This window comes from Glycine soja, chromosome 6 (assembly GCF_004193775.1).
Source record: "Glycine soja cultivar W05 chromosome 6, ASM419377v2, whole genome shotgun sequence".
Taxonomy (NCBI): Eukaryota; Viridiplantae; Streptophyta; class Magnoliopsida; order Fabales; family Fabaceae; genus Glycine; species Glycine soja.
The window spans coordinates 34,201,385-34,273,473 of NC_041007.1; the positions used below are offsets into that span (position 1 = coordinate 34,201,385).

General features: G+C 32.4%; 4 protein-coding genes and 1 long non-coding RNA gene across 6 annotated transcripts; 1 reads left to right on the forward strand and 4 right to left on the reverse strand.

Moving 5' to 3' along the window:
• Positions 1–10,221: 10,221 nt before the first annotated feature.
• On the reverse strand, positions 10,222–16,927 carry LOC114416811 (probable E3 ubiquitin-protein ligase ZFP1). 2 transcript variants are annotated; one of them, XM_028381836.1, is made up of 6 exons: positions 16,658–16,927; positions 15,030–15,725; positions 14,328–14,728; positions 11,170–11,235; positions 10,871–11,041; positions 10,222–10,660 (listed from the first exon to the last, which is right to left on the reverse strand). In XM_028381836.1, the coding sequence occupies exons 2-6, from the start codon at positions 15,619–15,621 to the stop codon at positions 10,514–10,516; spliced, it is 1,377 nt and encodes a 458-aa protein (XP_028237637.1). In that variant the 5' UTR covers positions 15,622–15,725; positions 16,658–16,927; the 3' UTR covers positions 10,222–10,513. The 2 variants fall into 2 exon arrangements, with proteins under 2 accessions (XP_028237637.1, XP_028237636.1); XM_028381835.1 differs by having other exon boundaries at positions 15,030–15,651; positions 16,658–16,926.
• Positions 16,928–18,495: 1,568 nt separating this feature from the next.
• LOC114414145 lies at positions 18,496–19,885 on the forward strand. Its single transcript, XR_003667132.1, has 3 exons — positions 18,496–18,865; positions 19,304–19,381; positions 19,688–19,885. It is a non-coding gene; the product is annotated as an uncharacterized LOC114414145 (long non-coding RNA).
• Positions 19,886–25,560: 5,675 nt separating this feature from the next.
• Positions 25,561–29,671, reverse strand: LOC114416812. The gene is made up of 6 exons (XM_028381837.1): positions 29,537–29,671; positions 28,533–28,725; positions 27,197–27,921; positions 26,482–26,547; positions 26,186–26,353; positions 25,561–26,004 (listed from the first exon to the last, which is right to left on the reverse strand). The coding sequence occupies exons 2-6, from the start codon at positions 28,684–28,686 to the stop codon at positions 25,861–25,863; spliced, it is 1,257 nt and encodes a 418-aa protein (XP_028237638.1). The 5' UTR covers positions 28,687–28,725; positions 29,537–29,671; the 3' UTR covers positions 25,561–25,860.
• Positions 29,672–43,520: 13,849 nt separating this feature from the next.
• Positions 43,521–44,745, reverse strand: LOC114414317. Its single transcript, XM_028378594.1, has 2 exons — positions 44,360–44,745; positions 43,521–44,278 (listed from the first exon to the last, which is right to left on the reverse strand). The coding sequence occupies exons 1-2, from the start codon at positions 44,612–44,614 to the stop codon at positions 43,730–43,732; spliced, it is 804 nt and encodes a 267-aa protein (XP_028234395.1). The 5' UTR covers positions 44,615–44,745; the 3' UTR covers positions 43,521–43,729.
• A 13,910-nt stretch (positions 44,746–58,655) lies between these two features.
• On the reverse strand, positions 58,656–60,459 carry LOC114416130. Its single transcript, XM_028381000.1, has 6 exons — positions 60,304–60,459; positions 59,902–60,090; positions 59,592–59,756; positions 59,394–59,456; positions 58,888–59,268; positions 58,656–58,799 (listed from the first exon to the last, which is right to left on the reverse strand). The coding sequence occupies exons 1-6, from the start codon at positions 60,457–60,459 to the stop codon at positions 58,656–58,658; spliced, it is 1,098 nt and encodes a 365-aa protein (XP_028236801.1).
• Positions 60,460–72,089: the final 11,630 nt, after the last annotated feature.

The window sequence follows — 72,089 nt, forward strand, 5'->3', positions numbered from 1 at the left end:
ATCGATTACCAGAAGGTAGTAATTGATTACCAGTGTTTTAAAACGTTAGATTTCAAATTTCAAGAGTCATAACTTGTGTTTAAACATTTTCAAATCATATTAAACTTGTGTAATCAATTACACAATACTTATAATCGATTACTAGTGTTTCTAAACGTTTTGATTTTCAAATTTAAACATGAAGAGTCACATCTGTTGATGTGTAATCGATTACACCTTGATGGTAATCGATTACCAGTGATTGATTTCGAAAAATACATTTCCAAAAGTCACAATTCTTCAAGTGACTTGTTTCTGAAGATTTTTTCAAAAGTCACAACTTTTTAAGTGACTAGTTTTCAAAAGAGTCACAATTTTTAAAGGGTTACTAGTTTTAAAGAAATTGTCAAGAGTTATAAACTTTAACTTGAGTCATCAAGAGATTATAAATATGTGACCATGGCATGAATTTCATAATAATCTAACAATCTTTCAATATCTTTTCATAATCTTTCAACACTTTGTACAAAATTTTCTAACTCATTTCTCTTCATCTTTCAATAAGTTTTTACAGAAATTGTTGATTCATTTCTCAACTTCTTTCTAAGAGTTTTTGTTCAATACTTTCTCTTCCAAGAAAAGTTCATTGTTCAAAAACTTGTGCTATTCATCTTTTTCATTCACTTCTCCCTTTGCCAAAAGAATAGAAGGACTAACCACCTGAATTCTTTTGTGTCTCTCTTCTCCCTTACAAAAGATTCAAAGGACTAACCGCCTGAGAATTCTTTTGATTCTTCCCTTACCCTTAAGCAAAAGATTTCAAAGGACTAACCACCTGAGATATCTTTTGTTTCCCCTTTACAAAGATTCAAAGGACTAACCGCCTGAGAATTCTTTGTCCCAACACATTGGAGGGTACATCCTTTGTGGTACAAGTAGAGGGTACATCTACTTGGGGATTGCTATACTGAGAACAAGAGAGGATACATCTCTTGTGGATCAGTTCAAGTGGAGGGTACATCCACTTGGTTTTTCAAAGAGAACAAGGGAGGGTACATCCCTTGTGGATCTTTGGCTTGTAAAGGATTTTACAAGGTTGAAAGAAATCTCAAGAACCGCAGGTTGCTTGGGGACTGGACGTAGGCACAGTTTATGGACGAACCAGTATAAATCTTGTGTTTTTCTTCTTCTTCCCCACACTCTTTAATTTCTGTTGTGTACTTTTAATTGTCGCTTTTACATTTGGTTAAGTTTCTATTTCTGTTCTTTACTTTCGTAACTTAGTAGTAAAAGCCTAGTTGAATCTAGTAACATTAAGAATGATTAGTTTTTAAATTAGTCAAGGCTCATTAATAATTAATTCAACCCCCCTTCTTAATTATTCCGAGGCCACTTGATCCAACAGATTCAAGGCCTACAAGCTCCACATGGAGCTACATCATGTTAAATCGTTGATTATACATAAGAAACTCGTCTAGTCTACTCTTAGCCCTACCATTGGGCCTATACCAAGTAAAGCCTTTGCTAATGAAAGGAACATCGTAAACTTCCATCTCCTAAATAAACTAATAAAACAGTCTAATTTCTCCCACACCAAGACCTTCACCCCTACACCTAGTTTCTCATAAGGCATCCTACCTACATTAAAGTCACCTATGATGCACCACAAGTCAATCTGACTTGTTGTTTTTCTTGCCATAGGATCCTCCCATAAATATTTTTTGGACGAAAAATCACAAGGAGAATACATGTTTACTAAGACAATCTTCAACCACCCTCTAACCAAATCCCCTCCACCCCAATAAAACCCTCCATAAAAAACTTTTTCACCTCCAAACATTCCTTACTTTACATACACGATTATCCTTCAGAAGCATTAAGAGAGGAACTTTCTACCCACTCCATCTCACTATCCTCCCCCCTCTTACAATGATTGACATAATAATTTTCCCACCACTTCCTTTTTTGTCTCTTGAATACTCACAAACTCCACCCCTTCCTTAGAAATAACTTTCTTAATAAACCTCCACTTGGGGTTGTATCACCAAGCCCCCTCAATTTATAAGATAATAGTTTCACCATGTCGCAGCGTGGGCCACGACGGGACGACAAAATAAAATATTCAAATGAATAAACAAATAAAAAATTTTCCAAAAAAAATGAAAAACTTAGGGAGTCACCAACAACGTTTATTTAAGGAAGACGTCAGGAAAACAAAAAAAAAGGATAAGGAATGGTTTACGGTTTGAGAAAAAGGATTTGGGGGTCGTTTACACATGGGGAAGGTGTTAGTACCCCACGCATCCGTCATGAAGATGATAACCTTTAATTGAGTGTGCTAAAAATATTTTGTTTCTTCTTTGTCCCAATATAACCCCTATTGTGTAAACACTACATCACACATCAGCTCAAATTCTTGACCCCAATTTGGAGCTATAATGATATGAGTTGTGACTAACCTCTCTTTGAGCAACTCAAAATCCTTCAAACATTCATTGTTCAGATGAAATGGAACATCCCTAGCTAATAATTTGCTAAAAGGTCTAGCAATGTTAGAGAAATCCTTTATAAACTTTCTATAAAACCCAATATGTCGTAAGAAGTTCTTTACAATCTTTGCATCCCTTGGTGGTGGTAGTTGCTCAATGACATCTATCTTTGTTTGGTCCACCTTAATACCTCAGGCTAAAATCATGTGCCCAAGGACTATGCCTTCTATAACCAGGAAAAACTTCTGCCAGTTGAGTACAAAGTTGGTCTTAATACATTTCTTTAACACCAACTCCAGGTGTTGTAGGCATGTTTCATATGAGCTCCAAAAGACTAAGAAGTTATCCATGAAGACTTCTATGCATTTCTCCACCAAGTCTGAAATATGGCCAACATACACCACTGAAAAGTGGTAGGTGCGTTGCGCAACCCAGATGGCATCCTCTGGTAGGCAAAGACTCTGAAGGGACATATGAATGTTGTTTTTTCTTAGTCTCTGGGATTGACTGCAATCTAATTGTAGGATGTGTAGCCATCTAGGAAGCAATAGAAAGCTTGCCTGGAGAACCTCAAGCATCTGGTCCATGAAAGAAAAGGGAAATGATCCTTTCTTATGGCATTATTCAACCTCCTGCAATCAACACACATCCTCCTCCCTATGACTATCCTAGTGGGGATGAACTCATTTTTGTCACTTTTTACTACAATGATTCCCCCCCCCCCCTTCTTGTGAACTACTTGAATTGGACTCACCCATGAGCTATCTGAGATAGGATAAATCATACCAGCTTCTAACAACTTCAACATCTCATGCCTAACCTCTTCCTTCATGATTGGGTTGAGTCTTTTTTATGGTTGAGCCATCAATTTGTAATCCTCCTTATGGTTGATGTCATGCATGCACAAGGATGGGCTTATTGTTTTCAAGTAAAAAACATGTTAAGCCATTGCCTCCTTGCTTGCCTTTAGCACTCTCACCAGCTTTTCTTGCTCTACCTTTGTCAATGCACTACTGATGATGACTGGCTTCTCATCCTCACCCTCCAAAAACACATATTTCAAGGTGGAGGGGAGGAACTTCATACCCAACTTGGACTTCTCTTCCTTCTTGTTGGCTATTAATTCTTCCTTTTTGCTCTGGCCTATAATTTCCTTGGATGATTTAAGGTCATGTAGACATTTTTTCCAGCTCTTTCTTTTCTTCCACCATTAGTCCTTCCACGAATTGTATGAGGATTTAAGGTCATGTAGACATTTTTCCACCATGTTCACCATTGCACGCTCTAGGAGAGACTTCATGCAAAGCTATAGAACATGCTCTCTAATAGCATTAACTGTGGCATTTATTTTAAAACAAGCACCCTTACCTTTTGGATGCTTCACGACTTGGAACACATCAAATGTGAGTTCTTCCCCTCCTACTCAGATAGTGAATTTACCTTCGGCCACACCAATCACGAAATTGGCTGCATTCATGAACTATCTTCCCAGTATCAATGGGATATCCAAGTCTTCCCCAATGTCCATTATAACAAAGTCAACGAGCAGCGTGAATTTGCCCATATTTAGAAGCATGTTCTCCACCACTCCATGGAGAATTCTGATTAAACGGTTTGTCAGTTGGATTGGTCATGCGGGTTTCCTTCACTTCCACATTCCCTATCTTTTCTAATATAAACAAGGGTATCAGATTGATGCTAGCCCCCAAGTCTAGAAATGCCTTCCCAATCAACTAGTTTCCTATAATGATAGGAATCATAAAGCTACCTGGATCACCCATCTTCTTAGGCATAGTCTTCTAGAGAATAAGACTGCAACCAACTTCCTGTGTCACCACCCCCTTCATCCCTTATGCTCATTTTCTTTGTCAATAAGTCTTTCATGAATTTGGACTATAATGTATCAACTCCAATGCTTCTGAGAAAGGGATTATAATGTTTAGCTGCTTGAAAATTTCCAAGAAGTAAGCATAATGCCTCTCCTTGTCTTTTTTCATTGGCATATGATGGTAAGGCTTCTCCTATGCAAGTGAGGTCTTAGGCGTAGACTTTTCCTCTTTAGTTATTTGACTCTTTGTTTTAGGTGGTTCTTGGACCACCTGATCTCCCTTTGTACTCTTCTTTTCCTTTTTCTTTGTCTCTACCTTCTTTTTCGTCACTCTGTCAGGAATGACGAGTCCACTCCTTGTGATGATAACACTAGAATTTGCTTTTGGGTTTTCTTTAGTAGTAGCTGAAAACCCAACATAATTGTTTTGGAGTTGTTTTGTCAACTGCCCCGCTTGTATCTCCAAATTTTTTATGGAGACATTTGTGTTCTTCGTATTAGCCATAGAGGCTATGGACAAGTCAATAAGCTTGGCAATGACTTCCTCCAATCTATTGTTGTTGTTCTCTATTTTGGTAGTTCTATCATAAAAATTAGGCTTCTAGAATGGTGGTTTTCCTTGTGGGAAGATTGATGTTTTCCATCACACTGTTCATAGCTAAATACCTGGTGTGAGGTGTTTTGTACGAACTGGAGCTGCTTAGGAAGATTGATGTTTCTTCCTTTTCTCCACAAACAAATAATTACTCAATTCTCTTTTTTCTCCAAAAAAAATTACACATTACTCGATATCACTTCAAGGTCCAATGCCTTAAGCAATTCTCTCATCTATTTTCTTAAAATTCAACGTTACTTCATGGTCTAACGCCTGAATGAATCTTTGTCAAACAATTAAAACAAATCTTTCAAAAAAAAAATCAACCCAACACACTAGTTGTTTTCTACCCAAAGAACTACTTAAGTATGATTTTCTCATTGCACCCGAGGATACGTAGGAGCGAGGACTAATCCCTTGTCGACCCAAAAAACTAAAATTCTTTTTTTTCTAAAAAATAAAAATTCACTTTCTTTTTCTAAATAAACAAAAAATATAACAAACATAACTCATATTCTCAAGGGAAAATAAATAATTAAAAAGCCACTTTATTTTTAGCACACTTGATTAAAGATTATTGTCTTCATGATAGGCGTGTGGGGTGCTAACACTTTTCCCACGTGTAAACAACTCCCAAATTCTTTTTCTCAAACCGTAGGCCATTCTTTATCATTTTTTGTTTTCTCCGACGTTTTCCTTAAATAAGCGTTGGTAGCAACTCCCCTAGTTTTCCTTTTTTTTTGGGAAACTATCTTTTTATCTTCTTAAAAATAGAAAAAGAAAAGAGAATGTTCACAATAATGGAATTCAATGCAATGCAATACACATTTAAAAGAAAGAACATACAAGATGCCAGAAAATATAACCCATGTTTGGGATGCAATTACAAAACCAATGATTATAATTTTATAACTGTATGTTTAAACAATAAAATAAAACCATGCGGGATAAAAAATGTAAGATTAAAAATGTTAGAAACATGATAAAATAAAAGAAAATCAACACAAGATAGAAAGAGCAATAACAATGAGAAAAGTTTGTAATCTTGCATAAGCTAAAAGAGTATATGAAAAACTAAATCTAATTGTCATATAGATGAAAGTAAAAAATGAACAAAATTTTCACTTTTAAATAAAATATGTTAATAAAAAGTTATTAAAAAGAACTTAGAATTATGAAGAGGAGAGAAAAAATAATTTTATACATGATATTATAAAAGTTTAAAAATCTTAGGCGGCCATGGCCCCTACAGGCCACCCCACTCCCTCTGCCTTTGGTGACGGGTAATGGGTGAAGGAGGGTGACTAGAAAAAATGAAGACATTAGGATTTCTTGAGATAGAAAAGTGGAGTGAAGAAAGGTGACCAATAGGGGTAGGAATAGACTAGGTCAGACCAGACTTTAAAAGGCCTGAGCCTAGCCTATAATAAATTTTTGAGGCCTGAGCCTAGCCTATAGTCTATCAAATGCTTTTATTTTGGCTCGACCTGACCTTTTTAAAAGTCTGGCCTGGCCTGATAGCCTTTTTAAAAGTCTTCTTCACATTAATATTCCTTTGCTATGGAGTAGTAGGAACTTAATAGGAAAGTTAAAGGAAAAGGAAACATTAACAGGAATAGGAAAGCCAATAAAAATAATGAGGAATATAAAGGGACACATGACTCATACCTAAATTGTAATTAAAGTCTTACTTGATTATAGGAATGGAAGTTATGGAACAGTAATGTGTAATCAAAGTCTACTTGTTTCAAAAAAATAATTAATTGTACCTAAAGAATAATATAAGTATATATTGGTACCCAAAAAATAATATAAGTATATATACATATATATAGGTCAACCTATCAAGCTTATAAGGCTTTTTAATAAGCCTAAGCCTGATCTATTTAATTTAATAGGCTTTTAAAAAAGTCTAAGTCTAACCTTTTAATTAAATAGGCCAGGCCAGGCCAGACTAGACTTTATGTAGGCCAGGTCGTAGAACCCTGTAGGTCGGCCTAGCCTATTCCCACCCTTAGTGACCAGTAAAAATGGGAGTTAGAAATTTTAGATATGGTAATGGGGAGAGAAGGATGAATGGAAAAAAATGAGGGGTTTGTTAACTTATTTTAAAAGTTTTTTTAAATTTAAAACAACTCTTTAATAATTAGTCTAAGTGGCTAAATAATTAAATTTTATAGGATGTCAATGTATAAAAATATTACACTAATAGTCAATATCCTATTTTCTCATTAAGAAAATAAATATATCTTATGATTTCTCTTAATCATTTTTCTAAATTTGGAAATGTTCAATTTTAATTCCCCATTTCAAAAACATCAACTTTTCGATCCTCTATTTCTTCAAATGTGTGACAATAAACTAAAATTTGTACAAACAAAATCATTTTAAGTCCTTCACTTTTACAAATAGTTCATCTTTTAGCATTAAGTAATTAACTTAACACAAACAAAATTGCAAGTATCTTCGAGCTCATAACATAACTAGATGATGTGATTCTAACTTAATGGTCTCAATTTTGTATCCTAGATTAAAATTGTGTTAAATATTCAAAGAATTTTGTCACCTATCATGATTCTATCTAATTCGAGCACAATCACCCCAATGAAGAAACCTATGACATCAACAAAATCACAAGTAATTAAAAAATAAAAATTAAAGTTCTACTAATATTTAAAAATAGTAACTTTCTTGTAGGTGTGACATCAACAACAACATTCACAATGGTTAACAAATGTGACTACAAACTCTAACTATGCAATCTTTCAAAAATAAGAGTTGTAGCACTTCAAACTACTAGTTTCAATGAGTCCAAAACCATAACTCCAGCCACCAAAATCACAAGTACCACTGATCATAGATCACACGTAGATTAATTGGATGATGTTGTTCTAACTTAATCAATGGTCTCAATTTTAAATCCTTGATATGAAATTGTGTTAAATATTTGAAGAACTTAGTCACCTATCATGATCCTATCCGATTCGAGCAATATTACCTCCAATGAGAAAACCTATGATCTCTACCAAAACAAAATTACAAGTGACTAAAAAACAAAAATGAAAGTTCTATTAATATTCAAATAGTATTTTTCTTGTAGATGTGACACCACCAACAACATTCACAGTAGTTAACAAATGTGAGTACACAGCCTAACTAAGTGCCCAATGTTTCAAAAATAAGAGTTGTAGCGCTTCAAACCACTAGTTTTGGTGATTCTAGGAACACAATTTTTGCACCAAGATTCCACCAAAAGATATTAGGTTCTATTAGATAAAGATGAGGAATAAGAAATTTTAAAAAGTATAACCTATTTTAATAAAATTTTAAGAAATTCTTAAACTTAACAAAGAATGAAAATGTTAGAAAATTCTTTAAATGCTTATATTAAATATCTAAACAAAACATTTTGATGAGTAACCATTAGAATATTTTCTAAAAAGGCATTTCAAGATGTCAAATAAAGTAGAAAGTTTCACTTAAAAAGGATATAAAGCAAAAGATATAACTACTTGAACAACTTTTAAAATAACTTGTTAATCAACTTCTATTTGTATTTATTGCATGGTCAATGTTAACATTTTTTATGAGAACAAACTTCAATGAACTGAAGAAAGTCTAGCATTATAAATACCATCATTTGAAGAATTTGAAGACATCAACTACATTAGGTATTTAATGTGCTCACTTATTAGGTTTTGACTACCACTAAATGTTAAGGTTGAATGTAAGGAGGAACTAAATTTACATATTTTTTAAAGTTGGAATGAACACTAAAACCAAGTTTAATGAAAACTTCAAGGGCCAAAAACCTATTTTTCTTTTTGCTTAAAAAAAAAAGAGTTCAATACAACTTGTGATTTTCAATTATGTTTTTCATTACTTAATCACTTCAACGATCTATTTACTCATATATTATAAATGAGAAGTGCTAGCAATAAACTCTCTAACATATTTTATCTAACACATTCTCTAATATTATTAGACAAAATTTATTAAAAATTAAAAAATTATAAGAGATATTAATTAAATAAGAAGCAAAATTCCCAAAATTTTATAATTTTTAATAAATTTAAACCAATAATAAAGAGTATTACCAACATTTCTCATTGTAAATTAAAATACACTACTTAAGGAGAATTACTCACTCTCATGAGTCATCACTCTCTCAATTGACATTTTTAATATTCTCATCCTTTTCTCTTTTAGATGACTTCACACTACCCCCACCAATTACCCAAAAGAAAATATATCTTTCAATCATATCTCAAACTCTATTTCGATCTACAATATCTTATCTGTGTCTGCAAATTAAATTTCAATACATTAAAAAACATTAATAATTAATAATAATCATATATTTTAATTTAAATTATTCATTGTAAATATAAAAATAGTTTATATATTCAAATATATTAGTCTTATTATTAATTTGAATTTATATAAAAATAAATATATATTTTATATAAAATAAAGTTACTCTATTCCTTTTTATAAGATCATTTTTAAAAAGATTGTTTAACCCTTTTATAATATCAGTAGTTTCTAATTTCCAAATACATTAATTATTCTTTTTAAAAAATCATTAATTAAATAATTTTTTTTAACAAAGAATAATAAATGCTATAAATTAATGAAAGTAACTATTTCTCCCCTTACTAAGATGGGAGAATTCACTCATCCACGTTAATTGTTTTCTCTCCGGATATTAATTAATTAAATAAAAAACAGTAAAATTAAAAGAGAGATAATTAATTTAAAAAACATTAAGAATAAATTTAAAATAATAATATAAATAATTAACAAATTTAATATAATTAATTTTTTTAACTATTTTTCTTAATAAATTGTAAATTAATTAAAAAAAGTCTTAATAAAAAGAGGAGGGAGTAAATCATAGATAAACGAGAAAAATTCGAACAACCTTCTCGATTGGGATTTTAAATGAAAGTGGTTAAACAATTACTTCCCGAACTAAATTGGGAACCGAAGTATTATGTAATATCAAAAATATGTGCAACTCTAATTCCTGAAAAATCAAATTATAGTTATTTTCATAACTGACGGTTGGTCTTATGCTAGAATAAAAGATATTCAACCAAGTTTTAAGCATTGTTTGGCTTAACTGATATTAGACTGCTCTATTCCTTAAAAAGAGATTTTAAAAAAGTAATTTCTGAATGAAAACTTTGAAAAAAAAATGAGTACTGTTTCATGTCAACGAATTTGTTCATCATTCTTGCATTGTATACCACATGAAAAAGAGGATTGAACTACCTTCAGATGTATAACAGACAAACAGAGTATAAACAGCAAAAAAAACTGTCAACTACATGAATAAAACATAAAGTTTCATTCTATACTTGGACATGGCACATTCAACCATCCATATAAAAAATGAAAATAAAAAATAGCAACAATGTAATTGCCTAAAGTTAATATATCAACAGAAGTCTGTACAACTTGATACATACAATGTTTTGATGCCAACAAATAAATGAGTTGGACAATGCGACTGTCTATATGTACGGGTTCATATACACAACAAAACATGAAATCGTTAGAAAAATGTAGTAGCTAAGAAGTGTGCATGTAGGAACAGAGACATGTAAATCTCAGATTTTATACACACTTCTCTCCAGGAGTCAATGCTTCTGATTTGCATACGGGGCACACATTTTTCACAAGTAACCATTTCTTTAAACAGTCTGCGTGATATTCGTGCCCGCATTGAAGAATACCAATTTTTTCTTGGTTTTTATATTCATCCTGTGAAATCATACACAAATATTCCAATTAATTTGAGAAAGAGAAATACTAACAAGACACTCTCTAACTCTTTCTAATACATCAAACTCAAATGAATAACCCCTTCAAGTACATCAAAGTCAAATGAAAAATTATCCCAGAAAGTTTGGCATTTGCTGGATCAATGGCCAAAATAAAGTATTGAATGAAACATGATGCTAAAATTCATACCTGGCATATTATGCAAGAATCAGTTTCCTGTTCCTCGGAAGCTGCCTCCTCCAAGTTAATAGCATTAGTAGCTAGTAATAAATAAGATTTTGTCTTCATTTGACTTGTAATCATTTCCTCTGACAAACCTGTGTTTACTTTGCCAATCCGCTCCCCTAATGCAAGAAGCTCCTGTTTTCCAACTCCAAAGAGTTAACAAATTAAAGTTTTCCAGAGTCACTAAGATTTTCGTATCCTAGACCTCATAATATATAATCCACATTGATATGAAATACAACACCAAAACCATGTATACTTGCCTCATAAGACATATCCTCAATGTCCAAGCGCATATCATTATGATGGTCAACCAGTAAAGTAACGTCCTGCATAAAAAGTGACAAGACAATCAATATCTTCAAGTGTCGGGTGTTGGCGGAATATGACTGGATCAATAGTTGTAAGAAGTCACAAAGCGGTTGAAATATAATATATTTCCTCTGGTCTCATATAAGGAGAAAAAAAAAACTGATTCACGCTAACTAAAAAAGTTAGTTAATCACATTTAATTGCATCAATCTCAATTAAAATCTAAATGTTTCTCCAACTTACTCTTTTATTGAAACTTGATATCAGGAATAAAAAAGAATCATTAGAACTATAGCCTCAATTAAATGAAAGATATTTTAAAGATAGTAACATTAAACGAGATAAAATTAGTTGAAATTTTCTTATATTCAAGACCAAGAAAAATGTATAAAAACAGTTAAGCTATATGCAAATAAAATATTAACTCAAAAGCTAAATTGTTCCAAGACAAAATAATGATGGAAACATGGAGAGAGAGAGGCATTGCTGGATAGGAAAACATTGGGAGTGCTGTATTTTGGAAGAGAAGGGTTTCCGTGGTGTTTAAGTCTTAGAGGAGAAAAAAAAATTAAGTGATGGAATGATACTGAAAAGTTGCATGGTGTGGAATTAAAAAGGCTAATGCCAAACTTATTTTAAAGGGTAAATAATCATTTTTGTCCTTGAATGTGCAGAGCACTAATAAATTCGTCTCCGAAAGATAAAAATTCAAATTTTAGTCTCTAAAAGTGAAAAAAATGCGACAAATCTGTCCATTTGTTACCGTTAATGAAAAAGCCTATGTGACACATTTAAGGACGAATTTGTTAGCGCTCTACACATTCAGGGATGAAAATGACTATTTACCCAAAATATAATTTAATCTTCATCTTCCTCCCCCCTTTTTTAATCGTTGCATGCATAACATTACAATAAACACTTAAAAAAATAAAAAAAACAAACATAAGTTAGAACAAACATAATAATAAACATAATTTGTCTACTGTTATGGAATTTCTAATGTGACAGTACCTTACTCAACATATGAGACTCAAACAAAAATACATAGTCATTAAGTTAATCACAGGTAAATGCACAAAACAGAAACTGAAATTATTAATGCTGAAAGTATCACAGGATTGAAGGATCATTCGGGTGATGAAGACTCTTAATAGCTCTCAGGAAAGGGGTAAGAACCTGCACAAAGTATCCAATTTCAAACTACTTGACATATAGCCACTTGTCCTCTGCATATATGTGACAAAAAAATTGGATAAGCACAAAATCCCTAAGAATATTGAAGAAGCTCTTGAAATTCCAGATTGGAAGGCTGTCATCCTAAAAGAAATGAATGCCTTGAGGAAATGTAAGACTTGGGATCTGGTAGAACTACCTTAAGGAAAAAGGCCGGTAGGGTGCAAATGAGTTTTCGCCATCAAGTACAAGTCGGATGGTAAGATAGAAAGGTACAAGGCACTTTTGGTTGCAAAAACTTAGATATTTCTTGGGAATGGAGGTAGCCCAAAGCAAAAGAGGAATTTTCATCTCCCAAAGGAAGTACAGCTTAGACTTGTTAAATGAAACATGGATGCTCGGTAGTAAGCTTGCTAAATTTTTACAGAATTGAAGAGGGTGTGCCTGTTTATAGGGGGAGGTACCAATGGTTGGTAGGGAGGCTAATATACCTATCCCATACTAGACCAGACATTGCATTTGCCATAAGTATGGTAAGTCAGTGCATGCACTCTCTTATAGAAGAACACCTTAATGATGTCGATTGGATTTTATGGTACTTGAAATCCACTCCAAGCAAACACCTTTTGTTTAGGAAAAAATGATTTGAGAAATGTAGAGTCGTTTACAGATGCTGATTGGGCAGAGCCAGAGGAAAATAGAAGATCAACTTCAGGATATTGTAAAAGGTTTGGGGTACTTTAGTCACTTGGAGAAGCAAGAAACATTAATCTGTTGTAGCTCAAATCAGTGCAGAAGCGGAACTCAGAAGAGTTCTTGCTCAAGGAAACTGTGAGCTGATTTGGCTAAAGAGGCTGATGGATGAATTGAAATGCTTAAAGTATAGATCCCATGGAACTGTATTGTGATAATAAAGCAACCATAAGTAGGCCCATAATCCAATCCATCATGACTGAAACAAATTAATGGGCCCCAAAATATGAAATAGGAAAACTGCGAAGTAATAACACTGAATAAGCTAAAAGTGGGATAAATCCCAGTTACAGGACAAGTATTGGAAAACTGTAATGGCAAAAAATAAGAATGGTTGGAGCACAGAAAATAGTAAATTTAGACTAAGGAACACCCTTTCCCAAGGAAGACCCATTTCTTCACTCAACCAGGCCAACCAAATTCCTTTCTAGATGAATGGTGCCTCCAAACAAACAGTTCCCTCCCCCCTCCAATATACCCCTCTCTCTCTTCTTGCTGCCAGATTCTCGAATCCTCCCCTCCAAATCTCTCTCTGACAGCTGTCACTTCAGTTATGCCCTTCTTCTCTCAGCTGCTGACACACATTTCTTTCTTTCATAAATCAGCAGGTCTTGTTTCTTGGGCCCATTTCCCTCTTCTCCAATTCTTTCAGCCTTTCTCCTCCCTTCCTTTCTATATACTTACATAATGGGCCTATCACAAACATGTTGGGATAGATTGACATTTCATCAAAGACTGAAAAATAATCAGCATGATATATTAGTTACCGAGACCTATTTTCAATGTGCTGGTTGACAAGCTGGATATGGCTAACATCTACTCACCAGCTTGAGGGGGAGTGTTGACAAAATATTCATGACAAGATCACAAGTTGCCGCTGACAACTTTCTATCTTAATTAATAGGAGATCTTCCAGGAATCTGATTCCTTTTCCATTCTGATTGTATTTCCTGATTATTAGTTTTTAATATTTTGTAATTAAGGTTATTATTAGGCCCCTTTTTTAGATAGATTATTTTAGGAAATATATTATGTATATATTGTACCTATCAGTATCAATGGAAATTATTAGAGAGCAGAATATTATTCTTTTTTTTTTCTCAGTAATGTAAAAAAAGTAGGTTATCTACATATAGTCCTATGGAGTACCAAAAGCTGTACAAAGAGAAATAGGAAACATTACATCAACTTGGAGAAAGGTCACGGGAGGAAGATTTCGATGTCTAAGAGTAGTCTCATGCATGCTGCCCCTATGGGGTCGGTATATACGTGAACCAGCAAATGGTGCAGCGCCAACATGCCTAGCACCCATCTCAATAGCATCTTGTATGAAGATCGAAGAACTTCGTGATGCATTTGTTGGAACTCTATATGAAGGTGCAGTTACTGGAGGAGGGGGGTGAAAGTTGATGGAGTGACCTCTCATTTCTTGCACAGGCTGTGTTTGATGATGAAAGCTATGATAGTGTGGGTTGACAAGAGGAGGATGAGGAAATCTGTGGCCACTTCTGCTGCCAGCTGTATCATGATATCTCTGAGGACCCATTCTTGCATTCTCTAATGAACTTCCATTAGCACTGGGAGCTGGAGAACAAGGGTGAGTCAGAAAGACCAAATCCAATCACCACGTGAAGAATTTAAAGAAAATGAGTAGATTGTCTGGTTACGTAATAGTTTCCATAAAAAACAAGACTTTCAAAAAAAATATTGCTTGGTTAAGATACCACATCCAAGAAGTTTTAGTTTTCTACTTTATAATAGAGCCTGAATAAAACTTCTTACATGCATGTTATTGCAAATTATACACTAGAAAAGTAATATATATGAATGCATTTAAAAAGGAAACCACAGAACAACAAAAAGGAGAAAAGAAAAACATCTTTACCTTGTACATATGGCATTGGAAGAGACTGATGCCAAGGCAAAGCATGACCATCATTATTATTGCTATTCAACTGCTGGTCCAGCCAGGGAGGAGGAGCTGCTGGTTGAAAGTGTTGACTTAAATAATTTCCTTGAGTTATACGGTTAGGGTCACGCACCATCATAGACTCGCCTGATCTGCTCCACGAAGTACAATGTGGTAGTGAGGGGATGCCATTTTCAGTGTGTCTTGCGTTAGGGGGAGCAACTGTAGAACTAGCCGAGGCATTGAAATATTGATAATTTCCTCTCCTAACTTCAGCATTTAGAGATGCAGCTGGACCAGATGAAGGATTCATGCTAGAATAATATATGTTGGCAGCAGCTGGAACACCCATATCAAGATTATGTTGATGTTGAACTCCATTGTATTGTGTCATTCCATACATCATACCATTGTCATAAGCATCTAGTAAATAATGGGAATCTAGATTAGTTCCGTGCCCTGAGGCTGTCACGAGTGTGCATACATTAGGCGGAGAGATGTTGCTGCCTCTGAAATGGATACTTTCGGAATGAAAATAGCCATGCCTTTGCTGACTCATTTGATCCATATCATAGAGACTTGTTGATGCAATTTAATCCTAATGTACCAACCAGAGTGAATAAAATAGTCACTAGGAAAGTCATTAAAAGCTTAAAACCATGTAAAGAAAATCTGCACAAGAAAATAAAGAAGACAGTCAAACTACTCACAATTAAAATTTCTTATAAATCTTAGACAGTGGCTAATAAATAAGTCTTTTCAATGAATAACTTAATATTACACCGTTACAGCAGGTACCCATTAAAGTGGGAATTAAGCATACACTGATTCACTAGGTTTCCAGATTTCATAGTTTTATTCAACAAATAATTCCAATATTTCCAGGGCATACAGAATGAAATGAAACGTGCATTAGTTATTTAATTAAATGGAAAAGAGAAATAAAACAAAGTGCAAGAACCAGAAGACAAAGGAGAACTAGATATCCACAATCAAAAACTAGAGTCAAGAAACTATGAACTTGGGCTCAATGGAGAATCCTATAACATGGCAAAATGTCTATTAACTTTTTCAGAATATTATTCCCTGAAACCAGAAGACAGCAAAAACAAAAACCTTTTCCTTCAAAACATATGCATAAAGTATATGAATTTAATTATTGCCCTTTTCAATTTTCCAGAATACCATACCCCTAAACCCGAAAGAAAGTAAAAACAAAAACAAGAGAAGAATATAAAGCTTCATCTTTGAGGAAACAACAAGCTTGAAAAAGGAAGATAAATCCACGAAGCAAAGAAAGGTATGTAAGCATTCTAAATCCAACAAATTAAGAAAAAAAAAACTTTCAACAATACCAAGCAAGTTTGCCAGATTCCAGACATAACATAAAATCATCAAAATGGTTTTCTATTAATTTTAAAGGCAAACCATTAAAAGAATTCTTGAAAGGTAATTAAAAAAATTAAGTAAAACCAAAGAACCCAAATTTCCTTTTTTTTTTTTTTACAAAAAGAAAGAAACAAAATTTAGGTACCCACAAGCGACATCATCCCCACCGACCAAGCAAGCAACATTGAAATTAAGGAAAAGAAAGGCGTTCGTACCTCGTAATCATCAAAGTCACGCGTTTTTTCCCAAACCTAAAATCAACCAACCCACCACCAATCCACCCCACACAAGAAAGCGCATGAAATTGGAAACGATCGCAACGAAAGTAGCGAATTTTTTTGCGAGAATTGAAGAATGATAATGATGATGGTGATGATGATGATGATGATGATGAAGATGAAGGAGCGGATAAAGAAAGAAAGAAGCAAAGTACAGCTATTAAACGCAGGGAAGGAGAGAGAGAAGTCCGAATGGGTAAGAGAAAGTTTAATAAGCGAGACTTCTATTTTTTTTTAATTAATTCAAAAACGCTAAATAAAAAATTAAATGCTTGGTTTGGCCTCTGCACAGATAATTAACTCTTTTATTTCACGATCAGAAGTTGGAATTTGGGAGGGGACCTTCCCAAAGGCACTTTGGTAGGGTGGTAAGTGGACACAGTTATTCGTGAACTCAAAATTATTTAAATTAATTTAAATAGATTGGGTTAAATAATTTTTATGTTTGGATTAGATTTAAATTGAACCAATAAAATTCATTTAAGTTTAAGAATGGTGACCAGTTTTATAATATGAATTTGTGAATTTATTAGTTTGTATTAAATTATTATTATTGTTGTTATTATTATTATTATTATTATATTTCTTTCGGACTTAAATATTAGTATAAAAAAATTGGACTTAAATATAAGAAAAAAAATTGGATCTAAATTTAAATAAATATTAATTAATTTTTATCTCATTTAATGATAATATTCATATTATATTTTTTATTTGATAAAATCTTATTTCCCGTGAATCATGAAGGTTATTTTAGGAAGATTTTTTTTACTTAAATGTCATTAGCTGAATTTCTAATAGATAAATTTGTTTATATTTAGGTTCGGAGTAGTATGGAATACATAATATATATTTTTAAATTTTGAAAAAAAATATCAAATAATATTGACTACCACACTGTAACATACAACCACTTGACAATCCCCTAGGTGGCTTTTATATTAGTTTTTTAAGAAAAAGCTTTAAGGCAATAATAGGGTAAAAAAAAGGGTTCATAAGTGTGCTACACTACAACTTATTTAAAAGGCTATATTTTTCATCCGGTATCAAAAAATTCAAAATAAGTACTTTTAGGATTTTTGGTATGTTTTTGGTTCTTGTAAAATTAAAATGTTGTTTTTTAACCTAAAATTAGGTTTAGATGAATCTGAATCTAAGTGTCCACTAAAAATTGGATATACGGAGTTATGTTTCATGTTTTTTTTTTCCACTTATTCTCTCTCCTTCGACTCCATTCGATTCATCTTCGACTGCAACTTCGACCATCGTGCCATCACCACCCTACCTATTTCCTTTGTCTAGCGTCGCCACCTACACCACCTCCTCCACGCACGCCAGTATCTACACCAGTTAGCACAGTGCGCACAACGTTGGAGTCGCAGATGGTGACGTTGAGGTTGCATGAGGACGTTGAGGTTGCAAATATGAAAGAAAGGAACATGTGTAATATTTGGTGGTTTAATGATTTTGATGGTGGTGTTTGGGGGCGATTTTGATGATGATGGTGCTAAGGTAATAACTATTACGAGTTTGAGAGAAAGGATTTTCTTTTTTTATAAAAAAAAATTCAACAATTTTTGTGATCATTTTTAAATGTTATAAATTGTGATTTGTTTTTTTAATAAATATATAATTTATGATGATTTTTAATGATGACAAATTATATTTTAAAATATAAATTAAAAAAATGTGTAACTTTAGATACCACGAAAATATAAAAAAAAAATATACATATAAAAAAATTTACATGACCAAATTTTGAATATCACGAAAAACATATTTTAACATAAGAGTAACATAGCGGGTTCACAGGCCACCGACGAGGATTTTCTCCACCTTCACTTCACCGTCGCTGGCGTCAAGATTTCCGCACTAGCGCTCCGGCGGCACCATCGAGGTCACTGGCCTGATGCAGGGCAAGACTGATGCCAACGCCATCATACGCCTTCGCCCTTCCCGTCGAAGGCACCAAGATTCGTGTCAATGCCCATTTTTTTTTCATATTTCTGAATTCCATTCATGTGCTTCAAGTCCTCTCTTGATTCACACCTGTTGGATTTTCTGTGGAACAAGTATTGGATGAATATGTTGTTGTTCCTCTGTTGGGTAATAGAGATTATGTTACTGGACAAATCTCTGATTTAGGTACTCTTTTTGTTGCAGTATATTTTTTGGTTTTGGTTAATTTATTGAGTCAACTCTTTTCTTTTAGTTGCTTGTGTCTTATAGTTGTGTAATTGAATTTTTGGTTTTAGTTATCCTGTTATCAGGTTGGAACCTCAACAATATTTTTGTGATATCTGTAATTTGAGTGATATGGGATGAGGAAGGATATATGACTGGTTTTTTGTTGCCTACTTACAATTATCTATGTTATGTTGCCTATTATTGAGCGTGCATGTTTTTTAATTTCAATTTTTTGTTGTATGATTGGAATAGTGGATGTAAAATTTGATTTGGGTAGATTATTGAGTTGGAATAGTGAATTGGTTGGTTTTGTGTCCATCCTTTTGTGTTGTGAATGGTATAACCGGAAACTCTTATGTCTTTATCTGTTACTGAATGTACTCTTTCACCTTGCAGCCTGTTCACAGTAACTTGAACAGATGACCGTCACCTATATTTACCGCCTTACCGGGTATAAGGAATGGTATAACAAAGGTAATCAAATCCTTTGTGTTATGAATGGATATTGAACTTATTTGGTCTTAAACACTTTTTAGGATATTGTTAGCGTTTGTTAGTCTCTTAGGTGAGAAAAATAGAAGATGGAGGATGGATTACTGCTGAGCAACAGTTAGTGTCACCTTTTGGAAAGGAGATCTTTAAAAAACTATTGTAAATTGGAACTTGAAATTGATAATATAGCTCGGATAAATGAATTGTCCTCAATACGGCTATTGAGATACATTAGATACATTTCAAGAGGATTATTCATTTTTTTGACCCTTTCTTTTTCTCTTACAGATATGACATTTGTTCTGCACTTTGCTGCTAAACAAGACACACCCACAGTCATGCAATGACATTGACAAAGCATGAGATGCAAGCCATGAATTAACACCAAGGTTCTAAATATCAATTTGTCCAAAATCAATGAATATGGAGTGGTTATACATGTCAATGACATCATTTCATGCCTCATGAAAAAATATATTTATAGAATTTAATTTATATTGGACAATAATTAACTAAATCAATTACAATAAATACTACATAATAATAAAATTTTGGGAGATTTAAATATATATTGGCTTTTATGCTTAGTTGTTTTTAGTTCATATTAATATATTTTTTTATTTTTTAAATTAAATGCTATCATTTTTTCTTACTGCAAATGGTGATACCATATCTAATTATATAAGATATAAAATTGGAAATGATCTCACATTTGCAGCGTCAACAAATGAAGTACAATGTTTAGATATATTCTAAAAATATATATCTCAACAAAATTATAATTAATAATAATATTTTTCGTTAAAGTAGAGTATATTAGCTGATCTATATGGATGTTATATGAAAAATATTTTCTAAAAGTTAAATATATTTTTTGTTTGAGATTTTATTTTGTTTTAGTTTTCCCCATAAAAAAATTCTCAGGTTAAAAAATAAGTGATCCCGCAAACACTTAATTGGAGGGCAAAAAATAAGTGATTTAAAATTTGAAAGACAAAAATATATTTAAATTTTATCAAAAAAATACAAGGACAATTCATTACCAGACATAAATGATTCCACGATCTACGACTTCATATTATTATGGTTCGTAAAATGGACACATTGTAAAATTCACGACATGAAAGTATAATTTTAACCATATAACATAAACTAACTAGACTAGAATCTCTACACACACTACCACTGCAAATATATTTAAAACTTTTTATATTTAAAAATAAAACAAAAAAGTTCTAGGCATCGGTATTGGCTAATATTTGATATATCCCTTCAACAATGGTAAGTTATATATGTTGTAATTTCATAATTGTAAAGCAAATCAGATTTAAAGATTTTAATTTGTGATAAATAAAATTAAAGAAATTTAATTGCTTAAAAAATACTACATATTTGTGCACTCAAATTTAAGTTATTCTCTTTCAGGTCAATTTGTATATTTTAAAAATAAGACAAATAACCGAGACATCGCTACGTGATTTATAAATGATCAGTAATTTCTATTAAATCTCAAAAAATAATAAATTTTCCAAATGAAAAAATAAGCAATTAATCAAACAAATTTTACCTATTTTTAATTTCGTAAAAAATAGATAATTACCCGGGCAATGTCGGATACAATAACTTCTTTTTATTAACAAGGACTTTCATTTCTTTTTAAAAGGTTTATGATACTTATTGTTCAATTTAAATTAAGGTAGATAACAATTTTACAACTTTAATTTCAAATACAAAATATACGATTTGTTTTGTATCATTTCACTCTTAATCATTGTTGCTAATATTTATTATTATGATACTATTTGTCCAATGACAGATTAGAATTGTTACTGTTGGTCTTAGGCCAACAATAAATATTGTAGCTTGGCGTAAAGATACCTTTAACGATAAGTGGTTAGTCTTAGATAGATACATGATTAACATTATTTTTAATTTCGTTAAAGACAATTATTATTATATTACATGAAAAATTAGTTTTGTTAAAGTTAAAAAAGAGTTAAAAATACGGCTTGATTTTTTTTAAGGTCGATAACACTTGTTATTCAATTAAAATTAAGTTAGATATAAATTACTTAGTTCAACATCAAATACAATTAAACTAGATGATTAACTCTATATTATTATATGGTTATTTTATACTGAAGACATGTGATTCAATAGTTTTCAATATAGTGTGACCCAAATATTTCTTCAATTAATAGTGGTTAGTGTTAGACACATATAAGGTTAACTAAGTTTTTCATTTAGTTAAAAACAATTATTATTATTGTATTACATGGAAAATAGACTTCATAGCTATTAAAAGGGACTGAAAATGACTTGTTTTTTTTCAAGATTCTTAACATTAACTAGTTAGTGCTAGATAGATACAAGGTTAACTCAATTTTTAATTTAGTTAAAGATAATTGTTATTGTATTACATGCAAAATTGGCTTCATTGCTATTAAAAATGAGTTAAAAATGACTTGATTTTTTCAAGGTTGATAAAACTTGTTATTAAGTTAAAATTAAGTTAGTATAAGTTACTTAGTTCAAAATCAGATACAAAATAGATGATTAACTCTATATTGTTATGTGGTTACCTCTTAATTCTCTTTTGTTAAATTTAGTTTTTGACATTATTCCTACAATGACAAACAACCACTAATGCTGGATGTCTTAGACCGGGAAAAGTGATAAGCAATGTTTCAACTATGTTACTAAAGACATGTGATTCAATAGTTACCACTATACTCTGACCCTAACATTTCTTTAACTATAAGTGGTTAGTGGTAGACACATACAAGGTTAACTGAATTTTTCATCTAGTAAAAGATAATTATTATTGTATTACATGAAAAATAGACTTCATGGCTATTAAAAAGGACTACAAAATGACTTTTTCCCCAAGGTTTTTAACATTAACTAGCTAGTGTATGACAAATACAAGTTATCTCATTATTCAATTTAGTTAAAGACAAATATTAAAATGGATTAAAAAATGGCTTCATTGATATTAAAATGGATTAAAAATGGCTCCATTTTTTTCAAGTTGATAACACTTGTTATTCTGTTAAAAAATTAAGTTAGCTATAAGTTTAACATGAGATACAAGATAAATGTTAACTCTATTGGTATATGGTTACCTCTTAATAACTTATTGATAAAATTTGTTTTTTTGACATTATTCCTACACTGACATATCACCATTGCTACTGTGTGTCCTATGCCCATCCTTATTATGTTATAAATGACTAAAAAAGACTTTCCATATTATGTTTGAAGGTTTATCATAGTTATTTTTAAATTACAATTATGATGGTGATCAAATTTACAAGTTTATCACAGATATAAAATATATGGTTACTTTGGTTCCGTAAATGGTTAACTTAGAACTTCTTTTCATCAAATTTCTTTATCTAACATTATTCTGTTATTGACTCAAGTATTAACTTAGGATTTCTAGTATCAAAAGCAATCTCCATATAAAATTCAATATAAACTTTGTATTGAAGTTTGTGTTTGATAACTCTAGAATCCAACAAAACTTATTATAAGTAAAAATGAAGAGTTACTAGTTAACACATGTTAGGACTTTATGGATCTATTTTGTATTTAAATTATATTGAATCAAACAACATATTAGATGTGTACTTATTGATGTGCTCTTAAAGTAACAATTTTTTTTCCAATGAAATGAAGATTCTATGTGTATCCATACCGAAACGAGACTAAACAATGCTATCAACTCTTTGATTTTCTAATTTTCAACTCTAAAATTAGACTTGAACTTTTCTAGTTTGTTTCTTATACATCTCAGATAGATGCTTAAAAAGATATGAATTTGAACCTCTTTCAAAAGGAGAGATTTTATTTAAAATAATTTCATATCTTTATGTTTGAACATAAAAACTGTCATATTTTTTTTTATCTTAAGAAACTTCCTTAAGACAAAGATAATTCTCAATTATTCACATAATTAATTACAATAAGTACCCATATGAGATCCTGATATGTAACTATAAAATCTTATTTTTATTTTATGGACAACTTCCACATCTATAAAGTAATATTCTTTGATTATACTAATTATATTCTTGGTGCTAGCAAAGAATATAATAATATTCCACTAAAATATTTATTTGATTAAATTAAATTCTCAAATTTAATTAACAAATAAATTATTTTCTTTTGTAAAAATTGGAACACTCGTTTGTGTGTGATCTCGTAGGTTCAATACTAAACCGGTAGAAATTAATCATAATTAATTAACTAATCAAGGTAGATATTTAACAACATTCCTTAACGTCCGGGTAACATGAAGTAACATCTTTTACCTTTAAGAACCAATAAAAAAAATAATATAATATTTACTTCCATCATTACAACTCAAGGTTAATTTTAGAGTATAATATTATTGTCAAACTCTAATAAATTAACACATTATATTTAATCCATGAATGACTTAAGAAACTCTTTTCTTCTTTCATTCAATTGCCCCGACCAAAGTCTTAATTCTATCATAGAACTCAAACTCATTATCTAGATTTGATGGATTCCTTCTTGATTAATCGTTAATTCTACAAGTATTTAATCATATCCAATATTGATTCAACTAGTGGCATAGACATTAGGTGTCTGAAATTAAAATATAATAAATAACTTATTAATTACTATGATAATCGTAGGTCAAAGAAAATTATTATATTTCTTCTTGAGAACTTTCAATTGACATATTAAGGTAATATTAACTATTAAAAATCCTTAATTGAGTTAGTTCAAGGATGAGATCCACATATACACCATTATATGTAATTTAATAAATGAGATCTATTAATCTTTATTCAACAAAGACTATTACATATATATTGATCTATCCAGATTATTGATGTCCTATTCACAATAATTTTATGATAAAAAATAATTTAGATTAAAATTATAAACAACATGTTTCTCATTATCATGATAACAAGTATCTAATTTTAATCAAAGACTTCAAACTAACAATTTAATAAAATAATAAATATGATAATAAAATAAAGAACAATTTTTTACTAAAATTGATAATATGATGAACTTGATCTTGGACATACATATATATCCCAACACATTATTTTAATTCAAATTAATCTCGCAGTGTAAATTTTATACCGTGTAAATTTTCAATGTAAAAATAGATTTTAATGAAATTCAAATTTTACTAAAACTTGTCAAATAAAACAACATACACATAATTTAAATTTTCTTAATCAATTAACTTAAATTTTCATTGTAATTAATTTTAATATCAATTAAATTTTCACAAAGCACACAAACACATCTTTTCTTGTAACCTGAGTTGTTAATTTTTAGGGTGTTATAACTACAATGCAATGTGTAACAATCTCCCTTTGGCTTGGTTGCTAGTTCTTCAACTAGAACAATTGTCTCATTGAGTTCCTTTGATTGAAAATCATCAAAGGTAATAAGGAACTCACAATTTCAGAATTGTCCAAGCATTAATGCATGTTTCGAATGGGGTATGCTTCTAGATTGATAATACACATTTGTCATCACTAACACACTTGTACCATACTTCATAAATTGCGGCCTATGCTTTTCATCCCTAAAGTGCTATTTAAATTGCTTCATTTCACTTTTTAAAGCACAATCTAAACAAATTTAGGGTAAAAATTCAAAAAAACTATCAGGGACAATATCTATTTAAGCCTTTTTAAAAGAAATGATTTATTGTTAAAAATAATCTTATAATAATTTAAATTATTTATTGTAAATCCAAAATATAGTTTATATATACAAACATTTATTTATTATAAACTTTGATTATATAAAAACAAAAAATTATTTATATATAAAAGCTAAATATAACTTTCTCGAGGGGATTTTAAATGAAAAAGAGGTTAAACAAACACCCCTTAAATAATTAAATAACCTTGATTCCTGAAAAAAGAAATTCTAGTTATTATTGTTTGGTAAAGTTTGAGTGAGAAATCAATCCACAGCTGGCATAAAACTGTTGTAGAAATCGGTTTTTAAAATAAAAAATAGACCCATACTTAATGAAAACTTTGAAAGAAAGAAAATAGTTGTTTGACATCAACGAATTTGTTCATTATTCTAGTTCTAGAACATGACCATAAAGATGTATAACAGACATATACAGTATAGAAAGCATAAAGATGAACAATACGAATAAAAAGGTTTCATTCTATACTTGGACATGACACATTCAACCATTCACATAAAAAACTGAAATAAAAAACAAGCAAAATGTAATTGCCTAAAGCTAACATATCAACAGAAGTCTGTACAACTTGATATACACATAAATCTTCTGGTGCAGTGGTGCCAACAAATAATTGAGTTGGACAATGAAACTGTGTATATGTACAAGTTCATATACATAACAAAAAATATGAATTCGTTCGAGAAAATGTAGCAGCTAAGAAGTGTGCATGTAGGAACAGAGAGACATGTAAATCTCATTGTTTTCCTCCAGGAGTCAATGCTATTGATTTGCACATGGGGCAGACATTTTTCTCAAGTAACCATCTCCTTAAACAATCTGCGTGATATTCATGCCCGCATCTAAGAATTCCAATATTCTCTTTGTTCTTATATTCATCCTGTGAAAACATACACAAGCATTCCAATTAATAGGGGAAAGATAAATGGGCTTTAATACATCAAACTTGAATGAATAACCCCTTCTAGTACCTAAAAGTCGAATGAAAAATTATCCCAAAAAATATGGCATTCAATGGCAAAAATAAAGTATTGAATGAAACATGATGCTTAAATTCATACCTGGCATATTATGCAAAGATCAGTTTCCTGTTCCTCAGAAGCTGCCTCCTCCAAGTTAGTAGCATTAGTAGGTAGTATATAAGTTTTGGTCTTCATTTGACTTGTAATTGTTTTCTCTGGTAAACCCGATTTTGCATTGCCAATCTGCTCACCTAATTCAAGAAGGTCCTGTTGTCCATTTCCAAAGAGTTAACAAATTAATGTTTTCGATAGTCATTAAGTATTTAGTATCCTAGACTTCTTATCCAATCCACATTTAACAAAATACAATATCAGACTATGGATGGTATACTTGCCTCATAAGACATATCTTCAGTGTCCAAGTGCATATCAGTATGATGGTCAACCAGTAAAGCAACATCCTGCATAAGATAAGGCAATCAATATATGTATTTAAAAAATACAATACAACAACAACAACAACAACAACAACGCCTTATCCCACTAGGTGGGGTCGGCTACATGGATCAACTTCCGCCATAATGTTCTATCAAGTACCATACTTCTATCCAAATCATTAAGTTCGAGATCCTTCTTGATAACCTCTCTTATAGTCTTTTTGGGTCTTCCTCTGCCTCGAATTGTTTGCCTTCTCTCCATCTGGTCTACTCTCCTCACTACAGAGTCTACCGATCTTCTCTCTACATGCCCAAACCACCTAAGTTTATTTTCCACCATCTTTTCTACAATAGGCGCTACTCCAACCCTCTCTCTAATAGCTCCGTTTCTAATTTTATCCTGTCGAGTCTTACCACACATCCACCGCAACATCTTCATCTCCGCTACACCTACTTTAGTCTCATGTTGGCTCTTGACCGCCCAACATTCTGTTCCGTACAAAATCGCCGGTCTTACCGCAGTCCGATAAAACTTTCCCTTTAGCTTGATCGGTACCTTTGCATCACATAACACCCCCGATGCTTTTCTCCATGAAGTCCTATGGATTCTATCATGAAGTCCTATGGACTATGAAGTACCAAAAGCAGTACAAAGAGAAATAGGAAATATTACATCATCTGAGAAAAAGACCACAGGAGGAAGATTTTGATGTATAAGAGTTATCATCTCGTGCAAGTTGCCTCTATGAGACTGGTGTATGCGTGCACCTGCAAATGGTGCAAAGCCAGGATGCCTGGCACCCATCTCAAAAGCATCATGTATGAGGATTGAAGAACCGTGTGAAGGATTTGTTGGAAGTCTATACGAAGGTGCAGTTACAGGAGGATGAATGTTGAAGGAGTGACCTATGATCACTTGTGCAGGCTGTACTTGATGATGAAAGCTATGATGTTGTGGAGGAGGAGGGGGAAATCTGTGGCCACTTCTGCTGCCAGTTGTATTATGATATCTCTGTGGAAAGCTGTGGCCACTTCTGCTGCCATTAGTGTCATGATATCTCCGTGGAAAGCTGTGGCCACTTCTGCTGCCATTTGTGTCATGATATCTCTGTGGAAATCTGTGGCCACTTCTGCTGCCATTTGTGTCATGATATCTCCGTGGAAATCTGTGGCCACTTCTGCTGCCATTTGTGTCATGATATCTCTGTGGAAATCTGTGGCCAATTCTGCTGCCATTTGTATCATGATATCTATATGGAAATCTATGGCCACTTCTGCTGCCATTTGTGTCATGATATCTCCATGGAAATCTGTGGCCACTTCTGCTACCATTTGTGTCATGATATCTCTGTGGACCAATTCTCGCATTCTCTGATGAACTTCTATTAGCGCTGAAAGCTGGAGAATAATGGCAACAGTCAAAAAGACCAAATATATTCACCATGAAAGAAAATGACTACATTGTTTGGCTCTAGAGTCAACACTGTGGGAGGCAGATTAGAAGGAAGAATAAACCAGCTATATATTGATACATAAAAAAGCAAGACTTTCGACAGAATTCAGCTTGAATGTACCTAAATTTACAGTTAGTATAGGTAGTTATACTGGTTTACAGTTAATAGTTAGTTCTGTTAGTGTATGAGTGCTTATTAGTTTAGTTCATTCACTCTATAAATACATGCAGTACTTACTTATATACCATATTTTATTCGATCAATTACAGAATGTATTTCTAATTTTCTATTGTAAAACTCTTCTCTACTTTGAACTCTATGGTGTAAGGCCTCACTAAGTTGGTGTCAGTTGTATTTCTATGATAACTTTAAAAAAATTATTGCATGCATGTTATTAAAAGCTTTAGTTTTCCAGTTTTTATCAGAAAGCCTGAATAAAACCTCTTACATGCATGTTAGTGTAAATTATTCAGTGGCAATGTAAATATTAATATACAAGAAAACGTTTAAAAGAAAACTGCAAAACAACAAAAAGGAGAAAGAGTTTATCTTTACCTTGTACATATGGTTGTAAGTGCTGATCCAAATGGCTGTCATGAACATCTAGTACATAATGGCAATCTAGACTAATTCCATTTCCTGAAGCTAGACAAATGTTGGTGCCACTGAAATGGATACTTTCGGAGTGAAAATAGACTTGTTGACTCATTTGATCCGTATCACAGATATTTGTTGATGCAATCTAATCCTAATATACAAACCAGAGTGAATAAAATCATACTACAACATATGCATAATGACCATTCCTTTAATTACCTTTTTTTTTCTTTCTAATTTTCCAGAATACTATACCCCTGAACGCAGAAGACACCAAAAACAAACATCCTTTTGTTCAAAATTAATCATACTACAACGTATGAATAAAGAACATTCCTTTAATCACCCTTTTCTAATTACCCAGAATATTATACCCCTGAACCCAGAAGACAGAAAAACCAAACACCCTTTTGTTTAAAATTAATCATACTACAACATATGCATAAAGAACATTGCTTTAACCACCATTTCCTAGTTATCCAAAATACTATACCCCCGAACCCAGAAGATAGCAAAACCAAACACCCTTTTGTTCAAAATTAATCATACTACAACATATGCATAAAGAACATTCCTTTAATCACCCTTTTCTAATTTCCCAGAATACTATACCCCTGAACCCAGAAGATAGCAAAAACAAACACACTTTTGTTCAAAATTAATCATACTGCAACATATGAATGAAGAACATTCCTTTAATCACCCTTTTCTAATTTTCCAGAATACTATACCCCTGTACCCAAGAGACAGCAAAAACAAACACCCTTTTGTTCAAAATTAATCATACTACAACACCATCAAAACGATTCTTGTATTAAATTTAAGGTAAATCATTAAAAAACAAAATTTACATAAAATCACGAAACCCAAAATTAAAAAGAAAACACAAAATTTATGAACTAACGAGTGACATCGTTCCCATGGACAAAACAACACTGAAACAAAGGAGAACAAAAGCGTACCTCGTTAAAATCCACCCTTTTGAAGAATGCCTGAAATTAGAAGGATCGCAAATAGAGAATCTATGGCAAGAACCAGAATTGAAGAATGAGGAAGTAGCAGATGAAGTTGAAGGGAGAACAAGTAGCTTAGGAACAGTGACCGTCTAATTTTCATGCATGATCCTGGTACTGCATATATATATATATAGAGAGAGAGAGAGAGAATTAGAATAAACTAACGGCTAATTTAAAACTAAAATCTTTTAATATATTTCTTTTGTCTTTAAGGATATTTTTTTTACTGGTTTATCTTTAAGGATTTTCTTTTTATCTTTAAAGATTTTTAATTCATATATATTAATAATATTAAAAATTATTTTCTTAAAATAAATTTTTACTGTTAATTTCTTATGATTAACTATTAAAATAATGAATATTTTTAAAATGTAGTGTAAAATTTCATTAATTGATTAATTAAGATTGTTTTTATAATTAGATTGATCATATTAAACCAATTATGATATATTTTATATGCAAATTTAAATTATTTTTAAAATAAAATTGAAATTGATTTAAAATAATTTTCGTTGGTATCTTTTTAAAACCTTTTTGACATGATTGTTGTTTGATTTTAATATTCATAAATATCATTTAACATTAACAAACACAATTAAGATTTAATATAGTATCTACATATCTCTTTCTCTCTCTATATATATTAATTTTGATTGAATTTTATTAAGTTTAACATTAAAAAATAATTCAATTGCTTACAATAATTAACAACAGTTATTAATTAAGAATTTCATCAATTAAAAATAGTCATTAGTTTTATAAACTGTTTTTTTACTGGAAAAACTAAAAAAATATAAATTATTTTTTTAAATCCTAAATATTTAACATAAGCGTGTGATATTATTAAAGAAAAAATGTATTTATTTATATACTTTTTTTAAAAGAGAAGAAGAAGATTTATATTCTTATATATTTTTTTTAGTAATAATACTACTTTTTTCTATTTCAAAAAATTATATATTTATATAAATATTAGATTAATTAAATTTAATACTTTTCTATTTGTTTTACAGTACCATATTATTATCATAATTAAAAACATGAAGTATAAATTAATCAATAACATTTTAAATTGATTTAAATTTTGTTACTTTTTTTCATACCATCTTAAATTATATTGAAAACATTAACTGATCTCATTATTATTATCATAATTAAAAATATGAAGTAGGTGCATTTTTATTCTCTCTTATATATTCTATATTTTTCCGTGAAGCGTAGGAGTGCATTTATTTATTCCTTACCTTTTAATTTGCTTACCATTTTTTTTGGCTTAAATTTTCTTTCTCTCTTATTTTATTATTATCGTTTGAGATACCAAAAATCAATGACACTTTTGTACATATAAAACATGAAGGATGATCAGACTAAGAAATTTCATGAAGATATGCATCAATCAAGTACAATATAAACTAGAGTCAAATGATAATTTTTCATGAAGATACACAACATGTAAAACTAGAGTGGAATGATAATTTTTCATGTCACTGCTTCAAAGGTATTGCTTTAATCACTCCCTCTCTGTAGCTTCTTTTTTCTTTTTCTAATCAATTCTTGGGTATTATTATCTATTTGACAACTTCTTCATAATATTTGTACTATATTAGTATCTGAGTGGAGGAGGTGCTGCCACTGATTAGGAATGCCCTCCTCCACTCATGTATTGTATCAACCTTTGCAAGCCTATGCTCAATTTGAACATATTGTTCTTCCACTTCATTATCAAAGGCACCCACACAAGTGTGTTTCTTATCCAATCTTCTTTCTCTGTTGCAGTTCGTGCAGGGACACAATTAAGTGTATTTGTGGTCCTAATTCAAAGGAGCTTCATAATTTCAATAGCTCTATAAGGAACTCCTCTAGTTACATATGTTAATTGCGTAAGGTTGTTTTCTTGTCCTTACCTTCATTACTTATTATGCTAGTGGGAACTTCTGAAAAATGATTTCTTGATCAAATGCAACCGCTGCTTGAATCTACAAAGTAGGACTAGAACCTACCAAGACTGGTTAAAAATAGCTACGGACTAGAGGGCTATTATTGTGTGCTGTTTTTTTTGGAATTATTAAAAATTTATTGCCATATATCTTATTTTGGGCTAACTGAAGGACCCTAATTAGTAAAACCAACTATTTAGTGTTTGATAAAACAACATTTTTCCAATAGGTGCAATTGACAACATGAATCAGACAATGCTATAATGTTCTTTTGTACCTATAAAGGTTTTTTTTTTTTTTTTAATTCTTTTGTCTGTCATTCCTACAGGATGGATTTCAGTAGGAAACATTTTCCAAATCAAACTACATCACATAACAGAGTCATCATACAAACATACAAATGTCTACCTATATGATGTACATAAACTATATCATGTACATAAACTACAAAATAAATGGATCAACCAAATGCACAAATGTTAAGTTGACTTGATATCATACCAAATCCTAAAAAACACAATTGAATTTACATAACCAACTCGTAAATGTCTAGGTAACATATTGGCCAATGAGCCAACTTGTCATTGTAATTAATAACCAAAGCAACCAATTTAATTTGTATCACTCTAATGATCGTATATTTCATTACACATGTTTGCAAGTAATTGAGCTTTGAGACATGTTCAAACTGCCAGTGTAGGCCAGATTTTTGAACACAAACCCTCATAATTTTATATTTTTAGCACGTTAAATGAAAACCATATAAAAACATAGAGCTTTGCCTGCAAGGACTTTTGGGTTTAGATATTTCACTTGTGTAAATAGATCTTTTGATGGAATTGATTACAAAGAACAATCATTTTTGTGATGCAGTTGAGATACAAGTTTTCCTCCTTTTATCTCTGTTTCCTTCAACCAAGGATCAGTTGTTTGATTTACTTCTATTTTGGACTTTTCCATATTTGAAGTTTTTTTTTTCTTCTGTTCTTTCTATTCACGCATATATTTAATATATATATATATATATATATATATATATATATATATATATATATATATATATATATATATATATATTCTACTTACGACAATTTTGTCAGTTATTTGGTATGTTGGATACATAATAGATCTGGTGCATTAGATAGAAATACAACCACTATTGTTGTAAGTAGCAATAGGTAAGGATTTGGGAAAACCAGGTATATCAGCCACTTCCCTCAACTCACCCTCCATCGTTGTTAATTTTCTGTTTCCTTTTTCCTTTATCTTAAAATATTGTCTCCCTTATCTGTCTTACACGTGTATGGGGCTAAGCTAATAAGCCCTAAAGCAAAAGTTGTGATGCTGAAATTAGCCCAATCCTTTGATCTGCTTGCCAGTTGCTTAATAACACGTAAGTTAGACATCAACAAGCACGAAACAATTTCATGAATTTTGTGAATATGTCCAATTGAATTACATAGAGAAGGAAAAAAATTATTTTAGCAGTCTTTGACTCCAGCAATGCAGTCTCATTTTTAGAACCAACTAACCTAGCTAAAAGAATCACAACTCAGTTAAAGAGCACAAAAGTATGAAATGTAATAGTTCCGTGGTTAATAACCTCCAAAAACATGGCTTACAAGCATGCAGAATCTAGATGTTAGGGGAATAAAATGGGTATGAAAAAATACATGGTCAAATAATAGTAGCAGAATTTCCTTATGTTTTCAAGTTTCAACAGTGACAATTCTGGGAGGAAATGAGTGTAACATGCTTTAAGTGTAGACGTTTAGTATATGATAATCTCTATTTGATAATTAAAATCTATTGACTCATTAAGTTCATTTTTAAGGGGAGTGTATAAAGCGGCCATTAAGAACAATGCATTGTGCATGGATTTGAACTAACTTGGAATCAGTTTGGGGGTTCAAAACCAATTCTGAACTGTTTATAAACCACTTTGGTATTTTTAAACACCACCTTTGAGTTAAAACCGATTCTGAACTGTTTCAAACCAGTTTTAAAACTGCTTTCTAAACTAAGTTACCTCAATGGAAAATGAACCAGTTTATGAACCTTTAAAATCAGTTATATTCTAAAAACCAAACGACATTTAAGGTTTGGTTTGGTTTTCCAGCCCAAACCAAACCATGTCCACCCCTGAATGATATATCATAAACCTGACATTAGGATTTCTAGCAATTAAAAAAAAAAAATTTAGCCCATCTCACTATCCACTTTGAAAGGTTATTCTCTTTAAAAGGACAAAGGGAAGGAGGCTACAAAGACTGTATAGCAACTTGCCTTAATCAGAAATTAAGAACAAAATACTATAAATGTTAAACTTTAATAACAACATCCTTCAAACTGTATCCACTTTTTGCAGCATTTCTATGAGCAACAATGTCTTACTTTTCCAAAACAAAATAACAACTATAATCTCCACTTACTATATCCAATCTTCTCCAACATTGAGGCAGTTGTAATAAAAGCCTTTTGGTTGTAATAAAGGACCTTCCCCTGCAAAATCAATGACAAAACCAGTATGTTGAACAAAAACTACTTAGTGAATGTTTTGATTGAATAATTGATTTATTGGAAAATTAATGCATAATTACTCTCATATTTTACTGATTTATATTTTCTATTGTAATCCTTTTGTTTAGTCACATGTGACCTTTTTGGTGCTTGTTGCCTCACGACATTAAAACCCCCAAGCATGGTAAGTGCACCTTCTGTGTCTGACTAAATGGACATTGATCTGCCTGGTTTTTTTTTTTTTACCTTATGTTGTTGGTAGTATAAAATTTTGTGATGTGGACTATGTAAACCATTCAATTGCTGCAAGAATGAATGCCATATTAAAAGAATAGTTAAACAGTAACGTTAGGTTGGTGCTTTTTTGGATCCTTATATTGATTTGTACGATACTATTGCTTCTGGATTCTTTGATTTGTTGTTTTCTTTTTTCTATATGAGACACTAGAATATATAATGGATTTTGCAACAATGTAACAGCTTCAAGACATGGGTGGGTCATATTTCATATATATCAAACTTCTTCAACATATTTGTTTTAAGCATATCTCTTTTGACTAATGAAAACACCATTTTCATCTTTAAAGACCCCCATACCACGAAAGTGTTGTAGCAAGCCAAAACATGTCCTATCTTAAACTTTTTTGTCATCTCTATTTTGGAATTCTTAATCATTTTCATGATATTACCTGTATATACCCGATCATCAATATAAACAGCAATAACAAGAATGTCATTATTACCTTGATACTTAACTGCAAAGTAGGCTCACTCATGCTTCTTTGGAATTTTTTGTTAATCAAGTAGCTGTCAATTTTACCATACCATGCTCATAAAATGTTTTTAGGGACTTATTTATTTATTTGTGGACATTTTCCTCTTAGCCTTCAATGACAAAGCCTTAAGCTTGTGCATATAGGCTTTAATTTACTGCTAATTTGGCTTTGTTTTTTTTGAAACAAGAACAAGTGGAGGAGGAGAAACATATATACATATCCTTTAAAAATGGTTACCATGCTTGTCAAAAATACATATCCTTCATACACACTACATTTTGTCAAATTATAACCTGACCATACACCATTTTTTGAGAAAGCAACTTGAGGCTATTGTGGTTCAAGTGCCCTAGTATTTTGCATGTGCCACATTCAAACAGTCGTTAAATTCCTTCTTTTGTCATCAACATGAATTTTTTCTCATAATTAAAGGATAGAGGAAATCTCATGGTCTTTGATATTGTTGCCATAGTAATTCATTTCAACAAGGATTGTTGTTAGGGATAGTTTGGTGCTTGAAGAACTGGGTATTGTTGAATTTGATTTATTTCCTTTTTCCCTCATTGCCACACTATCATTTTTGTTTATGTACTGTCTTGTTAACCTTATATAATGCATGTCTTGTTCTATATATAAATGCATTTTGTATGGTTGCCATGTTGTACATCATTTGCCAGAGTGTGCTGTGTTCCATAATTCTATGGCTAATTTTTGGTTTCTCTCCATAAATTGCAATCTACCATTGATAATATTGTAGTTGGCCAATTTTATCCTTATTTTATATTTAGGAATCGGCTACCCAAAACAATGGGTAATCAATTAACTTTCACTGATTCTATTTGCTTTTTGGTCCCTTATGCTATTGAAATATCACATCATTTTTGGTTACTCATATGGCATACATCACTACACTAATGATTCATGATATGCTGGTTGGGCAGGATTATTATTATTGGGAAGTTTTCTTGCTTTTAGTTATATAATGTAGAAGCATATATGATATGAAGTTTTGATGATGTCAAAGATAAGCGCTTCTCAAGTTTGATCCAAGTCAAGAACTTAGAAATTCAAGAAAAATGATGAAATTAGTTCCTAGAATGTTAGAAAGCATTCCTTAATTGATGATGCACGGGTTTGGCCAAAGGATATTTTCCAAAAGCTTTTTGTGATTTCAAAAATATGATATTTTCTATGTAATCGATTACCAGTGGTCAAATTGATTTCTGAAAAAGTTTTTACAAATTTTAAATTTGAATTTAAAAGCCTGTAATCAATTACACAAGGTATGTAATCGATTACCAGAAGTTGAAATTGTTTTTAATAGCTTTTAGAAATTTGAATTCAAATTTTAAAGCCTGTAATGTATTACAACATTTGTGTAATCGGTTACTAGACACAAATTCAAATTTCTAGTATGAAGAGTCACAACTCTTCAGAAACTAACTATGTAATCGATTACCACTTTTTTGTAATCGATTACCAGTAAGGAATTTTCGAAAATAAATCCCAAGAGTCACAACTGTTCAAGAAGTTTTTGAATGACCATCAAGGGCCTATAAATAGGTGACTTGGGACACGAAATTCCTTAGAGTTTTTCTGAACAACATTGTCTTATCCTCTCAAAAACAAAATTGTCTTATAACTCTCAAAATATTCATTGGCCAAAACGCTTGCAAATTCAACAAGGAATCATGATTGATCTTCAATTGTAATATCCTTCTCTTAAAGAGAGAATTCTTCTTCTTCTTCTTATTCTAAGAGATCTGTTCAAGAGATCATCGGTCTCTTAAGTTTTATGGTTATCTGAACACAAGGGAAGGGTTGTCCCTGTGTGGTTCAGACTTTGTAAAAAACTTTTTACAAGATAATGGAAATCTCAAGCGGGTTGCCTGAGGACTGGACGTAGGCACAGGGCGTGACCAAACCAGTATAAAAATTGAGTTTGCATTCTCTCTTTCCTTAAACTTTTTTTATTTATTGCAGTTTATATTTCACTTTAAAGAAGTTTATTTTGAATTATTCTTGAAATAATTCATAATTAGGGTTTCATTATTAATTAAAAAGAGAGTTAAATTTTAATTGGGGATAGTTTGGTATTTTAATTCAACCCCATTCTTAAGATACTGAGGCCACTTGTCCATCAAGTGGTATTAGAGCAGGATTTTTGTCTAAAGTTTAAAAACTTCAAGAATAATTATGGCCTCATCTAACTTTTTATTTCTTGAGGGAAATTCTATTAATATGCCTCTTATTTTCAATGGCGAGAATTTTAATGTTTGTCGATTTTTTCTTATTTTTGCCTATGATTGTTAACTTTTGTTTGAGTTTTAATGATTGTTTTCTGCTTGAGTTTTGATTGTCCTTGATGATTATGATTGATAGTTATGTTGATTATCTTTGATGATTGTTTTTGATTGAGTTTTGATTGTCTTTGATGATTGTTTTTTATGATTGTGTTTGAGAGTTATGTTGATTATTGATTACTTTTGATGATTTTTTTTTTATTATATGTTTTGATTATTTATACTAAATATGTATTTGATTCTCATATATTCCAACAAGCGATAACATTTTCTTTTAGGTCATGAAATGATACTTGTATGGTATGGCATTCTCTACTCTTTTAATTCATTATAAATTGCTGAATGGTTTTCTCCTCTCTGTTCATGATTTGTTTTTGATGTTGACAAAGGGGGAGAGATAGATAAAAGATAAAATAGCAAGGGAAATTATCTATTTTTTATGAGACAACTTTTTATATATGTAATCTATAAAATCTTCAACTGTCTCATATAAGTAATCATTGCAAAATTAAGGGGAAGTAAACTATACACATAGATTTTTTTTTTGTTGTTGCTCCTAACCTACAGATGGTTGTCATCATAAAAAAAGGGAAGAATGTAAATCATACAAGTTTTGATGATGTCAAAAAGAATTTGCTTTATCATGAGTGTCATCATCAAAAATAGGGAGAATGTGAATCATGCATGTTTTAATGATGTTGAAAAGAAATCACTTGATAATGATTGTCATCATAAAAAAGGGGGAGAATGTGAATGTATGAATACGTGATTTTGATGATGTCAAAGAAGAATCAAACAAGGTTGCTTCAAAGGATAAGCATTGCTTCAAGATTAATACAAGGTTGTTTCAACAAACAAAGCCTTGCTTCAAGAATAACTCAAGATTAAGCCTTGCCTCAAAACAAAGTGTTTCCAAGACATCCAAGGCTCTAGTAATCGATTACCAAGCAGTGTAATCGATTATCAGAAGACAATTGTGAAAAATAGCTATTAAAAAGGGTTTTGAATTTGAATTTTGAACTTGTAATCGATTACCCGATGTTTATAATTGATTACCAGCAACGGAACTCTTGAAATTCAAATTCAAAAGTCATGACCCTTCAAAATATATTTGTGTAATCGATTATCAGAAACCTATAATTGATTACCAGTGAAAAAATTCAGAAAAAGCTTTTTGAAAAGACACATCTCTTCAAATCATTTTAAAAAGGCACGAAGGGCTTATATATATGTGTGTCTAATTTCAAAAAGCAAGAGAACTTCATTGTAAAATGCTCTCTCAACAACTCTTGGGTAAACACTTGCAAATCTATTGAGAGTTCATCTAGGAACTTCAAATTGTATTATCCACTCTAAAGGAGAGTAATCTTTCTATTCTTCTCAGAAAGTCAATTGTAATCAAGAGACTAGTTGTTTGGCAAATTTCCCCCCTGGGGCTTCTTTTACAAAGTAATTTCCAAAGTGGGGCTGTTTTTAAACAATTTCCGGCATGGGTCTGTTTTGTACGTAGGGTGCATGTAAGTTTCAAAGAAAACGCCAGCAGCATTGGCGACTTGAGGCTGCAGCGACACGTGGAGAAGAAATCGCCACTGGTACTGGCGATTTCGTGCCAGCTGGACTCGCCACTTTGACTGGCGAGTTAGACCCAGTTGGGTCTCGCCAGATGCAGTGGCGACATAGCCATGCACTGGTGCAGCACAACAGGACTCGCAGGCTAGGGCTTAGGGCTTCAGAGCAGGGTGTACAGGCTGCATTACGCCAATACCATTGGTGATATAGGTGGATAACGCCAAGGCCATTGGCGAAAACGTTCAGGTTAAATAGCTGCTTCTTCCTCGTATGGTTTCGTGTGCATTTTAAAAAATTTCAGAACTTCCAAATTTGCCTTCTGCAGCAATTATTAGTTCGTAAGCCTTAAAGCCTTCAAAGTTCAGAATCAAAACAAGTGTGTGCCATCAAATATATTTTTTGAAGTGTGCCATCAATTTTTCGTGTGCATTTTTGTTGATGCTTTGTTCGTATATGTTTTAATTTTTTGAGGCTTGAACTTGAAGTCTAATTAAAATAAAAAAAAATTGTGATATCATATTTATTTTAAGTAAGTATTTTGAGTGGGGAAAAAAATTTAAATATGAAGTTTGTAGTATTTTTTTAATTAAATTAGGTTGGTATTAATGTTTTGTTAGTGTGTGTTAAAAATTTATCAGCCTTAAAGTTAAACTTCAACTGTATTTAAAATCCAAAAATTTTGGGGTATCATATTTATTTCAAGTAACTATGTTGAGTCTGGGAAAATTTTTTAATATGAAGTTTGTAGTATTTTTTTTTAATAAAATTAGGTTGGTCTTGATGTATTGTTCTTCTGTGTTAAAAATTTCTGAGCGTTCAACTTTAACCGTGTTTAAAATAAAAGAATTTTGTGACATGATATTTATTTGAAGTAACTATTTTGAGTCCGGAAAAAATTTTCAATATGAAGTTTGTAGTATTTTTTTAATTAGATTAGGCCGCCGTTGATGTTTTTTTCGTGTGTCTTTATAATAATAACTTCGTTGATGCTTTGTAATGTAATTAAAATGTCTACTTTGAAAGCGTTCTTTGATATTTTGGTCGTGGCTTTTTAAATTTCTACTTTTAAGATTCTGTCATCATATTTATTTTAATGTATTTGTAGTATTTTTTATTATTTATTGTTAAGATTAATTATTTATAATAATAACTTGGTTGATGGTTTATTCTGACTTTAAAATTATTATGTTGAAATCGTCTAAGTTTTTGAGTTTTCTGTCATGCTATTTATTTGAAGTTAATAAATTTTTTAAGAATAAAGTTTTAATGTGAAGTTCCAGTAAAGATATTTTTTGTGATTAGATTTATTTATTTTGAATTCATTTGTTATGATTAATTATTTAAAATATTGTTTTTGTAGGTACATCATGAATTCGGTTATAACAGTGTTGTATTTCAATGGAAGGATAAATGAACAAAATGATGGTATAATCTTTGAAGGCAGTAAAAAAGTGATTCAGATTAAACGTGAAATTAGTTTTAATGCTTTGAAAAAAAAATTGGAGATAAGGTAAAGTTAGAAAATAATGAAATTATTTCTGCTATCAGTTGTAGATTTTTAGTTTCAGGAAAATATGTTGCTTTGCAAATTTGTGATGATGAAGATGTTGAAACCATGATCGAAAGTTTTCAACAACAAGATCAAATGTCAGTTCTGGAATTGTACATAGAAAAGGATGTGGCTGGTGGTTCTATGTTTCATTCTGTAAATTCTCTTACATCATGTGGAAATAATTTATCTAATAATGAGCCGGAACTGCCAAGAAATGTAAGCAACTTACATGGTGATGAAGATGATGATGATGATTATCTTGTTTCTAACTCATACGTTGAAAAGTCTTTAGATGAAGATGATAGTGTTGATGATATATCTGATACAGATGATGAAGTCACCGACATGATTCAACCAGTAAGAATTGTTCACCCAACAGAAGGTATAATTTATTAAGTAAAAACATACGTGAATACATTTATCATTTTATGACAATTGTGTTTAATGGTAAATAAGTTGTTTTTGTGATCTTGACATGAAATATTGTTTTTAACGGTTAGGTGTAGAACCAATTCAAAATCCTTTTTGGAATGATTCTTTGCATTATAACAATATCAACTGGAGTCATCCTGATGAGGAGGACATTTGCGGTTTGGAGCTGCCATCGAGTTTTAATGTGGGGCAAGAATTATATGTTGGCATGGATTTTGATAGTAAATATGCGGTAAAAAATGCATTGAAACAATATGTTATGAAGGTGCATCAAAGTTTCAAAGTTGTTGAAAGCAAATCGAACAAGTATGTCGTTTGTTGCTTAAATAAAGGCGCGGAGTGTCCTTGCCCTTTTTATATGAGAGCAATTTTGTCTAAAAAAACCGATTCCTGGAAAGTCACACAATGGGGTGGACCACACACATGTCTGAATATGACTATGACACAATATCACGAGAAGCTTGATTCATATTTAATTGCCAGTTTTGTAGTAGGTACGTTTTTTATGTTCATATTATGGTACTTTTGCGTTAATTGTTATTTAAATTTCATTTTTTTATTAACAGGCATGATCAGAGAAGATCCATCAATAAAAGTTTCTTTGATTCAAGAAAGGATAAACAGTGAATTTGCGTATAAGGTGTCGTACAAAAAGGCTTGGATGGCGAAACAAAAAGCCATTGCACTTGAATATGGCGATTGGGAAGAGTCTTATGCAAAACTTTTGTCGTGGCTAACGCACATGCAAAATCATTCTCCCGGATCCTATTTTCAAATACTACATGACGATTTTGTTGTTGGAAATACAGTTAGTCGTGAACACCGTCAGTTTCATAGAGTGTTTTGGACTTTTGGTCAATGTAAAGAGGCTTTCAAGTATTGTAAGCCAATCGTTCAAGTTGACGGCACACATTTGTACGGAAAATACCGTGGGACCCTCTTGATGGCCACATCACAAGATGGCAATGGTGGTGTCCTTCCTCTAGCATTCGTCGTGGTCGAAGGTGAAACATTAACAGCGTGGTCATGGTTTTTGGCACACTTGCGTCAACATGTCACAGATAAAAATGGTATTTGTCTCATATCTGATCGTCACACGAGTATAAAGTCCGCTGTGGCTAATGAAACGTTTGATTGGCAACCTTCCCACGATTATCATGTTTACTGCGTCCGACACATAGCGAGCAATTTCAATCGCAAATTCAATAATGCCAAACAAAAAGAAATGTTGAAGAAATTGGGTAACATTTCGTTGATCATGCTCACCTTAATTTAAGTTTGACATATACTTAAAATTGTTGTTGCTAACTAATTTCATGCAGGCTATACTCCTTGCAAGCATATTTTTGATCAAAATTTAGAAAAATTTCGCCAACTGAGTCCAGCCATAGCAACGTGGATTAATCACATTTCAAAGGAAAAATGGACCATGGCTTATGATAGAGAAGGAAGTCGATATGGTCACATGACAAACAACCTCTCCGAATGTATAAATAAGGTTTTGAAGGATTGTCGCAACATACCGATAACAACGTTGGTGAAATCAACATACAGTAGGTGTCGAAAGTACTTTGTTGATCGTGGTCGCCAAGCCCAAAGACAATTAAATGAAGGACAAGTATATTGTTCTAAGCTTGTTAAAAAACTTAGAAAAAAATCAAGAACAAGCTTGTTTGCACATCGTTCGTGTGTATGATATCCACTCGACAAGGTTTGAAGTTGAGGAGACCTTCAATCCTATAACGCAACATGGCAGACAAAAGTGGGCAGTTAACATGAATGGCCATTATTGTCAATGCGGAAAGTATTATGCGCTTCACTATCCATGTTCACACATTATTGCAGCTTGTGGTTACGTGAACATGAATTACTACCAATATATAGATGTTGTTTACACAAATGAGCACATCATAAAAGCTTACTCTGTACAATGGTGGCCTCTTGGGAATGAAGCGACTATTCCTCCTTCTAATGAAGCATGGACACTTATCCCTGACCAAACTACAATTTGTGCGAAAGGTCGGCCAAAATCAACAAGGATGAGGAATGAGATGGATTGGGTCGAATCATTTGAGCACCAACAAAAATGTAGTAGATGTGGAGCAGAAGGGCATAACAGGCGTCGCTGCCCAATGCAATCTGAGCGTGGGAGTTGTTCAAATCATTGATTTATGAATGTTACTCTAGTAACTTGTATTGGTTTAAGTTCTCTTCAATGTATTTAATTTGTGGGGTTCAATGAATTCGTTAGTTAAAAATATTACTTATTTTGGTTTGTGTACTTTAGTTATTTGTGGGGTTCAATGAATCCGTTAGTTAAAAACCCTAAACCCCAAATCGAAAACCCTAAACCCTAAACTCTAACCCATAAACCATAAACCCTAAACCACAAACCACAAACCACAAACCACAAACCCTAAACTCTAAACCATAAACCACAAACCCTAAACCCCAAACCCCAAACCCCAAACACTAAACCCCAAACCCTAAACCCTAAACCACAAACCCTAAACCCCAAATCATAAACCAAAAACCCTAAACTCTAAACCATAAACCACAAACCTTAAATAATAACCCCTCAACCCTAAACACAGCTTGAGTGAAAGTGGGGAGTCCAATGCTGTAGTTAAGGGTATTCAAATTGATACTAAAGGAGAACTATCTACAATGATGAACTATGGACTTAGTCAATGTGGACTATCTGCACATATGGCATTGGTGTTTGTCGTTAGTTACTAAAATTATTTATTTTTCGTTTGTCTACTTTATTTTTATTTTTAAACTTTATTTATTATTATAGTTTGATGCGCGACATAAACTATATCCATTAGTAAGGCCTAATAAATGAGATACGATAGATTAACTGTCAAAATCAAATGTCATACATACAACAACAAATTTAAACAAAGATAACAAAATCAATCGTTATGATGTCTGTGATGTCGTGAGGATGTGCCACATGGTTGATCCCATCTTCGCGCTTGACGATCAAGATTTCTTCTGCCGCGATGTCTCCCCGCTTCTACTTGCTCAGCCTTAGCAGAAAACTCCTAACGCAAATCAACACCTAATAAGTCACCCATATCAGGTATTGCTCCGGGTACATTCCATTGCGGAGCTAATGGGGCGTTAGGTGTTGCCATTGGGGCATCGTGTTGCTGTGAAGGAGTCATAGTCGGCCATGAAAAATGAGGATGTGTTTCCGCAACACCACCGAACGAATGTTCGCTCGCAGAAGTATCAGTGTGATGACCTTCAAAAGGATACTGATACATCTGTGAAGGATACTGAGAAAATGTTGTTGGCGTGTAATACATTCCATGACCATGCTCCATCATTTGTTGGGAATATTCTTCCGCTTCAACAGCCTCTCTTCGTCTGCCTATGCCCCGAGTTTCAAAACTTGACTGATGAATGTGAAACTCTTGTGTTGGAAATTGACACTCTGATGCTGGACCATGTGACACTGGCTCAGTGATTCTCTTTTGCTCTTCAAATAAAATTGCTAACTTTTCCACGTAAGGCACGAGATCATCAACTGTCCATGTGTTCCTCCCTTGTGGTGACACCATATACTGTAAAGTCTCCACAACTTCACCCTGCAATTATTAGCGTCAGGAAATTAATGCTCATGCTTAACAAAATAATTTGAACTTAAACATTGAAAAACAGATAAATACCAATGTAGTTGTGTTTACATTGTTTGGGTCGACAAACATCTTTGTTTTACGCCTATACCAGACCATGTAGTCGGATTTAAAACTCAGTAGGCCCTCCTGTCGAGGATAAACGTCGACCCTAAACTTAGCTCGATTGTTTAATTGACTGATCATTGGGGCCAACAGCTGGAACCAATTTTCATCTTGTTTTCCTTTGACCATTATGCCATGGACATTCTGCGGTTGCGAAGGACACCTGGGAATAGGTTGTTGCATTCCAAATTGTCACAAAACTCTATCGGGTTGGTGCCACTCAAAAACATGGAAACAAATCAGTGGCACCACCGCGAACCATGCTACACTTCCAACCACACAAATTGGAGGCAACGCTGCCATCACAGTTGCTGTGTAAGGCTCCCACACAAACTGCATATAACAACACAGTTGTCAATTTTCAATCAAACATAACATATTAACATTTCATTTAACCAATACATTACGATCTTCTTACCTCATGTCGTTTCATGATATCCAATTTGTGAAGGAAAACTCTAAGATCATCATTGCCAATATGCTGATTTCCACGTCGCAGCCACCTACAAAAAAATGAAATCATCATTGTCAACACGTTACATTATTAATTATTTTCAAATGAAATCTAATTTTTTAAATGACAAACCTGTGTCCGAGTGGTTTATTTTCTATTACGGGAGGTGTCCTTTTTGGAGCCAAAGTCGTGCATCATTCCCATGCCCACATTTGGATTAAGATGCACATACCTCCTATTGATTTAACTTTGTAATCGGTGACGCTGCACATCTCTCTATATAAATACGCAAGCACGGCAGGTCCCCATGCATACGTGCTACACTGTTCACAGTCACGTAAAAATTGTAGGTATCGTAGGGAAACTCTGCTACTGCTTTTGTTAACAAAAAAGACACCTCCTATGAATCTAAGGATTCATGCACAGGTAAACCTTTGTAATTGTTCTACATTACCGTCATGGTTATTTAGGTGTGAAAAATGCTAAGCCAACCAACTTAATTTAACCACACTGCCTTCAAGTTCGCCTTCCTGTGGTCTGACTCCTAATAATTCTTCACATAAATCAGTCCAATCAAGATTTGTTGGACCAATTAATGGTGCCCCCTCAATACGAACACCTAATAAAACTGACACATCTTAAAGGGTAATGGTACACTCTCCGCATCTCAAGTGAAACGTGTGTGTTTCGGGTCTCCATCTTTCAATCAACGCACTAATTAATGCCGCATTTATTTTTAGGGATCTCATCTTCATTATCCCGTAAAAACCACATTGCCGAAGCAGAGGAACAATTTCCTCTGTTATTTGTTTTCACCTTGATACGTGGGGACAACTCGTCTGATGTGTATTTTTCTGTCTGGTTCCTCATTTCAAACATGTTCTGAAACATGTTTAGGTTGCATCCACAAAACGTCACCACCAATTGGACCAAACCTAGTTTGTATATTTGATGAGCATGACGATGAAAATGCCATTGATCCTGCAAAATAAAATATAATACAATAAAATGAATAATAAAATTTAAATATACTCTCCAAAATTCAAATAAATAACAAATTATATTTTTCAAATTTCAAATATTTCAATAACAAAATATATTATACAATCAACGAAATTTAAATATATTCTACAAATAAAATAAATCACATCCAAACACAACTTTACATAAATAACAAATTTTTTTTTAATTTTAATAACAAAATATATTATACAAATAACCTAATTCATATATATTCTACAAATAAATTAAATTACATACAAATATAAATTTAAATATATAATATAAAATTTATATTTGCGGTTAAAAATTAAAACAATATTTATATACAAAATTAATAACTTAAAATACTTACAAGTAAAATAATTTAGCATACAAAATTAATAATTTAAAATACGCAAAACTATTCGAATTTAAACATACTATATGAAACTAATAATAATTGAAACTAACGCAATATAAAAAATTTAATTGTGACCTAATTTAAAATTAATAATTTACGGTACCTAAAACTATTTCTAATTTATCATATCAAATATTTAAATTAAATGTAATGTACCATATAAAAAATTTAAACTAAACCTAATAAAAAATTAATAAGTTACGGAACTTAAAACTATTCTTAATCTACTATATAAATTTTCAAGGTTCATTCCTCTTGTAAGTACCTTGTTATTGTGATTCAAAATGCTTTTCAAAGGTTGGCATGAAGATACTTAATGCTTCAGCTTTAATACAGGATCGAGTTTAAGAACTTGTTAAACCTTTTCAGGACATAAAGGCATTGTGCCAAGTTCGAATTAAAGCAAGTAGAGCACTCCTTGATCTTGAATTCCACTACAAGGGCATGGATTCAACTTTGCTTTTATTTATCAAATACATAAGGGATTTTGCATTCCTTAAGAGGTTGTAAATCTTTTCCCTAAGAGAGGATTTATAGATGATGTGTGGCAAACTAAAAATTTAGTTTAGAATGGTAGAATTAAAATTATTTATAGAAATGTTTCTAAAGTTGGACAAATTTCAAAACATATTTAGTTTGTGTGAAATAGTTATTGTTTAAATCTTGATATAAGTTTTACTTTAAAAAATTTCTATAGAGCAAGGGAGAGAAAAATATAGTAAATACCTTAATTATCACCTAGTACCTTTGAGCTAGATTTGATTTTTTTTTTCAAGTTTTTTTTTTCATTATGATACAAGTTTTTGTATTTGATCAACTGATCTCGTGGCACATAATTATCTTGTTTTTTAAGGTTGACATCCTTTTGAAAGAAACACTCCTGCTTCTCTATTTTTTTCCTTTCATTTCATCTATAGTTTCCCCTTTTTTATGTATAGGAAAATTTATATTCGTTGATTGCAGGGCAGTTAAAATTGGCCACCCTTGTTATGAGGCTAAGTCAGATGAGAGATGGATTGAATTCAAATGACTTCAATTACAAGCCAAACTCATGTGTCTATGCTTAATTTACTGGAAAGGCGTATAGCTTTTAATAATGCCTTTCTCTGGCATTACTTGTTTTGCATATTACAAATACTAGCAAGAAGGTACACGTTTCTTTTAGAAATTAAATGCTAGCTTGCTGATTTTGTAGCTAATTTGTTGTTTGAATATTACCGGTAACTACTAAAACAAAAGCAATTCTTTTGTTATCTGTAACTTACCAATCATTTCATTTCACTTTTGAAGAAAATAATTTGTTGTGAAATAAAGTTTTTTTGGTCTTAGTCCATACCATTAACCATTTCTTACCAATATATATTTTGTTAATTTTTGTAATTCAATGAATTTTTGGACATAATAGAAAATTTCTTCCAGCTGATGTTGAGAGTAACTTCAATAATTTATGATCTAAGCTTAACTTCAATTGGAATGGTTCCTTTCCTATGTTGTTACTAGTTTTGATTCTACTTGATAACTTTCCCTAGGAAATTAATCTCATCTAGAATATAATGCAAATGATGGTTTGACAAAATGTTTTGTTTCTATTTAAATACATGAGATGGTGAAACAATGTTGTTTTTGTCATTTGATATACACGTCTTAGGAAGCATGAAGTTAAATGAAAGTAAATTGATATTTTTGTAATTATTGGTGAAAGTTGAACGTTTTCTCAATCAACATGTCTTAATATTTTATAGTCAGTTACCGTTTTTCACTTTGTTGCTATATATTTGTGTAAAAAATTGAACGTCCTATTGATGAGCTTAGGTGATGCTAAACAATACCAGTTGGTTTTGGGTGTGGTTATATATTTACACTGATGTTTTTGTATGTATTTTAAAAAAGACTATTTCACTACAACTTTAATATGTACTTTTGTCTGTAGACACCCAACTGTTCATGGGATTCCCAGACAAAATAGAGTGTTGCATGAGTCTTACAAAAGCTTGTAACTATCAAAAGAGCATGTTTGCTCGTAATTCAGAAAGCAAACCTTGGATCTGCCAAGCTCTATCGATGATCTTACACAAAATTTGGGCCCGACAATGGAGGGCTTGAGGGACGCACTTGATGAAGCTCCTAAGGACCAACCTTGTGAAGCTCCCACATAGGTGCACCTTCCCAAAGAGGTATTTGATCTTCATCGAAACTCCAAACGATACTTGAACTGCAATTATGTGAATAAGAGCATGTTGAGTGAGGTGGGAATGTCAAACTCTGGCTACAACATCACAAAGTACATCTATGCCACACTTGACATAAACCTCCCCAACATGACTTATAACAACTCTTATTCATCTTCTGCTTGACGGATTGGTTACGTGGCTATGTGATAAGATGAAGCTGTCAATAGGCTTGGTAGGAGAAAATTTAACATATAAAATTTAGTCTAATGAAAAATAAAATATCATATGCCTCATGATTAAAAACTTCAATTTGACAACCAAGACTGAAATACTACCTAAAATATGAAAGGTAATATTCCTATATGGCGGGGGAAAATGTTTTCTTTTATCAATTCAATTATTAAGGTTTTGTCCTTTCAAGGGGGTGGTTGCCCCTATTTTGCTCTACCTACTACCGTCCTTGCTTTGAATAGCACCTTCGGGAATACAATATTCATTTAGATGGGCATCCAAGAAAATTCAGGAAAAAAAACAATTTGGTTTTTGTTGGGTTGAATTATTCTAATTTCCTTATGAGGAAAATAGCTAAGGATGGTGTAGAAAATCACACAAAACTAGAGTGACCTAGGAATTACATGTAGGGCTTCTTTGCTTCACACAAACAACAAAAATGCAATTTAATTTATAGTATAATCTGTCATAAATAAAATGTTGAGAGGAAAACTTGTTAGGGTGGTGTATGAAATCAAACAGAAGTAGAAGAAAACTAGAGAAGTGACCAATGAATTACATGTAGAGAATGTCACAATATTAAATTCTGCTTTTAAAAGGTCCACATTGTTACTTACCCCAGAACAAAGTCTTCTACATATGTAAAACTGTTTGTTAGCTCTCAGTTATTAACTTATGCTACAACAATTAGGAAAGTAATTAATTTTTACTCTGCAATATTTATAGTGTTAAATATACTGTTGTGTTTCTTTTAGGGTATTGTTTCTGATATAACTCATCTGAATTTGTTTTTGTTTTATCTTCTTCCTAATTTGGTTTTTAATTTATTCCCATAGTTGCAACATTGGAACAATAGATGACAATTTAAATCCCCTACTGACTCCATGCTGATGGGGTGAATGACTTCTTTGTCTTACACAAGTATTTCCTATACAATTGATATTTAGGGTAATATGAACAAAAATTTAAGTTCTCAGTTGTTTCAAATATTTCTGCAACATGTTATGGAAAAAACACAACCAAATGAATTTTTGAAGCAAGTTGTTATCTTTATACCATTTGCTAGCAGGGTTAAAATTTACAATCTCCAATTTTTCCATTTTGTTGGTACTCTTCTTACAAAGGTCTATTTCTGTCCCGTTTCCTCCCTGTCTTTTTAATAACATTGGTTAAAAGTTAGTAGATGTAAAGGTATCTTCTATAAGTTAGTAGATGTAAAGGTATCTTTTATAAGTTAGTAGATGTTAAGGTATCTCCAATTTTTCCATTTTGTTGGTACTTTTCTTGCAAAGGTATTCTTTAATTTGTAAGCGATGTTAAAGGTATCTTTTATATTCACGGCTACAACATAAGCATGGTGACCTAATGAACGAAACTCATCCTAGGTGCAACATCTAAGATGGTTAGTAATTAAAAACCGACTTAAAAAACAGTAATTCTAAGATGGTCTTTAAGATAAAATTGTCTTAGAATGATCGCATTCAAAGATGGTTTTTAACTAAAGGATCGTCTTAGAATGATAGCATTCAAAGATAATTTTTAACTAAACATTGTCTTTGAATGCGACCATTCTAAGACAGTTTTCTCTAAATGGCCATATTAGAATTGCTGCTTTTCTAAGTCGATTATAAGGGGACAATCGTGGAAAGTGTTGACTTTCCATGACGTAACTTTTAAAGACGGTCCACAACCGTCATAGAAGGCTGGTAAGGACTGTGGTAGAAGCCTCTTGCTGCACTAGTGCTTTTCCCTCTCCACACTCCCAAAACCCAACCAAATAAGTCCCTCCTCACTCCACCGCAAAACACACACTCCCATCATCACACCAACATTTGAACAACACACCATGTTCACCTTCTCCTCTTACTCCTTCTTACCACCTTCACTTCTCAGAACATATCATACTCTCATTTCCAAAAACTCAAAGTCAAACAAATCTTCACAGAAACCAAACTCAACCCAACCCATACCTCCAAACACCCCAATACCAAAAACTCAACACTACCACTGAAGCATCTTCTTCATCAACAAAATATAAACTGATGCTAGTTCACAGAGATAAAGTCCCCACCTTTAACACCTCCCACAACCATTGAACCCGATTCAATGCACAAATGCAGTGAGACCCCAAAAGGGTCATCGCCACCAAAAAACCCACCTATGTCGTAGAGGCATTCGAGTCAGACGTGGTTTTCGACATGGAGTAAGGAAGCAAAGAATACTTCATGAGAATCGGAGTTAGAAGCCCACCTCGAAACCAATACATGGTCATTGACTTAGGCAACGGCATTATATGTGTTCAATGTGAACCCTGCACCTAATGCTACCACCAATCTAACCTCGTTGGTTCCTCCTTATTCGCCATGTCTCCTACTTCTTCAACGTCTCAACCACATCGACAATGCCAGCTGCCACGAGGGGTGTTGCCACTACAAGATTTCCTACAGTGATAGCTCCTACACCAAAGGCACACTTCACACACTCACTCGAGACACTGACGTTTGGGCATGTGGTCATCAGCCACCAAAACATAGATTTTCCCTCCTTATTTTTGTTTTTGGTAAAATGAAAAAATGTTTTTAATTATTAAAATAAATATTACTCATTAAAACAATATATTATAATCCAACTTAGCGATTGTCAATTGGTTGTATGTTACTATTGGGTTGTCCAAGTAAAATTTTCCCTTTGCAAAAGGGGTGATATTTTGTATGTTGTGGAAGTGGGCCTGTCAAACGTTTTCAATTGCCCCTTCCACCCTATAGAGTACTCGAAAAATAAATTGTCAAGTTTTCGCGTTTTCGGTACAAAAAAAACATCATATACCATTCTTGATGTTTGCTGCTAGCATGCCACGTTGCCTTTTCCCCACATTTATAATAAAATACAATAATTTTAATATTACATGAGAAAAATAGTTATATACAGACAGTATTAAAAGTTTTATCGAGTTATTCAATCACAATTCATCATATAAGATAAGTTTATTAAATTTTAAAATAATTATATTAAAACAATTCATCTGACATATGATTGAATGATGATGTAAAATTACATATTATTAGTTAATTTGTTAATGAGTGATTTTGTCTTTTAATTAAAGAATTAGAAACTCATTCATTGTGCAACCTAACCTGGAGCTGGACACGTGTTGTTCTAAGGTTAAGTTTTATGAAGTGATTAAAAAAGTATGTTAAAGTTTGATGCCATTTGTTTTATCTGATTTCTTTGTCTATAAAATATATGTGATTTAAAGTAAATTATTCATCTCCTAAATAAAGTAAAAAAATTCCTTTAATAAAAAATATTCATCTATATGTATTATATTTCACATATTTTTTTAATAAAAGAACATTTTAAAAAAAAATTCTAGGTATTTCAAAAATCTTGAATAATTTATTTAAGTGGGAAGGTAATGAATAAGAAATAAATAATTATTTCCTAAAATTTATTTTAGACACTAATATTGCATGCATAAAATAATAATAATAATAATAATAATAATAATAATAATAATATTATTATTATTATTATTATTATTATTATTATTATTACATTAATTTAACTTGATTTTTGTTATGTAATAAAATATTTTAATTAGGTAAAGAAACTTTAATTTTGTCTGGATAAAAAATTTCAGTCACAAAGTTCATTCCATGAATTAAGTATAAATTTCCCTATTTATTTTCATAAAAAAATTGTTCATCCCATGTGTTAAATTTAAATTTCTCTTCATACTTTCATAAAATTAATCATTTCCATTTGTTATATTTTTTATGCTATGTTAAACAAAATAAAACATTCAATAGATTATTTACTACTCATCTGGAAATGATACGAAAATAGATTCATCTAAATTAAAAGATACGCAAGTAAAAAAAGAAGACTTCAAATATAGTACTCATCTTTTTCATCCATATATTTTCCCTTTAAAAGCTACCCAGGAAAAAAAAATTATTACAAACCGACAATTTTTTTTAATACTGTTAGCATTTCATTTATCTCTTTCATTTCGCGTGGTAAATGGACAGGGTGGGCTATTGTAAAATTAATCTCAAACATAGTCAAATAGACCTATATCGAGAGCAATTCCAAGGCTAGCTAGCATCAAGAATAACACTGCAGTTAAGTATAATTCATTTTTCTCTGTGGCACAAAGCTCTGGAAATAGCTGGCTGAGGAACTTCCCTTTTGGTGTAGGCTATTTCCTTTTTTCGTTTTCACACTTTTGGCCAGTCCCTATTTCACGTAATTTCTGTTTTCCGTTTTGCATCAGAGCTCTTAATTGGACAGAGAAAATGAGAGACAGGCATGCACTTGGGTGTTGCTAGATGCACCAGCCATATTGTTTGTGCACTCAACGATAAAATAGTATTATGAAAATACCCCTGTCTGTTTTCTTCTTCCTTTTACCTTTTTCTTTAATGTTTTTAACACATTCATTTATCGTTTTTTCATTTTCATGAGAGGAGAGGTGCATTGTGGCCGCTTCGGTGGAGGTGAAAGTGTTATGGAAGTACGTCAGCAAATGATGACTGTGGCAATGGTTAGTGTGATTGTTAACGAAGGTACGTCGTGGTTTTTGTTTTATGTGTTTTCTACGCATAAGATTTACGGGTTAAAGAATCCATAAGTTATATAATACTTATGGATTAATCAATCCGTAAGTATTATATAACTTACGGATTGTCAATCCGTATGAGTTATACGTATTAATCAATCCATATACGGATTGGTTAATTCGTATGCATTATACAAATTTAATTTTTTTAATGTAAAATTAAAAGAAATATTTATTGTTTTTTAATTATAAATATATTAATATGATTGTTATAAAAATTAATTTGCAAAAAAAATTTATTTGTTTATTTGAAATGTAATTAGTATTATTATTTTAAATATTTTTAAATAAGTGTAGTTTGATAATTAATTTGTAAGTATTTGTTTTTATATTTTGGAAGTGGTATTAATTGTAAAATAATTTACACTTATAATTTATTTGAGTTGTTGTGGTCTAAAATTGATTTTTTTTTGTGCTTATAATTTGATGAATTAGAATTAAGTTCAATAATATAATTTATTTGAGTACATATGGTTAGTTTATAATTTTTTATGTATTATATGGTTATGAATTTTAAGTAGGAAAAGTTGATGTTATTGGTTTTTAATATATATGATTATCAATTTTAAAGTTTTATATTATTAAATGCAGTAAAAAATACTTAGGATTTTGTGTGATAGTATATGTATGGTGTGATTAGGGGTCGTTTGTTTGTGATCGAAATTTTTGAATGTCTTATTAAGATGGATGAAGATGAGTGGATGTATGACAATATAATGTCTAAAGAAGTTGATATGAATGAACAAAATGAAGATGAAGCTGGTGTGAAATTAGAACATGTTGATTGTTTTGATGCATTTAATACTTCTCATGTATTAATATGATTTTTTTTGTTATTAAAGTAAGTTATTGAATGTTTGTTGAAGAGTAAAGATGTTTGGATTGCATTGTAGGTGTTTGCTACCCGTGATGATGTTTTGAATTGGGTTCGAGTTGTTGCTTATGAAATTGGTTTTGTGACAGTCATTATGAGGTCAGACACAAACACTGGTATGAGAGGAATGACTTCATTTGTCTTAATTGGTTGTGAAATGAGTGATCAGTATAGGTCCAGGAAGAAAGATTTTGTAAGAAAAGATACTGGTAGTAGGAAATGTGGGTGTCCCTTTAAGTTGCGTGAGAAACCAGTGGTTGAAGGCCAAGGATGGATGTTGAAGTTAATGTGTGGGAGTCACAATCATGAAATGACAAAGTTATTAGTTGGACATCTATACATTGGTCGATTGACTAAGGATGCAAAGATAATTATTACTGATATGAAAAAGTCAATGGTGAAACCAAAAAATATTCTGCTAACGCTGAAGGAGCACAATGCCAATAGTTATACAACAATCAAACAAATATACAATGCAAGAAGTGCTTACCGTTCTTCCATAAGAGACAATGATACTGAAATGCAACAACTAATAAAGCTTCTTGAATGAGATTAGTATATTCATTGGCATATATTAAAGGATGAAGATGTTGTATGTGATATCTTCTAGTGTCATCTTGATGCAGTGAAGTTATGCAATGCCTGTAATTTGATATTTTTGATAGATAGTACCTACAAAACAAATAGGTACATGCTCCTGTTACTTGACTTTGTTGGTGTCACACCAATAGGGATGACATTCTCCTCTGGTTTTGCCTATTTGGAGGGAGAACTGTTAGACAAGTGGCCTCAGTTATCTTAAGAAAGAGGGGGGGGGGGGGGTTGAATTAAGATACAAAACTATTCCCCAATTAAAATTTCACTCTCTCTTTTTGGATTAACAATGCACCCTTAACATGAATTACTCAAAAGACAATTCAAAATAAACTTCTTTAAAGCAAAAGATAAATAACAATAAATAAAAGAAGTTTAAGGAAAGAGAGAAATGTAAACTTGATTTATACTGGTTCGGCCACTTCCCGTGCCTACGTCCAGTCCTCAAGCAACCCATTTGAGATTTTCCACTCTGTTTGTAAAACTCCTTTTACAAAGTCTGAACCACACAGGGACAACCCTTCCCTTGTGTTCAGGAATCCTTTATAACAAGAGACCCTCGGTCTCTTAATCCCTTTTCAGAAGTAAGAAGAAGAGAAGAAGAAATCTCTCTTGAAAGAGAAAGATATTACAATTGAAGATCAATCAAGATTCCTTATTGAATATAAAAGTGTTTGACCAAAGAATCCTTTTTGAGAGGATAAGACATTTTAGTTCAGAAAAACTCTCTTAATCTTTTGAGAGGATAAGACTTTTTGGGCAATAAAAACTCAAGAATTTTCGTATCCCAAGTCACTTATATATAGGCCTTTGATGTCCATTCAAAAACATTTGAAAATATGTGACTGTTGGAAGTTATATTCGAAAATCATCATTGGTAATCGATTACAATAATGGTGTAATCGATTACACAGTTGCTTCTGAAGAGTTATGACTCTTCTCATTTGAAATTTGAGTATTTAAACACTGGTAATCGATTACCAACTTACTGTAATCGATTACACAAATTTGAAATTTAAATTCAAATTTCTTATGGTTGTTTTAAAACGTTCCAAACCTCTGGTAATCGATTACAGGCCATGTGTAATCGATTACATGCTTTCTAAAATATTTAAAACCTTTTCAGAAAGCATATTGGCCACTGGTAATCGATTACATCCTCTGGTAATCGATTACCAGAGAGTAAATCTCAATTTAAAATGATTTAGATAAAATTCTTTGGCTAAACCTTTTGCTTTTTCAATTTGGAAACTTCTTCCTAAGATTCTAGAGATCAACTTGATCATATATCTTGATTTTCTTGGATTCTTGGATTCTTGTCTTGAATAAAACTTGAGAAGCACTTGATCCTTTGACATCATCAAAACATAAAAATACCTTGCTTCTACAAGAACATCTAAATAATGTGGTCTAGGCTCTAGAACGGTTTCGAGGTCTTTTTCTCAGACGTGATGCCTTTGTTGGAGTTATTGTTACCAACAGAGATCTAGCATTGATGAATGCAGTAAAAATTGTATTCCCCAAGTGTACCAACTTGTTGTGTAGGTTTCACATAGACAAGAATGTCAAGGAAAAATGTAAATCCCTAGTTGGTAAAAAAAAATGCATGGGATTATGTGATGGATGCCTGGGGGAGTTTGGTTGATTGTCCTTTTGAGGATCCGTTTGATGATTGCCTTAAGAAGTTTGAAATTGCTTGTTTACCATGACCAATGTTTGTTGACTATGTCAACAAAACATTGATAATTCCCCACAAAGAAAAATTTGTTAAAGCCTGGATAAATAAGGTGATGCACTTAGGAAACACAACAACAAACATGTGTGAAAATTGTCATTTTCTATTAGGACTTAATGGATAAAAATATTTGTATATGTTTATTTTTTTTTGTGTATTTCATATGCATGGTTGAATCTGCTCATTGGGCTTTAAAAAGACTACTACAGAATAGCCTTGGAGACTTATGTAGTGTTTGGGAAGCCATGAACAACATGATCATGCTGCATCACACTTAAATTAAGGCATCTTTTGAGACAAGTACACATGTGATTGGACATGTTTTTAAAGTTACCTTGTACAAAAAACTACTTGGCATGGTATCAAGGTATGCTTTAAACCAAATTTCCGCTGAGAGTGAGCGTGAGTTATGTTGGTATTGACAGTTCTCGTTGTGGTTGTGTAATGAGAACTACTCATGGTTTTCCTTGTGCATGTGAGCTAGCTAGATATGTTGTCGGTAGCATACCTTTAGGTGTAATCCATATGTTTTGGCGGAAGCTAAGTTTTTCAGACCAAAGATTATTTGAGCCCGAGGTTAACATAACAGATGAGATGAAAACCAAATCCAAGCGGTTTCAAGAACTTGATGTTTGTGGCAAAGTTACTCTAAAGAGTAAACTTTGTAAAATTGCCTACCCTGATCTAAACTCTATGTGTCCCCCTTAAGAAAAGGTTAATACCAAAGGTGCTTAGAAGAAACTGATGACCAAATATCAAAGATCAACAAAGTGTGATCCGTCTTACTGAGAGTATGCTGATCATTACATTTTGTGCAAAATAGTAATTCTTCAGTCAAACGTAGTGCATCATCATTTGACCAAGCAATTCCAAGAAGGACTATGCCGATGTTTGATCAATTTCATCCGTGCATTCATGATTCATTGAAAACATTTTCAATGTCAAAGCTGACGGTAACTGCAGATATCGTGCAATTTCTACCTTATTAGGTATGAGTGAAGATTCATGGTCTTTGGTGTGCCACCATTTGCTTAAAGAACTTGCCAAATGGCCTGATGAGTATATCAACCAACCTCCTTGGTGGCATAGACAGATTTAAGGAATTAAAGTGGTCCCTACTTGTTGATGAGTTATCCATGGTATGTAATTTCTGTTATTTTTTTAGTTAAAATTTAGTTTTAATAAATGTAATCATAATTGTAACATGCAGGTTACTATGGATAAGTGGATGAATATAACCAACATGGGATATGTGATTGTATCAAGGTATAATGTCATCCTTGTTTCTCTGGCTCTCCAACAAAGCATGACATTTTTTCCTCTTAGAAGTCAACCTCCAATAGATTATTCTATGCATCACGTAATATGTATCGTTCATGTGTATGACAATCATTTTGTTCAGGTAAATGCATCATAATCCAGTTTTTTAATTTATGAAATAAATTGTGTTATAATAATTTGAAATTTTTTGTGCATATTTAACAGGTTTTTTAAGAGATCGTTGTCCCTTATCACCTCTAGCTTTGTTATGGTCTAGAAATTGTCATCCTCAGGTAAAGCAGTGGCCAACTCTATATATAAGTAGAATGCAACAGTACAAAAATTTGTTGATGTTGAAAACAAACTATGTTGATTTAAGTGAAGAGTGAAGATTTAGCTACTTATGTAATTATCATGTACTACACTAATATACAGTTGTTTCATTGGAAATTCATATAATTATCTATTATACTTTACTTTCAAACGATTTAGGGTTACTATAATACCTAGGGTTTAGTCTTATGCGCGTTATTAGGGTAAAGTGTTACTTGAAAATGGGGGTTTATTGGTACGCCACCAATTAGGGTTGACTGGTGTGTCACAAATGATGGGTTTTACTACGTAGGGTTTATTGTTATGTCTCAAGTTAGGGTTTTGTGTTAATTCAAAACTTAGGTTTTTTTGTTACGTGTCTAGTATAAGGTTTATGGTTTAATTTACGACCTATGATATACAGGTTCAATACTAATATAAAAAAGATCTCAAATGAAATTTGTCAGACAAAAAAGTTGTCAAATAAAATAAAATGATAAACATTGTCTAAGCATTTCCTAAAAAATTCTAATGTCTTCATGCGTCTTCCATATGCCATTTTCGTCACAATCACACATATACATTGCGTTTCGTAGTGACACCTCTAGCGATCCTTAGGCAGCCTTCCATGACACTGTATGCTTCTATAACTTCTATCACTATCTTCAGATTCAACAACCATTCTAACCTTTCAGCTATTGCTTGGCAAACATCCTATGAAATTGACAACAACAGAAAAGGGTTATACACATTGCATGTTCAAATAAAATGAATATCAAAGTCAGCTGAATATATATGTTACCACTGCATGTTGAGGCTGCTCTACATGAGAAGGTGCATCTGCAGGTGCTTCCTCCACAGCTGCAGCTGCCACCGAGTACTGAGGAATATCTGGTTCAACATATGTGTCATCTTGCACGACAGGTTGATGTCTAGTTGGATCCTTGGGCTGTGTCGGTCTAATCAAGGGATGATAAATCATGTAGAACCAGTCGATGTAGTTTGCTACACACTGTCCCAGCACAACACAAATCTGACCCACCAGTGCAAGGTACTCAGAAAAATCCATCCATTTGTCATCAATATATTCAAAGCTTAATCTTGATGCTGGAGAGTATGGAGGAATGTTCTGAACATTACCCAAACTGCCGCACAACCCTCTCTGGTTGGTGTATGAAAACAACTGGACCCCGTTGTATATGTCCGAAAAACAAAGAAATCAACTCGAAGTCTCTAACTACATGTTGGTCACCGTAAGGCATCCAACAAACACTATCAGATGTCAATCTATCTAGACGCTTCCGATACGTTGACACTGGTAATTCCTTCTAGAGTTCCAGCGGTAGGCACGCGGTTTCCTCTCATGATAATCTTCAACAACAATAGCATCAACACCAGAATGAAAATGCTCATAAATCCAACACTACACATATTTTCAAAACAAAAAAAAATTAAAATCAACATCAAAGAAGAACAAAATAAAAAATTAAATTCAATTATAATTACCTGTAATAGTGTGATATATCCTGCAAATTGTCTGTCACTATTTTTAGACACATCATTCAAATTGTCGTACATATGCGTAGCTTCCACTCTGGGTGAGGTCTTGAAAGGTGTCCAGGAAGACCACATGCACGTGTGTTGCACTCTTGTTAGAAAAAAGAGTGCAACCTAGCAAATGCAACAGATAAACTCAAGCTAGTATAGTCCAATGTGTGGCATCACATTTGCTACGATAAATGTCTCATAGCCATGATAGTCGAACATATGCCCCATGACATTGTATTGTCTCAGCTCTTGCTTCATCTGCACTCACCTCAAGTAATTCGACTAATAGCAACACCACTTCCTCAACATGAACAGTCTCAAAGCTATGGAATGCGCCTGTGATGGGCAGATGAAGCAAAAAGGCCACATCATTGAGGGTGATAGTCACCTCTACTACAGGAAGATGGAAACTGCTAATTTCATTATGCCATCTCTCCGCAAAAACCGATATAAGTCCCTGATCGCTAGTGTCCAAGGCACATGTGATTAGAGGACATAATCATGTGGCAACAACTAAGCCTTCAACCTCTATAACAAGCCTGCCAAATTTCTGAACCTTCCTTCCATGGGAGGATAGCTTCAATTCAGGATGTTTATAAAAAATATTAAATCATTTTAACAATAATAACAAAAACTTATTAAAATATAATTTATTTAAAAATATAAACACCTCTCTATTCCAAACAATGACTGCAACATGATTAGCATAGCCATTCAGAACTGATGTGTCGTGCAGTCCGCTTGGAAAACCCTCGACATCAACAACTTCATCATCAACAGTTGCTTCTTTAGGCTGTTCGTGGACCTCATCAGCTGCGTGATCCATGTGCTGAACATCCTCAAAACTAGGGCCAGCTTCCCGCTGCCTACGTGCACATGCTGTGGGCCTTCACCGCTGGAGAACTTTATCTGAATCACGATTATCTTCTCTCCTCAGGGCTCTTCCTATAACTCTGCCTAAAGCACGACCAAACCTCTGGTTCTAACCATAATCTGCAAATTTGAACATACATTAAAATGTATGTCAAAATTCAAACAATACTTCAATCAATTACTATTTAATAATTCGTAAATAAAAAAATCTAAATATATTTTTTATGAGTTATATATTATCAAATTAACTTCTTTGTTAAAAATCAACTTCAAAAACTAAAATATAATTACTTAATTAAATAAAATCCACTTTGAAAAAAATTAATATATAACAAATATATTAATATATTTATAATTAAAAAAATTAAAACAATAACTATTTTTAAAAAATCAAAATAATATATTTATCAATCAAAATTATAGATATATTAATATATTTTAAAAGAATCAAATATATTCATATATTTATAATTTTAAAAAATTAAAACAATAACTATTTAAAAACAAAAATCAAAATAATATATTTATAAATCAAAATTATAATTATAGTAATATATTGAAAAACAAAAATAAAATAGTATATTTATAAATCAAAATTATAAATATATCAATATATTTTTAAAAAATAAAATATATTAGTAAATTTATAATTAAAAAAGTTAAATCAATAAATATTTAAAAACAAAAATCAAAATAATATATTTATAAATATATTTTAAAGAAAAATCAAATATATTAATATATTTATAATTTTAGAAAAATAAAACAATTACTATTTAAAAACAAAAATAAAGTAATATATTTATAAATCAAAATTATAAATATATTTTAAAAAAAATCAAATATGTTAATATTTATAATTTTTAAAAATTAAAACATTAACTATTGAAAAACAAAAATTAAAAATTCATACGTGATTTGGTAATGCGTATGAGTTATACGAATTACTTTATCCTTATAAGTCATACGGATTACTTTATCCGTATAAGTCATACGGATTACTCAATTCGTATAAGTTATACGAATTAAACAATTTATATAACTTATACAGATTGGTAATCTTATGACTTATATGGATTAAGCAATCCGTATAAGTTATACGAATTGATTAATCCGTATAACTCATACGGATTATCCAATCCGTATGATTTTTATGGATTGTAGACGACACAACACCCAAAAAATACCAGAAAAGGCTTACCTTGACGGCAAAAAAGGAACAGCGGTGGTGGAGACGACCTTAACGGCGACAATGCAATCTGATGACGACAACGGGGTGGTAAAACGACACGGAGGGATGGAGGAGGAAGAATCATGACGTCGTATGAAAATGATGTCACAAGACAGAGAAAGCCTTTTAAATTTTAAGTGAAGGACATTTTTGCCACTTCACTTAAAATATTAGGTGCACAAGCAATGTTGTTGGGTGCACCTAGCATGAGCCCATGCACTTTTGCAATTTAAAGTAACCACAATCCTTTCGAATTTTAATAAAGTTTTTAGCTAGTCAATTAAGTGAACCGTTTAGCCTTAGATCTACATGTCTTGTTTTTTCAAAAAAAAATCACTAATGTGGTTCAGTTTTAATATTTGATTAAATCAATTTTAAGATGTTAAGTTTTTTGCCATTTGTGTTACCTGTATTTGTATATTAGATAGATTTGCGTTAAATACCCTATTTTGAAGGTTATGTTGGACTTATCCAAAGTCGATTCGTAGTTAGGGACCTTCTTATTTGAGCCAGCTTCTTGAGTTTGTAGCTAGCTTATAATCTTTAGGTCGATCTTCATATACTTATGTTTTGTACTACATGTTCATGACATGTAAAGTTGATATTTACATATGTACCCCGGAAGAGTTGTCCCCCGAGTCGATATTGTCTCAAAGAGGCAATGCCGACTTATCGAGTGTAAATTTGATTTGTACCCTAGAACAATTGCCCTCGAGTCAATATTGTTTCAAAGATGCAATATCAACTTATCAAGTGTAAGGTTGATATTTACCTCGAAACAATTTCCCCAAATCGATATTGTCTCAAAGAGGCAATGTCAGTTTATCGAGTGTAAAGTTAATATTTCCCCCAAATCGAAATTGTCTCAAAGAGGCAATGTCAACTTATTGAGTGTAAAGTTGATATTTATCCCAGAACAGTTGCCCCTGAGTCGATATTGTCTTAAAGAGGCAATGTTGGTTTATCGAGTGTAAGTCAGTTCTGGACTTCCTTGGTGTCCGTGTCTTGGCTTTCTTTGCATCTAATCTTGTTGGTGCCATTAAGTTTTCTTTGTGACATTCATGTTACATTCAAATCTTTAATCCTTTGCGACTTTCGTGATTTTTGATTTGTTATAATTGACTTCATACTCCAATGAATATTTCCACTTTCTTTCCTTTGGAGGACTGCTCCTTGATTTTTGCTGACGTTAAATGAATTTTGTATTTATTTTCCGCAATTAATGCTTATTTTTTCTGATTGGTTGTATTTGGTGTCTTGTTTTCCTATAAATTCACTACATTCCTTTTGCTCATTCTTCAAATTTTTCTTTGTTTTGTTATCTACGTTAGTCATCCAAAAGACCTTGAACTTTTTGCACTCTTCTGCTTTAAGGTTGAGTGTATTCTAGTGATTAATAACGATGTTGAATCAACTTCCCTCATTTGCTTTCTACTTCTTTGCGTCAGAAACTATTTTTTTTTTTTTGCTTTCCTTGATGTATTTTGTATGACTAAAATGGGCGCAAACAATTTCAAAGACTTCACATTTTTTGCATTTGTTGCTTCCTCTAAACTTGCCCACTTTTCCACTAGTCTTGGACGACATAGAGTTTGTGGTGGACTGGTCCACCGTGCATCTGATGGAATCTATTGCTATTATGGTCACATGACGCCATCATCCACACCTATCTGTTTCTACTGATGGAATCCCCTTATCAGAGCTGACTAACATTCTTTGGTTCCTACTTTGGCTTTCTTTGGCTGTTCGACATAGGATATGTCTCAGGCCAACTTGAGGCCACGGTGAGCGGCCAGGGTAAGGGAGTTCTAAATATTCTGTTTGTCGATGATCTGGATAGTTCTAGAATCCGACATAAGTGTGAAAAGGTCTGTTCAAGGTTGCACAGAGGCTCCTAAGATCTTCGTTCGAGCTTTCCCAATATGCGATTTGTTATTTGGTTGACCGTGTTTTGTGACAGTTACATCACTTGTTCCTTCGCTCTTGGTTCATTTTTTACCTTTCACCCTTGGTTGGTCGCCAACGTTCCGAATTGGTTTTTGTTAGTTGCTTCGACTCTTTGATTGATTTCTTATCTAGCTTTCTCTCCACTTTTCATTGTTAAGAGATGTATGTCAATTTTATTTTAAAACACACTATTTTCATCTTTTTAACTTCCATGTTATTCATTGCGTTGATGTGTCTTTCAACATTTTCCCACATTCTTTCTCATATTTGTAACTAATGCAGTTCTTTGTGCCAATTTCTTTAATGTTTTGACTCTTCTTTATTGTTTTTTCCTTCTATAAATGCCATGTTCCCTTTTTCTTTTTACGCCTCATCTCTTTCTTCATATTTCTTTTTCGCAAACACTTTTTTACTCATTTCTTTTTCTTCTTGATGCTCAGTCTCTTTTTCCTTCCATTAGTCACTCTAGCCATTTTGTTGCCTTCAAAATGCCAGAGTGGCTAACATGAGGTTGGAGGTTGTTTGCCTCGTCATTGGTTCTTCTCAAAATGGCTTAAGTGACTAAAAGTCTAGGCACCAAAAGGTCTTTTCATCTTGTTTTGGTGCCTAGAAATCAGCCCAAGGGTTCTCCTTCAAGGTGATTCTTATATGTCTTGGTGTTCTCCTACACTCACTCTACCCGAAATGCGGAAAGGACTAAGGCATCAGAAGACTTTCTTCTTCTAGCCTACCTGAATGATTTGGATGATGGCGCTAGTGGGTCTATTTTGGCTTTCTCTTATCAAGGTCGTTTGTGTAGGCTGTGGAATGTTTTTGGGACAATTTTCTTCTATATTATCCTTTCCATTTGTGGAATTCTTCTGAGTTGTATCTCTAGATAAGTTTTTTAATCATTTGTTGTAAGCATAGAATTATCTGATGTAAGGCTTGTTTTGAAGTCGTTGTAATTTTACCAATGTTGCATGAATGAGAAATTTTTCTTTACACATCTTTTTTTGTTGACTTTAAATATTGTTCCGACGCATGTATTTCCTTTATTTTTGCTTCTCATGCTGATCCTTTTGTATGAATCCATTTTAAGGGGTTTTTGTCGATTTTCTAATCTATTTACCATTGTGTATTCAACCTTTGTAGGTTGTTTATGTATTTGCGACACTTTTTCGAATTTGGAATCCATTTCTCGGTATATATGCAAATTTCATATTTTTGAAGTTCTTAACTCGATTTGGAAATCCATTTCTCAGGTTGCCTACATATTTCATAGGTTATTTTTATTATTTTACCTTGGTTTGGGAACTTATTTCCCGAGGTGCTTACTTGTAGCTGAACAAGTAAGTCATTTTAAGATTTCGCCTTAGTTTGGGAAACTCATTTCTCAGGTTGCCTACTTGTTGAACAAGTAAGTCATTTTAAGATTTTACCTTGATTGGGAAAATCCATTTCCCAGGGTGCCTACTTGTTGTTGAACAAGTAGGTTATTTTAAGATTTTACCTCAATTGGGAAAACCCATTTCTCAGGATGCTTACTTGTAGCTGTGACACCCTCTACCCATTACATATATACTAATAAAGGAATACAAATTCAAATATTAATTAAATTATTTTTAAAACATTTTTTTTTTCGAAACAAGTCTTCCAAAGGGGAAAAAGGCTCACATTCATTTTCTTCTACATCATATTCAAACTTGCCCAAATACATAATAAAGTAATCTCGACTCAAACAAGGTCGTCTAAGCTTCATACAATTAATATAGAACCTATATCCTAATGTCACATCCTATCAGAGTGTTGTGTTCCTGTGTTCTCTAGCATGAGGTTCTTCATAGTCATCCACCTATTCATCTGCTCCCCCAACACAAGTTCAAGATCATCACAGGATCCAAACACAACAACACATAGGGAGTGAGTTATCACTTTCCTAGCTAATAGAGAAACAAGACAATTAAATATACATATTATATAAATGAGATACCACTTGCTTAAACATAACTGACGTAATTTCACCACGTTGTCATTCAAAATTCACTTTCAATCATCAATCACATTACACAAGAATCCCACACTCCAATCAAGATATAATAACACATCAATTTCATAATAAACAATTAGCAAGCGTATGCAACAGTTATGCTAAGACTCAATCCTATTGCAATGTGGTACCATGTCAGTGAAAAACCACCCTGGGCGCTTAGGAGTACATAACAAGACACACCACACAATGAGTTTGTTAGGTCACTCTCACTAAGTAAGATCATAGGGAGACCAGTCAGGGTCACGATGTTTTGCGAGAATGCTCCAACCATATGGGATCAGCATAGGCTTAAAGGAGCACTCAAACCCGGTGACCCTTAAGGCCTACACTCCGAAGAGTCCGTCAGGGCCTCTCCCTCTTGATTCAGGTCCAACCCCTAAAATCATTTTAGCACACAAACACTGCTCGTGAATTATACAATACCCACGACCTCACACTCGTGTTTTAAACACGTACAATATATCGCTCTACAATTTAACACTGGTTCCTAAGTAGGAAACCTATACTTTCTCTTTAGCACTGGTTCCTAAATAGGAAACCTACACTTTCTCTTTAACACTGTGTATTAACGCTTTTCTCAAGATAACACTGGTCGGGTTATTGTACAATTCATAGCTTACAACATAAGTAATTTCACATCAAGTGTTAACTACACACTTATCCACAACTAAAACTCATTCACAATTTCACATCTCATAGTGTCACAATCCACCATCACATGTTTACACATATCTCACAAATTAACACATGTTCAACTTTACACTTATACTCAATCTCAATAACAATATTATAATCTCAAAGCAATATGTTATTCCACAATTCATCACATATTCCATTTATAAACACTCCTCATGAATTACACAATACCACGACCCCACAATCATGTTTAACACATTGCGTTACAATTTAACATTGGTTCATAACTAGGTACTTACACTTTCTCTTTAACACTGCGCATAAACACTGGTCGGATTATTGTATAATTCATTGCTCAATATAATTAATGTAACATCAAGTGTTAAACACATCCAGTTATCCACAATCGAATATCATGTCCACACTTTAACATCTCATAACATCACATCAACCATCTCATAACATTCCTAATAATATTCATAAGGTACAACATACACATGTTCATCAAATTTAACCATAATATTCTTAAACTCCAACACTTAATAATTTTTGGAATCATACTATAACACTACAATATTATTTACATAAATTATTAATATAAATAACTAGTTCTATATATATAAACTAGCATACATCATATTGAATCACAAATTTTAAAGTAAACTTTCAATGCATAAATTCTAAATAATTATATGAACACTTTGGTCAATTTCAATTATGATATTAATTTTTAAATTATATATAAAAACCTAAAAAGCAAGAAAAAGAGAAAATACAAAATCAATATCTCACTCTAAATTTCTCCTCACTTTATTTCATCAATTCATGTTAATTAGAAAAATGTTCGATTTATAGGGTTCACGCTCAACACAATAGCATATCAATTTCACAAAAATTAGTTTGTCAAAAATATATAATTCACAATTATAAATATAAGGATAGAATAAAAAAATGACGGAAACACCCCATAACCCATTCCAATTGATACTCTAAGGATCTCTATACATGTTCTCACTAATCCCCAATTGTGAATAATTCATCCCTTACCTCTAAGCGGACTCACGTGTCTACTGAAAGCGATAGCGGCATCTTTAGCAAGTTCCTAGGATTCCTCAATTTCTTCCTCTGGTTGCTCTGATAGGGTTCCCAAACGTTAGAGAGAATGAGAAGAGATTGAAGCCTCCATTTGTACTGTCTTTGTGCGATTACTTTTTCTCCCTCTAAGAATACTATTTCACAAATCCCAACGGTGAAGGTGTGCAAAATTGAATTTCACATATCATATCAAACTTTCACTACAATCCAACGGTTAACAAAACCGGGATCTTAGTTTTACCGAGACAGCTCTGGGTTTCTGCGGGAAAGGAAAAGGCTACAATACGAGGAGTATTTCTCTTATCTCAGACATGATATCGAAATTCCCAACGGTTAGAATGCTCGGAATTGGGTTGCGAAGGTGGTGCTCAAATTTCACAATAATCCAACGATGAATGAGTCAGAGATCGTCATTTTTCTGAGATAGGTTTGGTGGGCTACGGGAAAAAGAAAGGGTTTTGAGAGGAGAAAGGGAAAAACAAAAATGAGGCCAAGAGGAGGCACCTGACTTAACATAGCTATTTATACCTAGGGTGCTCAGCCTATTATTTGCTCTATAGTTTTTTATTTTTACTAAAAAGCTTTTTAAATTTATTTACGAAAAAAAAGGATGTTACTGTAGCTAAACAAGTAGGTCATTTTAATATTTTACCTTGGTTTAGGAAACCATTTCCCAGGGTGCTTACCTGTAGCTGAACAAGTAGGTCATTTTAGATTTTACCTCGATCTGGGAAACCCATTTCCCGGGGTGCTTACTTGTAGCTAAACAAGTAGTTCATTTTAAGATTTTATCTCGGTTTGGGAAAACCATTTCTCAAGGTGCCTAGTTGTAACTGAACAAGTAAGTCATTTTAAGATCTTACCTCGGTTTGGGAAACCCATTTCTCAAGGTGCCTACTTATAACTGAACAAGTAGGTCATTTTAAGATTTTACCCCGATATGGGAAACCCATTTCCCAAGGTGCCTAATTGTAGTTGAACAAGTAGGTCATTTTAAAATTTTACCTCAATTTAAGAACCTATTTCCTAAGGTGCCTACTTGTAGCTAAACAAGTAGGTCATTTTATCTCGTTGTTTCCTTTGAGATGACTTTGTAGGAACTTTCTTATTTTTTTTAAATGACTACCCGAGCATTGTATGTTTTGCTCAGTCTTCCTACAAGAATCATAATATATATAGGAACATGCATCTTTCCCATTTTTAACTATTGTACTTTCTCAAGTTGGATGTGTTCCAAGTATGTAGAATTCTTTCACTCGAGAGTGTTTCCAAAATGTAAGCTCTTTTCTTGGTCTTTCCTATTACTCTATAAGGCCCTTCCTAATTTTCTGTGAGTTTCCCCTTGTGGTTATTCTTTCCTCCAACACCAACTCTTCGTAGGACCAAGTCGCCTTCTTCAAATCCACGTGGGATGATCTTTTTGTTATACTTGGTTGCTATTTTTCTTTATAATGCCGCATCTCTTATGGAGACTACCTCTTTTGTTTCCTCAATGAGATCAAGCTCGGTTATGAGGTTATCTCCATTCTGATTTAGATTTAAATTTTCAATTATGAGGTTCTTTCTATTCTGACTATCGCATTAGTCCCATATACCATCTTGAATGGAGTTTCCCCTATGGCAGAGTGAGGAGTTGTTCGATATGCTCGCAATACATGTGGCAACTATTCTACCCAAGTTCCATTAGCCTCTTTTACTCTTTTCCTTAATCCTTGTAATAATTTGATTTGCCGCCTCAACTTGGCCATTTGTTTGATGATGCTCTACAAAAGTGAATATTTGCTCAATGTTCAGCCCTGATAACAATTGTCGAAATTGTTTATTAGTGAAATGGGTTCCATTGTTAGTCAATATGACATTGGGAATGCCGAACCTACAAATTATTTGTCTAAACACAAAGTTCTCTATTTTTAACAATTATGGTGGCAATTGTTTCTTCCTCGACCCACTTGGTGAAGTAGTCATCAAATACCACTAGGTATTTGACCTGTCATAGAGCCCTTAGAAAAGGTCCTAGTATATCAATTCCCCACCAGAGAAATGGCCATGTCATGCCAAGCTGTGAAGCTCATTCGCTAGTGCGTGTGGTTTGTCAACACATTTTTTACACCTTTTACATCTTCGCACATAGTTGATTGTTTTGGTTTCAATGGTCGGCCAATAATAGCCAACTCTTAATATCTTTCTTGTCAAATTTTTGTGACCAGAATGTTGACCCCAACATTCTTCATGTATTTCGGCCATCACATATTTTGTCTCTGCCGCTCTTAAACATTTCAAGAATAGCTGTGTGAATCCTTGGTTGTAAAGATTGTATCTATGATACAAAATTTTGCAGTCTGTCTTTGCAATTTTCGCCTTTCCCTTTGATCTTTGGGCTTGACACCATTATGTATATATTCCAAGATCAACTCTGTCCAACTTTCTTGCCTTTCTATCATCATGACAAATCTCGAAACGTGTATTGTTTGACGAACAATATTCTCCATCCCTTCATGCTCTTCAATATTAGATAGCTTTGACAATAAGTTGGCTCTAACATTTTCTTCTCTTGAAATTAAGTGATTTCTAGCTTTATGAACTTCTTATTGATTAGCCCAATTTTGTCGACATACCTTTGCAGCACTGATTCTTTAACTTGGTATTCTCCATTCAATTGATTGACCATCAATTTGGAGTCTCTGAATACTCTTAATACTTAATCTCCACGTCAGCTGCTATTTCCAGTGCTACAATCCCATCCTTCATGTTGGTCCAGGTAGAACTATCTAGATGGGGTGAATAAGAGTTCTTGAAGTCTTTTTCTCTTTTCTAAAACCCTTTTGAAAACCTTTTTGCCACCCTCTTAGATTGGATCGATTAAACCAAATGAAATCACAAAATCATAGTTATAAGATGAAAAGACCCTTGAAAAACCTTAATGCAATATCAAGATAGAAAGATATATGATTCAAGCAATTTATACTAGTTTAGTCATCTCTGACCTACATCTAGTTAGATTCAATAACCCTAGCCAAATCTTTCCCTTTCTAGTTACAATCACATTCACACACACAACAAACTCAACCTATTGTTGAACCCTGAAACAATGTGTGAGTCAAACCTTTAGTGAATCCTACAATAATGTGAGTGTAGACATACCCCTTTGTTGAACCCTGCAACAAAGACCTTAAAAAACCTTATTTCAGAAATCAATCTCTAATAAAAAAGAGAGTTAAAGGAATGAGATCACCAAATCATTGAAGATCTAAATCAATTTGCTCAAGGTTGAATACAAGCCATAACATTGTCTTCAATCTTCATAATCAAGAATGAGAATCTTGTTGATCTCTATCACCTTTGCATGAAAACTCTCTTGATGATTTCCTTTCAAAGAGTCCCAAACTTAGAAAACAATTTGAAAGCTTGTTGACTCAATGGTAGGTGAGTTATTTATAAAGAATATGTCAATTAACAACTCTAACTAATTAAGACCTTCCTGTAATCAATTAAACCGTTCTTACATACTTGGTTTCCACTAAAGAACAAAGCGATCAATTAATTTGATCTTACAAAGACATCACTGGAACTTTTAGAAGCATTATAATCGATTAGTAATAAGTTGTAACGATTAAATTGATATCATAGAGACTTCCTCTAAATGGTAGAATCAATGTAATCAAATGCCAGAAGTTTGTAATCGATTAAATTGACATTTACCAGAATTGAAAGTAAGTGTCTTGAACCAATTTTTCCTTGTGTAATTGGTTACACTCAAGTTGTAATTGATTGCCAAGTGCTTAAATGTTTAATGAACTTCTAAAATTTCATAGATAATCGATCAAATCACAACAAGTGATAAAGCTAAGAAAGAACTAACCAATGTCTAGTTCTAATCACATGCCTCCTCTCCAAAAAAAAGATCACACATGCCTCCTCTAAAAAAATTCACACATGCCTAGCTCTTAACAACAAATACAATGCCACACCTATTAAATGTGTTTTTGGGAATGCAAAATGATCAAAATCAAAACCTAAACTTACAAGGATGAACCTTCAATCAACACTTCACACAACAATCACATATCTCTGGTGGAACTCCCCACACAACCTCTTCTAGTGCTTCCTTCCACTTGTAACATAAGAACACATGTGTCGTGCACCACATAGTCCATCATGAATCAAGTTCATGATTTTCACATTTATGTATGTCTTATTAAAATTCTCACCCTTTCACATTTTATGTCAATATAGTTTCGAGATCATCTTCCACACAAAGGTCTAAGGCCAACATCTATGTCCATGAATTATTTCTTGCAAGCGTTAGGGTACCTAATTATAACAAGACCACATCATTGTCATCATTATATTCACACTATTTTTATTTATTAGTTCGCACTTTTTGTAATGAACAATAATAGTCATTAGAACAATGTTCTAGCCTAACAAATGCACTCTATTAGAGTCCATTTTTCCCACCACAAAGATCCATGATCTTTATCCACAAATCAAATCACAACAATACACATTCACACAAAGTTTGAGTTTCCAACACACATTTTGCATGAGGACCACATTTCTCTTAGTCTCCAATTCAATCAACAACAATTAAATATTCAAACATAGCACTTAAATGAATTTAAATCACAAAAATACAATAATT

What these genes read in the sequence shown, in the direction of transcription:
- LOC114416811 (XM_028381836.1), bottom strand. Translation starts at nt 15,621, where the DNA reads ATGGATCAAATGAGTCAGCAAAGGCATGGCTATTTTCATTCCGAAAGT. An exon ending in TGACCTTTCTCCAAGTTGAT is followed by an intron (nt 11,236 to 14,327) that starts GTAATGTTTCCT and finishes CTTTTTATGCAG; the next exon opens with GACGTTACTTTACTGGTTGA. An exon ending in ATTCTTGCATAATATGCCAG is followed by an intron (nt 10,661 to 10,870) that starts GTATGAATTTTA and finishes ATGATTTCACAG; the next exon opens with GATGAATATAAAAACCAAGA.
- LOC114414317 (XM_028378594.1), bottom strand. Translation starts at nt 44,614, where the DNA reads ATGCAACAACCTATTCCCAGGTGTCCTTCGCAACCGCAGAATGTCCAT. An exon ending in ATGTAAACACAACTACATTG is followed by an intron (nt 44,279 to 44,359) that starts GTATTTATCTGT and finishes TAATAATTGCAG; the next exon opens with GGTGAAGTTGTGGAGACTTT.
- LOC114416812 (XM_028381837.1), bottom strand. Translation starts at nt 28,686, where the DNA reads ATGAGTCAACAAGTCTATTTTCACTCCGAAAGTATCCATTTCAGTGGC. An exon ending in CTTACAACCATATGTACAAG is followed by an intron (nt 27,922 to 28,532) that starts GTAAAGATAAAC and finishes ATTATTCTCCAG; the next exon opens with CTTTCAGCGCTAATAGAAGT. An exon ending in CTGAAGATATGTCTTATGAG is followed by an intron (nt 26,354 to 26,481) that starts GCAAGTATACCA and finishes AATGGACAACAG; the next exon opens with GACCTTCTTGAATTAGGTGA.
- LOC114416130 (XM_028381000.1), bottom strand. Translation starts at nt 60,459, where the DNA reads ATGGATCACGCAGCTGATGAGGTCCACGAACAGCCTAAAGAAGCAACT. An exon ending in AAGGAATTACCAGTGTCAAC is followed by an intron (nt 59,269 to 59,393) that starts GTATCGGAAGCG and finishes AACGGGGTCCAG; the next exon opens with TTGTTTTCATACACCAACCA. An exon ending in AGCAGCCTCAACATGCAGTG is followed by an intron (nt 58,800 to 58,887) that starts GTAACATATATA and finishes TCAATTTCATAG; the next exon opens with GATGTTTGCCAAGCAATAGC.